Here is a 72,089-nt window from a genome sequence, read left to right as displayed (position 1 = left end):
AGTCCACGTTGATCAATCGTGTAACGTTTCACAGTAAAATGTCACTACTAACTGAGTATTCTGCTGAAATTTAACGGCTGTATCATTCTTGCCTTGGTTATGCGCTGTTGTTAGGCATTGAGAGTTAATAATGGAAAAACCTTTATTTTCTATATTTAAAAAACTATAATTAGAAAAGTAATGATAGAAAATAAAATAAATATAATCTATTCATTTAGGATTTACGATAAGTCGTAAAAGTTTTCTGTTTGCGGGAACTAAATAATTAGTTGTTTTTTTTATTGTTTATTCTCGAATCCAATTCCCATTTTAGATTATAAATAAATCTATGTGCGACTGTCGAGAAGAAGTAGAACTTCTTTTAAGATACGGACAGCACCCAGGCATTGTAAAATTAAAAGCAGTATATGAAGAAGCTACCAAGTTTTATTTAGTCCTTCAATTGCTTAAAGGAGGAGACTTACTGGACCATATGATAAAACGAGTAAGTTACCTTTACCCTATAAGCGTGGTTAAAAAACTTGTCTAATTAATATTATTGATTCCAAAATTAACAATGAATAAAAATGATTATTATTTCTGAATTATTGCTTAAAAGTAATTATTTATAATTAGCTAAAAAACATTGCAAAATGCTTGTCATGCATATTTTGTATGGAGATGGTCAGACTTCCCCCGTATTCTAGGAGTCCTTGTGTCCTTGTTGGTAATGCTAAAAATCCTTTTTATTTATGATTTATATTGGGGTCAATTTAATAGTTGTCAACTATATAAATTTCCCATTGCTATTAATTGTTTTACTGTGTTAATTTCTTTGTATTAAAGAATTTTTCATATTTTAAATTAGAAAATGCTTAAAAAACTTTTATTCAATATCGGTTAATTGTTGTAAAATTTATAGTGCTTAATCTAAACATTTCTTTAACAAACATTATAGCTACAATTTTCTAATTCTCAATCTTCAATGCATTTCTTTATTTATACTTATTTTTCAATAGATCCGACTAACTGAAAGAGAAGCAGCGGTTATTTTAAATACCCTAGCGAACACAGTAGCATATCTGCACGAAAACGGCGTGGTACATAGAGATTTAAAACCCGAAAATATTTTATTTGTTGATGAAAATTGTGCTCCTGATTCCGTAAAAATCTGTGATATGGGATTTGCAAAACAGGTGAATTTTCCCTTTTATAATGATTGTTTGGTTTTTTAATCGTGAATATTTTTTAGCTTAGAGCTGATAATGGCTTATTAATGACCCCTTGTTATACTGCAAATTTCGTAGCACCTGAGGTGTTAAAACGTCAAGGTGAGTAATTTAACTTACTTGATACTTTTTTCCACCAAGACCACCACCAAACCCAACAAATGGCGAAACATTTAATCTTCATATTATCTCGTTTAGGCTTGCTTTTGATTTTATTCATATATTGTCTAAAACTGGAACCATTCTGTATATATTAATAAAGGTATAATCATCTGAATTATTCGTGTTAAACCTTTCTAGCGACGATATTAATACTTATTTTTCAATAGGCTACGATGCAGCTTGTGATATATGGTCCCTAGGTGTGATTTTATTCATTATGTTGTGTGGGCAGTGTCCTTATAGTACGGCTCCTAATGATAGTCCTCAAAAAATTCTTCAGCGAATTAGTTTAGGAAGATTAAATATAGTAAGTAGGAAACTTCTTAAAATTAGCATGAGATTAGTAGCAATGTCCTTTAGTATACAAGTTTTAAGTTGGAAATGATTTAACTGATATTTTTTCCAAATAAAATTCTTTTATTGTAACATTATCAGAATCAACTTGTCTTGAAGTTATTTATTCTAATTGTAAGACCTTTTATAAATACATCTAGTTCAAATTGTCAGTAAATTATTATAAACGCCTAATTTTTGTCTTTTTTTAATTTAAACATTAATCCTTTATATAATTTAAAGATGCTTTTATTTAATCTTCTATTCTGATTTATTTTATTAGAGCCATAGGTGGAAACACGTATCGGTAGAAGCAAAAAAATTGGTGACTGAAATGCTCGATATTTCCCCGCATCGAAGGCCTACTGCTGCTCAGTTGGTAAAACACCCCTGGCTTAATGCTCAAGTTGCCGACTACTATGCTCAAAATATGGTAAGAATTTTTGCACATTGCCTAATTTCAAGTTAAAAACTAATTTTTTCTGATACCCTGGTAAGAAAAAATCGTATTTATTAAAACCGCCGTACTTACATGTTAGTTTTCTCTGCGCCGATTTTTCGATATATCACTTAATAGTTTCCTAAATATGATTTAAAATGAAAAATAGTTTTAATAATTCATTTTTTTAAATCATAAGATTCTTTGTTTACAGAAGTCTAATGCACCAGAGAGAGTAAAACAAGTACAAAATGATGAAAGCCTGCACTCCACAGATGAAGGTGTGAGCCAACTAAAAGAAACAGTTGCGGCCACGTACAGGTAAAATTCAATTTAAATATTTTTAAAGAATAAATATTGAAAGTCTTATATATATGTCTGAACTGGAATGTCGTGCGAAATTTTAATTATTAAATAGTATATACTTATTACTATGGTAATTTTAATTATTTAAAAACAATCGTTACGAAGACAAGTTACGAAAACTTATCAACATTATTTATCGTAATATTAAAGTCTATAAATAATATTTTTATCTATATTTCATATAGGCTGGTAACCACTTTGTAAACTATTTTTAAAGTTTACATTTATCGTAGTACATGCCCTTAGGATCTGGATCATTTTCTCAGTTATTTTCGCAATTATTTACTTTTTAATTTCTTTTATAGGGCGATAACGACGACCCAGGTGGCCAATTTGGGTCCCGTAGATATGTCAGAGCTAGCCAGGAGACGAGCAATGGGAGAAGCCGGGCAACACTTGAAAGAAACAGTTGCGGCTACATTCAGGTAAATTCGTTTTACAAATTATTAGTTTGTAGAGCTCATTTTCAATAAAATACATGAAGATTTGACAACAAAGATAAGAAAAAATTTAATTAAAAGATACTTTTAACCGGTACTAATCTGAAATGTCGAGTCGATGTCTGAAATGGGAGTGGGGAAAGGTATAAGAGCAGAAACTCATTAAAAATAAGAATTCCCTAAACGAACTTGATACCGCTCCTGAATTCAAGAATTAGATATTTATTATATCTTATATCAGTTTTTTATTATTATTTAAATAATAATAAAAGGCCGTATTTTTAACTCGGCAGCAACGCTGTTTACTTAACCAAACCTTTAATTAAAAAAACATATATAAGTGTTACAAAAATACTTGATAATATGAATTTACATGTTAGAATGATATGCAAATTTGAATTAAAAAAAATATACGGGGTGTAAAAGTTAAGTCAGTTATTTTAACACCTTGTAGAGCTCGTCAAAAGATGTTAATACCAAAAATCACCTATATAAAAGTTGCTTAATAAAAGAGTTACTTATTATACTATTATATTACACATTATTGAAAATTATTTAAAAAAACCTTTATTCAGTTAAATGGTTACCGCTTTTACAAAAGTTGTTCAAAATTATCCCCATTTATTTGATTAACACATAATCTTGCTCGGCGAATCCACGACTCTTTACAAGCTTAGAAAATAAAATCCTGATGTCCACAAATTAAATCACAAAATAAATAACAATATTCGGAAACCGGAGAAAATTTCATGTTGGATAGACATAAAATTAACATTTTACATAACATGCATTCATTATGTTTGGTGACGCTCCCGAAGAATTTGAAATAAAGTCCGGTCGTGAAACTAGCACGCGAGTATCGTTCGGCGCGGCAATTTTTTACTACAAATTTCAGGAAAATCGGTAACAAATTCGAAAATTGAAATTCGGCCGCCGATTAAAGTTGAAACGACTCGCCGCGCAATTTAAGAAAAAAATAAGTCATTAATCTTGACATTTTTAGATTAAAAATTACACAGGAGTAGCTGATAAACATTGAATAAGAAATTCTTGTCTTTATTTTCTCCCTAACGTTATTTACAGCCATACCTCGTATTTACCACAAATATCAGTATTTAACAATTTTGCAGCTAAACATGAAAATAATCAAATCACAAAACAGTTTTACCACTAACCAACTCTTTATTTTGCTCTCAACACGTTTTTCTCTAACGGTGTTAACATCTTCGGGAGAAGATTAAAATTAAAAATAATCGCTGGAAAAAGGCTGTCCGGTGTTTTGGAACATTAAACCTTCGACTATGACATATTGGACGATTATAAATAAAACCCCGTATGCTTAATTCCTGCAATATGTATTCAGGGACTTCACTCCTTAAAGCTTTTTTGTAAAAAGCAGACGAAGTGAATTTTAGACCTATCAGACATATTAAGCCACTTTAGTCTGGCAAACCAAAATTATTCGCAGACGAAAAATAATACTTTATAATTTATATTATAAATAAGTATTATTTTAATATAAATTATCACACATTTCAATATAAATTAAACACTCCAAGAATAGGACAAACACATAAATACAGTTTGGAAGCACCAGGGGTTTTATACAGGCTTCATTTAAAATTATTTTATTTTTGCATACGTTTCTAAACGAAATGTAACTCTTTTAACTAATAGTGTTTACTATTGTTTTGCTGGGCTGGGCTAGGCTAGTGCAATAAAACAACTGAAACTCTTTTACAACAAGTCTATTTTCCTTATATCACTTCCATTACATTACTACTAAATCACATGTACACCATAGCATGCTTAAGGTAGAGGAGAAACCTGGTTATTACAGAATTACACATTACTATGGTGAAAATATAGGTGGAGCTAGTAATTCTAGATTTACATGAGTTCTAAAACGTACCTTTGATAATTTTTTTGAAAGAAATATATTGGCAATGTATTTTTAAGATTTAAATTTTTACTTTCTAGAGCTATTGCGACTTCTCCCCAAGTAGCTCATTTAGGCCCCGTCGCGATGTCCGAATTAGCGAGACGAAGATTCCGAGATAAAGCTGCGCAGCGGGAATCATCAACTTAGTTTTAACGGCCTTCAGTCAATTATTTCAAAAGGTCAGTAGTTAGTAGCTATTAGATGCTTTAGTATTATATAAGAAAAAAGACATAATGTAATGTGTATTTACTTTGTACCACTGGGCTGTTTAAGAAGTTTATATTACCTTATAAATTTGTTGTCTATCGGCGTTATTAGCACTACTAATGGTTGTGGTAAAACATTTACTGCGTACGACTATGATTAGTTAAGAATTAAGGCTAAGGCTACTTGAAACAGAATTTAAGGTTTTACCTATAAAGTAAAGCATACACCTTTTAAGTTTAACATATTGAAAAATGATGGCTGTCCACTATAAAGCAAATAAAAAAAAAGTAATTTTCGCTAACCTTAGTATGGTGTGCAACATTGTTTTCTTATAGAATATAAAAATTTTGTTATTTATTATGCTGAATGACTGGTGAATCGAAAACTACCACAATGCTTTATATGGTAAAAAACAATTTTTTGCTAAAATAGGAATCAAATGTTTTAAATTATTGTCAAAAGAATGACCAATAATTTTTTTTTAGGTATTCAACTATTGAAAGTGCAAGGAATTGGAAAGTGCAATTTATTACATCTACCGTTGAAGATTCTATTAGGAAAGACGGTATTGTTATGTATACAAGTCTAAAAAGGTTGTGAAACGTGAGTTTTAAATGAATTTTTGTCCCAGTAGAAAGCTGTTTGGCATTACTATATGTTGTCTTCTTGTTCTAAAATAATTTTTTCTAATACGGCAAACCTCAAATGAGTCTTTGAAATATGTTCCTTGAGATCATTACCGTTTTAATGTTATAAGAATAGTTGTATTATTGCCAGTTATAGTTTATAGATTAGTATACTTAGTTTAATTTATTTTTTTATGTTTTCGTGCATTTAAAACATTTATTTAAGTATAAAGAGGTTACATTGAATGCAATGGAATTTAATAACTATTGCAGGACATACATATATTAACCCAAAGATCCTTGAATATGAATGTATCCTAATGTGAGCCCCAATGTCAATAAATGTCTATATATTTTAAACTATATATAAATTAGCTTAAAAGTGCCAATCAAATGCTAAACTCCAGTAAATATATTTATATTTTTTTAAGCAGAAAAATTATTTCAAAAACAAATAAATTTTTCGTTGTAAAATTTAGTATTAACTAACATAGCTGGTGGACTGAACGGCCTTAGCTAAATGTTATAGATCAGAAATAATTTAATGTAAACAAGTCAAATAATATTTTTGTCATGAAGTAACAAATTATAAACCTCTTTGTCTTCTCTATCTCTCCGGCATTGTTTTTAACGTAACTTTAAATTGTATTAAGTTTGCGCATCAGTGGCTAGAGGGCATGAATGTACCTGATAATTTTAAGCAATCAATGTAAACTTTTATTTAAATTGTAAGTGTGTTGTTCACTTTTCCAGTGATGTTTTAGTTTATTATACTAGATTTATAGAAAGCGTAAATGATTTGGATATATTATAAACCATAAGAAGCAAAAAAAGTGTTTCATGAAAATTATTTGATCCAACACTTACATTTTCTAAAGTTATTCATTTATTTATTTTTTAAACAAAAAATTATTTGTTGTAACTTTTGTATCGGAAATAACTTGTCTATATGACAATTACATTTTAGATACATTATTTTAAGAAAATTTGTGAAAATGCATATATTGTCCTAATAAACACATTTATTATTATTATATTCTTAGATATTCCGATAGGCTGAAATGTTTTAAGTTTATTACCTTACTAGTGTGGAAATTTATTTGTAATCGCAAGAGAATGAATAATGAAATGAGTATTTACAGCTTTTTCTTTTGCTTCTTATGGTATACGCGAGAACAAAGCTTTATTGACATCTTGTATATAATATTTTTTTGATGTCATAGATTGATTCAATGTCTATATTATTAATTATTCAATGCAAAAAAACAACCCGTTTCACGCCTTATTGTGAAAATAGTTCTGTATTTTTTTAAAACATGTGCAGAGGAATTCTAAAGTCGGAAAATGTTTAATTATTCTTATAATAAAATTAATTGCTAAATTAAAGTCGAACCCATCGACATTGACGCTCGCATTCATAATTTAAACCTAATTGTTGAAATTTATTATACTCTTTTTTGCTCGCATTGATAATGCAATAATTATATAAAGTATATTTATCTTTAGTCACTCAAAAATCTTTTATAATGCACTAAACAGAATAACATTTAGATAATAATTCTGTTCACCATTTTACATATTGTTTAGACGAATATCTTACTTTGGAATGACCCTGCATAGATATTTGAACAACAGATTAGCCTAGTGTCAGAAGAATGGAAATATTTTATAAAATTTTTGCCTAGACATGCGCTTACAGTGATCAACTTCAAACCAAAACAATCAACAAAAATAGGATAATAAATACGCTTAAGTTACAACAAATATTATATGTTTTAAAAGTCCACTAGCCAAGGTCTTCAGCTATATCTCTATTGGTAGTTCATAATGCAAGTAAAAATTAGAAGAATCGAACCGAAAACGTATAAAACTAAAGATGTTAAAACTAAAGTGAAAATATCCTCTAAAGTAGGTAAATTACCATCGCATGCTTACTTTAACTTGAAATAAAGCCAAATAATTTCTCATTAAATCATTATAACTAATTGTCAATTAATTTATAAGCATATTAGCGGCTTTTTAGTAAGGACATAGTTTAACCTCCATTTAGCAACATTTCTGTATGGTATATAATTAGTAAAACTGTTGTTTGTTTAAACATGTTCTAGCTTTAAAATCTCATTTCCTCAGATTGTGGCGTTTGTTGTGTTTTCTTCATTTGAAGTATATACTAGAAAATATGCTTTTTTATAATGTCATACAGGATTCAAAATTTAAAAAAATATATCATTCCCTTACTCTTATTACTTATAATTGATATAACTGAAACCGATTGTAACTGGACATTCAACCTAATTAGAAATGATGTGATGTGAGTTGTATACTTTAGCAATGAAAAAAAAAATAGTATTTTAACATAAAAAAAATTATAAGAGATGTTGTTATAACTGCCGTGTTTTAAAACAAATATGTTCCCTATCATATCATAGAAATTGTCTCACGGGTTTAAAAATAAAATTATATTACTATGAAATTTGGAAATCTTTTATTTCTAGTAATTTAATCATCCCCATCCAGTAGTATAATTTGCAATTTAAAAAATCCTATTTGCATTTGGATATACAAAACAGTTTAAACACTTCACTCAGACTATTTGTTTTTTCCCCAGTTTCACTGTCTATTATGACTCAAAAACTTGTTTTAGTTCTAATAAAGTTTTCTGTTCTAATCTAAAGATCTATTAAGTTTCTTATAACGTGAATGTTAATAATGAATGGGTAAAAGTAGAATTCAAATAAAAAGCCTTGGGGCAAAAGTGCTCAATAGATGATATTTCAACATATCATACAGATATTGTGTCCTCATACTGAACTTGCTTAGATAGCAATATGTTTGCTAAATATCAGATAATTTTAAATAATTTGCTACAAACTCAAGCTATTATTTTGATTAAATATATATATAGGGTGTTGATTTGAAAACTTCCCGCCACGGATTTATCGAAAACCACTGTTTAAAAAAAGAAACGCCGAAATACGTCAAAAGGTTTGTCAAGGGGGACAACTTTCTAACCTAAAATTACTTCACCCTCTGCCCCCCAGGGTCATCCCCTTAAAAATTTTAAATGGCAAAGGGTATCGAGTAATAGCTTGTTTAAAAGGTCTTTCGAAGTCTTTTATTTTGACGTTTGATTTTTTTAAATCGGTCGATTCTCATCTATATTCACATATATATAATTCTATATTCACATACATATATGATATGAAGTATATAACATATCAGTGGCGGCTCGCGCCCTGTAATCTAAGGTAGGCGACATATTATTATAACAGTGCGCACACCGAGTAGCCCGAGCTCCCCCTCCCCCGCTTTTTCGGGATTTAAAAAAAAAATTGTGGTGCCACGGCCACTTGTCATTAATAATTTACTAAAATTAAGAAAAAAATAAAGTTTTCGAAATCATTAAAAAAAAATTACCTAAAAATAGTATTTTTTTTAAATTTAGATTTCAATAAAAAAAAAATGCGGAAACAAAAAAAAAAACAAAATGAAACACACCTTTACAAAGTTGTATGAATTTAAATTATGATCGTACTTTTTGTGTTATATCCATATTTCATTTAATTTCACTAAATCCTTAAATATATACACTACCTACTGTTATTGACAGATACCTACTATAAGATGCAAAGATGCGGTAAATATTCTTCTATATTATAACAAATACAAATAAATTAATTTTTATTAACATAGATCTTTTTTACTTACTTACCAAAAATGCATGGTTATTTAATTATGCACCTTTGAGCTTATATAGTTTTCTTCTTTTTAATACTATTTCTAAAAAAGATTAAAGTTGAATACTATATAACTAAAAGATATCATAATATTTTAATACTTAACATAGATTTTGTTTTTAATTTTTGATTTTTAAAATTTTTTTTGTTTTTTTTTTATTTTTAAATTTAATTTTTTTTTTTTAGTTTTTTATTTTAGTTGTAAAACAACTAATTTTTATAAATAAGGTTTATTCTTCTGTCCTTTAAAAGTGCAAACCTACTTATTATTAAATCTGTAAAATTATCAGATCCCTGTAAAGAGCAAAAGAGTTCCTTTTCGATGGAAATTAAAGCAAGTGATGATAAGCGCTCATTACCTATTTTATTTCGGGAATATGTTTTTATGCGTTTAAGGCATGAAAAATGTCTTTCAACTGATGTACTTGTGATTGGTATTGTAGCAATAAGCGTAAAAAGTGCAAAAGCTTGGGGAAATATTTCTTTAAGACCAATATCTATAAAATATTTTAAAATCGACTCTACATTTAATGTTGTTACTTCTTCATCGTGAAAAATTACACTTAACTCATTAATTAGTTGCTGTTTGTCAAAAATATTTTTATAAAGGTTGGTGACACTTGTAACTAAAGAAGTTGGAAAATTTTTCTTATACTCTTGGAACTTAGAAGAATCAACCAATGCAAAATAAGTTAACTGCGATAGATCTGCAAACCGAACATCTATTTGCGTCGAAATATTATCAATAATCATATTATAAAATAAAATTCGCAAAGAAGACTTTTCATCGCCTTTGATAGTGTTTGATAATTTTATTCTTTTTGATGGTGTAGAATTATCCACGCTATCTATCATATCGCCTGAAATTCTAATTTTTGCTTCTTCAAAAAATTGTTCGAAGGTTAATTCATTCCGCAAGGACTGTAGACGCTCTTTTGTTAAAAATACCTGTTTTTGACAATAAGCTATATCTAAAGACTTTTTTTGCAAAATACTAAATAGTGGATCCGTAATATCAAATACATTTTTGTAAGCCGCGGTTAAAAAAGAAAATTCTAAACCTTTCATAAATCTAAGATATCCCTTTGCCCCGTTAATTGACTCGGATGATGAAGATTGATCATCAATAATTGTTTGAAAAACTTTTTTTAAGTCATTCCATTTTGAATCTAAAAGATGAACGATTTTTGAACGTGAAGCCCATCTGGTATCTACAGCAGTCGGTATCCTTTTTCCAACTATAGAGTCCAAAATAAATGTTCGCTTTGCAGATTGATGGAAGAAGCCGGGAATTGAAGTTACGCTCGCAAAAAAAATTCGGCAATTTTTAATATAGTTTTTTCTCCATTCTGTAGAACTAAGTTTAATCAATGCGCACAGCAATGTGTAAATAAAGCTAATGGAGCATCATCTTTAATTTTTTTTTGCAAACCATTTAACGAACCAGCCATTACGCTAGCGGCATCATAACATTGACCAACTAAATTTTTCTTATAATCGAAAGGACTTAAAACAGAAACAATTAATTCGTACATCGCGTCTGCCGTTCTATCTTGACTTACATCAAAAAATCCCAAAAATCTCTCTTTAATGTCACCAGATTGGTTTACATATCTGACCGAAATAGCGCATTGTGATTTTTCTAAAATGTCAGTAGTGTCATCAGCTTGTACAGAAAAAAATAATGCTTTTTTTTATTTCTTTATGTATTGTCTCCAAAAGATGTTCAGAGATACAACCTATTATATCGTTTTGGATAGTCTTAGACAAACCAGAAAAATTATTGCCTATTTTTTTTAAACGGTTTTGCATTTCGATGTCACGTTTAATTAACAAGTTAAATGTTTCACGAAAATTGCCAGTGTTAAAAGAATCGGATTTTTCATTGTGGCCTCTAAAAAATAATTCTTGTTTTGCAAGATGACAAGTGACATCAATCAAATAGCTCAATAAATTTCTATTTTTTCTTACATCCTCGTTATAGGATTTTAAAAACAAAGAAGACTGTATTTTTAATGAATCCTGTATAGTGCTACTATTTTTTTGCAAGCGCTTTAGACTAAGGTAGCTACTCATATGCTCCTTTGACGATTCATGTTTTTTTATGCTAGCTGACAGATTTTTTAAATCGCAAAAACCCTGAGACACCCAAACATTATTTCTATTACCTCCTAAAAGTATACAAGGCCAACAAAACAAACTTTGTTTAAAATAACTACCACATAACCATTGATGGGTTTCCAACCACTGGGTCTTAAAGGATCGCGAGAATGCTTGGCCTTGCTTTTTGTCAGGTTTTAAAATTGAAAGGGGGGGTGTACGGCGACCAATAGAAATTATTTCCCTACGATCATTTTCAGTTAGGCGGGAAAATGGGGTTTCTTATAAAGAACAAATTACATCATGCACAGGGGTTTCGGCGAGATTATTGGCCATTCTAAAAAAAATAGTAAAAGGATCAAACAACTAGGTTAGGTATGCACCTCCACTTCTACAAAAATTACCTACTTTCTACTCTATATTATAATATTCTCAAAAATATACAACCCTTTAATAGGTACCTCTACTACCTCTACAAACTTTAATAGCACAATTACTATTCTAATATACTTATACTAATCTAATATAAACCAAATTCAAAATTTAATGGAGAAGCAACCATACGACGTACGATAGCAGAAAAATCGTTCAAAGCTGAAAGAAACGTAAGAAACCAGCCACAAACCGTTAATGAATAAAAACAAAATCCCGCCAAGAAAAATCTGGAATTATTTTCCTCCTATCATATTATTAGTATTAATTAGTACCAGCACCATCTTTATTGCTCCTATGTAGTTTTAAATAAGTGCAACAAAGACGCCACACAGCACAAAATCCCGCCCCACCATTGATTTTTTATTGAACGAGGGCTCATCTCATCCGTGATTTAATTATCATACTGAAACTCACCCAATTTTATAAATTAAATACGTTATAAAAATCGTAGTCATTGCTTGAAAATTTTACAGCAAAAAACCTAGACTGCCGTGAAAAATGTACATTTTAATATTTTTTACATTTAAGTAAGAAAACAGAATTTGTATCGCGTGCTAAATTTTTTCCACTTGTGCTAGATTTAGTACAATCGTACTCTAAAATCACCAGCCCTTTCCCCTTTATCGATCGACGAACGAGCGAATTGACGAAGACGGTCGAAGGCGCCCGAATTGTCCGCCTAACAGTGCACTTTTTGTCGCATAGAATAATTTTGTTTCACGTCGGCCGCTGTAAGTTTTGTATAGGAGATTGCCGCCGTAGAGACCATTAAATACAGGCGGTCGGAAATATCGCCTTCCCATATAGTATATCGTATTCATTCGATTTTATGAGGCGAGTCGCTTTAGACTAGCTCAGGTTTCACTTAAAGTGGCGATAGATGCATGCGTATTAACATTAGACTAGGAGGTTTATCAGATATTTTAATAATACATTAAAAAGAATGATTATATTATATAAATTATAATGGTCATTTTTTTTCAAATTTACAAGTGAATTTTATAAGGTAGGCGGCGCCTACCTTGCCTACCCTGACGAGCCGCCGCTGTAACATATGAAGATAGAAAATATTCTAATTATCTTAATATTTAATTGAAAATATCTTAATTTCTTTTGTTAATCTTCATTATACATATAAGACCTCATATGTCTTAGAAAATTGCATGAAAGATGCTTCATATAATATCAAGCAACCACCCTTTTGCCTTATTAACAAATATTAGATATTTGCTTAACATTAAGGTGTAAGTAGGTAAATCAAAAGAGTTGAAATAAAACAAGTGTTAGAATTAAAAACTTTAGGTTTAATAAAAAATAGTAATGAAACAAAATAAATTTTCAAAAATACAGATCTTTTGTAGTATTTAATATAAAATCCTTCATCTGAAATAATCCTGTTTAAGTGTACACATACATCCTTGCATTTCAAGAATATGTTGCCCAAGTCAAGGCTCAATTTACATTAAAAAGTTTTTTATTTAAGTAACAAACAATACATTATCATTTAAACAAGTTTTCTTTGTAATATTTTAATTCATTTACACTTTCCTTAATATCATTTAATGCTCTATGGGTGAATTCTTTTTTTGGAGCATTTTTATAAACACTGTTGTTCCATCGCTTACTTAATTCTTTAATTGATGAGACATCCACAATTCTATAATGCAAATATTCATTTAATTTAGGCATATTCTTTATTAAAAAAAACCTATCCATATAAACACTGTTTCCACACAAAGGGCTTGCCTGCTCTGACACAAAATCTTTAAGAAAATTAAGAAGTTTGTCCTCTGCTTCTTGAGTTGAAATTTTTGAATTCCTGCATGCCTCTGTTAGACCAGTCTGTAATCAAAAGAGTTATTAATGTTATGATCTTTTAATTTGTTAGATTAGAGAAACAGATGTGATACCAAGACAAACAAACACTCCAAGAATTCTGCTTTAAGTAAATTTTTTAAATGAGAGAAAAGGCTTTGATAATTTGAATATTTTAAACACATTTTGAGGTTAGCAAGGTAATTTTTTTATGATAAGACGCTTTCGCGATAAAAAAAATATGTTGGTATACCTTTCCATGTTGCTTGATGCACCAATCATTCATTTTCAATAAAACTTCGTTTGGCTGATGAATAATAATATTTTCGCTCTCAGCTATGATGTTGAGTTCAGAGTCTGTGACAAGACAGGCTATCTCCATAATTTTATCATTATCAATATCCAATCCAGTCATCTAAAACAAATTTTGTTTAAAGAAAAACTATATAATCTATTAAAGAATTTGCAATTTGTTGTGCCTTTGGTAACAATAGAAGTGCAGCTCTTTATTTATTAAAACAATACCATTTATGCTAAATGAACTATCAAATTTACATAATAAGATTATTATAAATGCTTTTATAATAATCTTATACTGATAAGAAAGAAATAAAAATTCTTCAAAAAAATAATTTTATGAAAAAGCATTTTTTCTAAATAATGAAACAAAATGCCAAATATGGTTTATTTATATAACTCTATGTCGCTTGTAGCAGTATTTCTTTCAATTCTGACAATTAACACTCTTTTCTTAATATATAAGAATAATAATAATTCTGATATCAAAATAATGGTAAGAGGCAAGTACAAAATATTCCTTATGAATAATACATTTCTGTCAAGACCACTCACTACAAAAGACAATAATCCAGAAAATTATTCTCTAAATCAAAGAACTCTATTCGACCACCAAGTGAAGCCCCACCAATAACACTGCAAATTAAACAATGAATGGGCTGTTAGCAAAATAATGCAAACACTCATTTAATAAGAAAGAATCCCTAAGCAATGAAAAAATTGGAATTTAAAGGAAGTGTCAATAAGACCACCTTAATAATTCACTACAATCCTTTAAAATGTATGAGAGAAATGCCTGTGAGTTTCTTAAAATGATTAACTACTGCAAATTTGCTGGAATATCTCAATAACTGGATAGGCAACTATAAAAATAAAGTAGGAGTTTCATAGTTTAAGTCTTATTGGAAAAACGGTTCATTAACTCAGCATGGATATCCCATCCAGTCCTACACCCTAACTAATGTTAACCAACCTGATTTTTTTAATTAATGTAGGAGAAACTTAATATGCTGAGATGCCAGTGGTTGTCACAGATTACAAGTTAATACTAAACTCTGAGACTGGCATTGAAAACTGATGAAAAAATCATTTAAACAAAGATTATCACAGTTCAGACCTGAGTACGCCATTTGCAGCTCATATTGGATTTCTTAGAACTGATCCTGGATTAGAACTGAGTTTCTGTTTTTTTTAAATATATTAGTTTTTAGCGGGGATTTTTAAATTATTCTACATTCTCAATGCAAGAATTGTAGCATTTCTTAGAGAGTAGTTTCCATCTTAAACAATCATATTCAATGTAGTTTTTATAAATGCATTACCTATATCTTTTATATTTTGTTCCAGAAAAAAAATCTTTGATTCTGGTTAAAACTAGATACAAAATTAGGAATAATGTTTCTGAGTCAAAAACATATTGTCGCCTAAATCCAGACTATTTTATGTCAAAATTTTGAATAAATCTTTTTTATATAATGGAGTAGCTTGTAGCCATACTTATTTCTTGCAGAAATATTGTAAGTGGAAGCAAAGCAGTTCCGCCACCATTCAACTTTCTTTAATTATGGATGTAATATATAGGTCAAGACGCGTCAGTCGAGCACACAGAAAGCAGAACTATGAAGGCAGGTATTGTAAATCAGGAAAAAATCTGAACTTAAAATAGTTCTGACCTATTAGTGTAGATATACAATATTCAATTAATGGGCTGGAACATGTGACATGCACAGTGAGATTTGAGGTATATTAATAATTGCGACCAGGAAACATAAAAAATGTTGTTTGTTGGGAAAGATATCTGGTGTCGTGTGAGGTAAGCTAATAGTTATCAGCTTACCTCTCTCAAGTTATTACATTTTAATTGAAACATATAATAGTTAACACAGAAACTGCATCAATACTTTTTATTTCCTCATATTTCTGAAGAGAAATGTTTTATAGCCTTTATTGTTTACCAACTTATGAGAGACTCCGCTAATCTGAAACCACATTTGCCTCTATTTTTTAACAAAACTGCAAAGCTAACCACTAATATAAATTTTGATTCACTGTGTAAAATGCTACTATTTTGCAAGGTAATAGTGTGAAACTAAAATAATAACAAAAAGAAAATAATACTCATACCGGAACTAGTGTATCAAGAACACCTAGTAAAATAAAAGGACTAATCAATAAAATTTGTTGAAGACCTGCAAAGAGTGAGGCTTCATTTTAAACCAACTTCTCATCAAGGTAATTTATGTATTACACACAACATACTATGCTACAATTTTCTTGTACTTACTTCCATATCTATCCACACCAACCTCTCCATCTCTAGATCTAACATGTTTGTCTTTTTAACAAATGGACTCTTGCTAGAAGTACCTACAATTTCAAGCCTCTTAATTGACAATAATTATTAAGTAACACTTTTAAAAGACTCACAGGTCATCACATTTCTCAAGCGGCTGTTACTGTTTCCGATCTGGGTCAACACCGTTTTAAAGGCATTTCTAATCATACCTATTCAAACTGTTTTTGGCCCCGTTTTTTGTAGTTTCAGATCCAAGAAAAATTTGAGGTTATGCACAGAGAACATACATAACCTTCTATAGACACGCTGTAGACACCTGTCACAGAAGAGGGTACTCGTAAAATTTTATAAACTTATCCCACTGAAGTAAAAACTTAGAGATAAATAAAGTTATAATCTAAAATCTAGGGCTCTAGCTCTTAGGTTAAAAGGAGTAGGGACACAAGGAAAGTGAAAATCTGGAGTCTTTAATATGTAATTAATTCAGTACAGAAAAGTACCAACGAGTAGCTTTGCGTAAAAAGGCTACTACTGAATAATTTATTATTTAGTAGTATTAACTCTTTTTTAGACTGAGGAAAATAAATAAAAAACGAGGGTGGTTATGGTTAAGTTGAACACCTGCTTGTGCACTTAGTCTTTGTATTTAGATTGTGGGCTAAACTTGTTCATTTAGTATGTCTATTACTTGACGCTTTCTGTAATTTATCTGTTTATTAGGCACCCTTTTGTATAACGGTCTCGAAAACCTCATCGCCTTCGTTGAATCTCTAGGCTGAAGAAAATCTGAAAGCTAAAACGTAAAGAAAAACGTAAGGGTACGTTTGCGGGGGTACATAAGGTCCTTACAGTATCGTAGTACTATGGTACTTTTCCACTCTTCTCCTTATAGGTAAAACATAACTAATTTAACACAAATTACACATTGTTAAATAATTTCCACAAGCGTTTCACAAATATTAAGATTAGCACAGGCTTTTTCTTGAGCTAATGGTTAAAGCTATGTATAAAGTTATTATTCATAGTCTTCCTCAGAAGTGCTTTCATCTTAAGAATTAAAAAAGAACTTGATATTGAAGGAGTGATTTATGAATACTATGAGGAGTTTTATGAAGGTTGTATTGGGAAAAATGTTCCGTCACCGCCATGGGATGATTACCCCCTTGGTAAGTGATCGATTAATAAAGATCTGGAACTGATTCAGGTATCAGTAGGTTTTTAAAGCCTAAAAGTCCTAAAAGAACATAAAAACTATACTGATCTATACACGCCTGGCCAAATCAGGTCATGGATGAGAAAAGTGTATGTATTAATACACAATTTATAAAGAGAATGACAACATTTTTGCTACTCCACCTTGACTCTTATTGAAAGTAGAGAAGCCGTATTACGTTTCCCCTTTTAGAAGCAAGCGTAAATGGAAATTGAGGGAATCGATGAAGCATTGTCGTCGTCTGGAAAACTGGACAAACATAATATAAAATCGCACTCAGCATCAGCTGCTGAACCTCTAAATCTAACCACATCTATCAGTTTGTCGACAACAGCCTTAATAGCATCGATTGCAAAAAAGCTGGCTGCGTCCCCATCTCATCATAGTTCATAGGCATGAACAACAGACATTTCGCACGACTTAAGCCTGTCGAAAACAGGGCCTTTCGTTCACGGGAGCAGCCTGAAGAACACCATTCGGTATGGGAATTTAAACATAGAACTACTCGGGGTGCCCATCACCAAACAAACATACCTCCTTAAGAACACGAACTCGCACGTAAGCAGATGGAGTAGTGCTGGATATGCATTGTTAACTAGCACTAGCTGCTTACATCTGCCTTGGTATTGACCTAGTAAAATCTTTGCCTTACTTTTCATAGGGTGTTTGCTACTTCAAGATGTGGTACTGACAATACCTGACATACCGGCATGGATTTCTTCTAGCAACTTCGAAATCCGACATTTAGGTACAACGATTTACCTTCTTGCTTCTTCGCCGTTGTAGTCATCATTTTTAGCCGCAGCTGATTAGTTTGCAGGAACTTCCCATAAAGCTATTTGTAGAAATTTTGGCAACAGCTAGCAATTCTCGACGAGTGACGCAATGGTTACGCCCTGGCTTGGACAGCGTCTTATTAAAATAGCCAATAACTTTTTCTTCTTAGTCATCTTGGATTTGGAATAGCACAGCTTCTATGTCCACGTTGCTATCGTCGGTGTAAGAGATAGGTCAGATAAGTGCGCTTGTCAGAACCTCATTTAGATGATCAAAAGCTTCCTTGCAGTGTAAGGGTCATTGGAATTTCCATTTCCCTTCTGTTGACCTGGTCAAGGGTTTTGCGATGTTGGCAAATCCCTTAGCGTCGCGGCAGGAAGTGCATAATCCCAAGAAGCTGAGTTGCTCATGCTTGTCTTTGGGAACTGACCAAGTAACCACTTTTAAGGACTAGCGTATAAAAGATATTCGATCCAGCCAGGGTGTCTAGAAAGTCATCAATACGAGGAAAAGAATAGCTGTCCTTTTTAGTTACGTTATTAAACTGCCGGTAGTCTAAGCAGCCTCTTGTCGAGCTATCTCCCTTCTTTACCAGTACCACCGGTGAACACCATGGACTGCTAAGCCATGGTTCTATGACGCCTTTCTTGGTCATGCTCTTAACAATGCTATCAGCCTCCTCTCCCTCGGCCAGTGGTAGTCTTTGAGCTCTCTGCCGGATGGAACGAGCATTTTCTGTATTAATTTTGTGCTTAACTATGTTGGTCCTTCCTTTTTTTCCAGTATAAAAAATATCTCGATATCTGTGGACCAGATGTCTCAGCCTGTTTCTTTAGTCGAGCCTTAAATCCGTGCCTATGACGATGCCAGATCCTCTAATTCGAAATGGCTTCCAGGTTAGTTACGACATCCACAAATTACCGGAGCCCTTCAAAACGATCTCGCTTCGTTCTGCTACTGAAGCTTTCTCCAGGAGCAGGACGTGAACACTGTAATCCGTTTCACGATGCAAAACAACTTCCTCATTGTCTATCTTCAGGACTCTCTACTTAAAGCTTAACTCGAAGCCATTGGTGTACATTATGACCGAGCCGATGATCACCTCATCCTCAATCTCAGCTGCTATCACAGGATGTTCAAATGTGGCTTGTCCGATGGTGAACGTTACGTTGGTTTCAATATGAACATTTGTTTGATCTCCCGTCGCTATTCGTAGACGCCATTTTAATTGCCGAACCTTAGCTGCAGATATTGTCATATCTTGTCGACGAAAACACTCTTGGTAAGGTACTGTGAGCGAGGTATTTACTTTTACTGGGGCTTGCTAAATACAGCTCAACGATCGTCCCTTTGCACTGACCTTGTAGTTTTGCGGCTTGGCGGGTGTCGAACTAGCGCATAGGACAGTGTCTTCTTATGTGAACCGCTTTGCCACATTTCCTTGCTGCCTCAACCTTGTGGAAGGTTGAAGATGTAAACTAATGAAGATTTTATTTAAATCAAGTATTGCTCAATAAAAATGGGTTTTGCGTATCTCGGAGCATTTTTATAATAAGTCGTTGTGCACGTCTGTTCTCTTCAACTTCTAATTCTCCCAAAATAAGTAAATATGCATAAAATAGTGCCATTAATTTTAACTAAGTTTACTAAGTACCTACAAGACACTGTAAAATAAGAAATATTAATTTATAAAACAATACCTTATTTATTATTAACACAAGAAAGGAATATAACACTAAAATTTTGGGTTAGGTCTATAAAATATACTTATGTCTAACCACAAAAATAATTTTTAAGTTTAGTAAATAATATACGTTATAAGTATTTGAACTTTAGAGGATGAAAGCTTTGAAAAAAAAATCACTTTACCCACAAAACACAACAATAATAATAGACGTCTGACTGATTCCATTCCATAATTTCGACTCGAAATGAACATTTCAATAACTTTCTTCAAGTTTCGCAAAGTCGCATTTCAACTTCGCCATATTTATTTCGACCTGTTTTCGGTCGAAATAACAATTAGAATCATAGGGCCCAGGTGTGACTGGCCATAATGCATCTCCAAATACGTCAGTAAGTGGCATGTATCTCCAAATAGTTTACTTTTTCATCCGCTTTAATCTGACACTGATTGAAGCGGATGAAAAAATAAACCTTTGTTACATCATCATTCCATGATGTAGTAACTCCAACAAATATAGTGGAGGTTTGAGTCATACCAGCCCAACAGATTCCGTATTGCTTCCGTAAGCTTCGTTCTTATTGTTCACTGCTGAAGGCATGCAGGGCAGCTTATCAAAAGTGTTGACGTCCAATGTCTTCAATGAATATATCCGCTCCAGCGAAGAATATTTTTTCCGATTTTTTAAATTTTTAATTCTTTTTTATTTTTTTCTTTTAATTTCTTCTTCCAAAATCTTTTCTTCTCACTTCGCAGATTCCTCCTCTAGCTTTTTCCCAAGTTCAGTTTTGAAATGGTGTGTCAGAGTTATCTTTCAATTTTGCAGTATTTTTCAGCAATTTAGCTTCCAGACTTTGTAACATTTGTCCGATATCGCTTACACCAGCAGAAACACAGTTGTCCAGGTCATCGCCTTTTTTAAGTAATGCGTTACGAAGTCGCTTCCGCAAGTCCGCTTTATTTTCCGCCTCCGCGCAGTCCCTGTCCTCCCAGTTCCCTTTTCAGCTCTGCAATTTTTAAATTCACCACTTTATTTCAGTTCACTCTTATTTAATTTTCACCAATGTCCAACTGACTGACGTCCAATTCATACCCCAGACCTGATCACAATGTAGTGTTTTTCCCATTCGAAGGTGTGAATTAAAACAATCCAGGCACGAAAAATAGTCAACTTATTAATTTTACACTTACACACTAAACACGTTTTTTTTTTCAAGTTTCAAGTTTTTTTTTCAGTTCATTTTTCCTAACCGCTATTCAATCTCTTAGACTACCAGAAATATTTATTTACTATAGTCGCGTTTAAAAGTCGCGCCAATATTCTGACTTAAAATGGTTTCCCGACGCGGCGAATTTCTTATATACTCACTAGTGACTATAAATTATCATGGTCTACTTATCATCATGGTCTACTATCATGGTCTAGTTATAGACCATGATTCTAGACGCGCGGACCTTCCACGCGTCTTCAGAGATGTCGTGCCCGCGATAATTCCGGAATTACGCACAGCTGATATTCGCATCGTTGCAATATCGTTATGGTACGTGTACACTATAGAGAGAAATCTACCTAGATTTTTAGTTTCTCTAGTGAGACTTCTCTAGACTTTGTGTACATTGTAATACATTTTTGCTCTCACTAGGGCTTCATAGAGAGTTAATAGATTAAATCTACAGCCGTTTCTCTAAGTGGTGTGTACATTATATTTATTTTAGTTGGTCTCAAAATGTCGCGAACTAAGAAAGTTACAGCTGCTTCTGTCATTTTAATCATAAAGAAAAGAAAAAATATATAACGAAAAGAACAGAAAAAAAGAATGTGGGTTAGAAGCTGGATATTAAGAAGACAAGATAGTGGATTTTTTGCTAAATTGTCGAGGGAATTATACAGTGATAATCTACCTTCATACGCTAATTTCTTACGAATGGGCCATCAAGACTATGAGTTTTTACTCGAAAAAATCGAAAAATTAATAAAAAAGCAAGACACACAACTTAGACTAGCTATTTCACCTTCAGAACGGCTGATGCTTACTTTACGTTTTTTAGCAACAGGTAAGTACATATTTAAATATTTTTTGTGTGCATTCGTTCTTGAACCACCAATTTATATTAAAAAACATCAAAATAAAATAATGTAGAAAAAAAACATTACTTTTTATTAACTAGAACCCCGCCACATTTTACCATTTTTTTGACAGTTACCATTCCCTGCAATACCTCTTTCGCATTCCAGTCCCAACAATTTCAAAAATTATGCCGGAGGTTTGTGACGCGTTGTTTACAGTGTTAAAAACTGATTATCTTCAGGTAAGTAATTTTCATAATGCTGCGTTATTGAAGGAACGGTTGTGGTTGTATTTATTATCTGCACCTCTTGAAAACTTCCAACCGAATTTGAAGTGGATGGATATGAAAAAGCATTAGGTGACGTTAAAGGTGTTGTTGATCCAGAAAATTCCGTCTTCCTCGCTCATTTCTAATATAGCCTTCTGGATTATACGTTTTAATCTTCTTTTTCTTTCAGCTGAGCGTCGCTGCGTAATTCACAAGCAACATATTCTTCAAACACAGTATAATCGTCTGATTCTGTATTTAGTAAGTTTAGTGCCTTCTTTAATGCTTCATCATCTTCAACTTCCGTGTTTTTCGCTTTGGATTTTAGTTTTTTGGAAGGAGTCTGACTTCATATTAATGCGTTATCTGACTGTGACTCTTCCAAAAAAATTTTGTCTTCAGAGGAAACCTGTAAACAAAAAAATAAGCTTATAAGTAGTTGTGCAGCATTTAGTTTCTTTTTGTATAACTTATTTTTTAGATGCCGAACTCTCAGGAAGAATGGCATAAAGTAGCAAAGGAGTTTGAAAACACTTGGAATTTTACAAACTGTGTAGGCGCTCTAGACGGGAAACATGTGGTTATGAGAGCACCAAAGAATAAAGGCAGTCTTTATTTCAATTATAAATGAACTCATAGCAAATAGTCCTCATGGCATTAGTTAATGCAAAATATGAATTTCTTTATGTGGATGTCGGATGTAATGGACGTATATCTGACGGTGGGGTATATGCAAACTGTTCTCTGTCTAGAGCTTTAGAAAACAACCTTTTAAACATACCTGTGCCGAAGCCATTGCCGGGAGAATCTGAAGATGCACCTTTTGTTGTTATTGCAGATGATGCCTTTGCCATGACACCATATTTAATAAAACCTTTTCCGTTTAAAAACCAACCCGGATTTAATCGAGTTTTTAACTACAGATTGTCGAGAGCAAGGCGTGTTGTTGAAAATGCTTTTGACTTAATATCAGCTCGATTTCGTGTTCTTAGACGACCAGTAGAACTTCCCCCAGAAAAGGTTAAAAAAATTGTACTTGCAATATGTGCTTTGCATAATTTTTTACTAGCCCAAAAAAATTCTGTACATTCATATGCACCACATGGGACATTTGATGTTGAAAATGATGGGCATTTTATCCATTAAAAACAGACAATAAAAACAAAAATCCATTAAAAACAGCAAAAGAAATACGAGAGCAATTTAAAATTTATTTTGTAACCAAACATGGTGATGTCGCCTGGCAGTATAAATATATATAAAAACATACTTTTCTATAGAGGGGCCACTATATATATTCTTTTTAAATTTTAACTTTAATTTGAAACTTAACTGTGTTTAAAGTCAAAAATTTCAGTTTTGTTTTGATACTTATCTTCTAGCTTATTTAATGTAATATATTATTTTACAAAAATAAAAAAGTGTATTCACTTACTGTGTCTAAGGTTGCAGTGCTTTTGGTGCCCCCTGAACATCTCATCATAAACTGTAATGCATCATAAAACTCCCAATTACTTTTCCACTCTCTGTCATTAGCTTTATCGCCACTTTTGGTTTTTTTGATTTTCCTTAATTCTGAATTCATTTGACATCTCAAATTGTGCCATTTTCTTCCAACTTCCACTTTAGTCGTATTTAACACATTGGCTATATTTTGTATAGCTTTAGCCTTTTTATCACGATCTCTATACTCTTTTAACAGGCAGTTCCAAAGTTCTGGTTGCCCCTCGTACATTTCAATCAACTTCAAAGTACTCTCTTTATCCCATTTAAAGACTGTTTGCTTCTGTTGGTTTGTAGGTGTTGATAGAGAGGCCATCTTTCCAAATAATATGCTTTTAAAACGTAGTCGAACCAAAAAGCAAGACACAACAATAATAGCTAGATTTTGTTGATCTATTTAACCAGATGAATAGAGCAAGAGTGATCTAGAGAACAAGTCTCGGCACTGTGTCCACTAAAACCCTAACTAGACTAGCATCGATCTATTCGAGATTTACTCTCGCTACTGCAGTCTCAATAATATGTACACTCGTAAACCTTATCTAAAACAGCACTAACTAGAGTAAATCTCAGAAAAAACTCTATAGTGTACACGTACCATTACAAAACGAATTTTACAGAATTCATATGTCCACATCCATTATTTGTTCAAAAACTTAGGACCAGCTTATTTAGTAATATCACCAAATTGACGTTTCGTCAAAATTAAGATTTAAGCCTAAGCTAAAGCCAGAGGAAGATAAAATTCAAGATTTTGCTAATTTACCACGAAGCTCCTCGTCGATACGTTTGATATATGTACGATTTTCTGAGTGCCTTTTTCTGTTTTGCCCGTTAATTAAATTAAATGGAAATGACAGAGTAAAATTCTAATCTTACCCATAATATTTACGGTTTGCCTATCTTAGGATGGTTGCTTTTTTTACTATTTCGTAGTTGCCTGTTATTTTTAACTTTTGATATTCTACGCTGACCGATTCTTACAGCATTCAAGAAATTTAAAATCCTAAAATCACGCCTAAACGATAAATACAACTTGTTTTTAGGTTATGGGTTGTGTTTGCCCTCTGTACGTCAGTTTCAGCTTTACTTCATTGCCTAATATGCCAAAGTCATTGCCTGGTAAACGTAACGTAAATAGAAATAGGCAAAGTAGGAACGAGTAGAATTAGGAAAAGTTTTTGTGGATCTGGATTGAGGAAAACGTTTTGTTTACAGTAGAATTCAATCACAAAAAGTTAAAAAACACCAAATTAGACGAATGGAATATTTTGAAAGAGAAAAATAAATTAAACTTAGAGAACATATTGCTAATGATTTTTTCTAGAAGCACATTAATTAAAAACCGGCAAAATAAAGAAAATATGTCAAACTGCAAGGAGGTTAGATAATTCTGAGATTTGGGTCAAAAAAGAAAATGAATTTTTGTTGTCCGAGACCGTTTTTACCCTATTTTTAGAACGTTTTGCCACAATATGTAACTCAGATTTTTGTAAAAATACGTTTTAGTGTTTTTCACACATTCTAATGTGTGTTGTTTTAACCAAATAATTCTACAAGTCAATATAATATAGTGTTTATAAATGAGTTTTAAGAGTGAAAATATTAACATGGATGGGGATTCAAGAGAAAATCTGGAAGAAGAAAAACATAAAGAGGTAGGGAGGAAGAAATACAAAAATAATCTATAAAATCTGTAAGTAAAGTTTTATTCGAAATCACATCCTTAATTCAGTGTAGTGAGGGTAAAAAACAGATGATGCTTAAAAAAAAACAGTACCACAAGTAATACTATGAGTTCTTACAATAGTTATATGTGCTCACTATGTACCTCATAATCCCTGAATTTCTATCTGTACCCTTTATGATAAGAGATATTCTTTATAGGTCATTCCTTATAAAATGAGCATCTTGCAGTTGCAAACTTCTTGATATAGCATCCTTAAAATAGATTGTTTTTGGATATAATGTTTATTACCCTAACTGAAGTTTATTTTTACAGAAATGTATTTATTCATTTTATTCTATTAATGTTAATTTTATTATTAGCGACTATTCACTCCAGTTGCTTATTGCTTTATCTTAAGCAGGTGAATGGCTTGCCAAATTTGTTTGGTACATTTCTTGAGTTTGTCAAATGTTGAGGTCATATATGCCACTGAAAATTTATCACCGCCATCAAACCACCATCCTGCTTATGAAATAAGTATTCCTATTAATTGTGATTTTAGTCTTAAGTATGATGTTTATTATTATGATTTTAATAAACTGTGATTTTGTTGCCATTAATAATTACCTTGCTTGCATGAATTGGGATACTGCTTTTAATCAGAAAGATATTAATAAATGCATTGATATTTTTTACAATGCTCTCTATTTTGCTATTGAGATGTTTGTTCTAATTAAGCATTTTAAATCATCTAATTTTGCCACTTTGTTTAGTAGAAAATTACAGAATCTTGTTATTCAAAAAAAGATTGCTCACACAAAATTCAAAAATAGCAAGGATCCCATGTTAATTTTTCAAATTTGAGGAATAAATGTAGAACTCTTCATGATGAATGTTTTAGGTCATATATTGAAAGATTAAATACTGAAATTTCTCATGATCCTTCTTCATTTTGGAAACACATCAATAGATTATGTAGGTCTGATTCATACCCCAATAGCATGCATATGGAAGCTGAGGTTGCTGGTAATGGTCAAGATATTGTAAACTTATTTGCTAGGTATTTGAAACTACATACAGGCAACCTGTCCACAAGGCTCCTGACTATAAATTTGATTACAGTCTGGATTTAAACTGCATCTCTTTTTCTTTATTGGACATATTTGATGAAATCTTACGCCTTCCTAACAAACATTCTTTTGGCCCTGATAGTATCCCATCTGTTTTTCTTAAAAACTGTGTGTGCACTCTGAGTAAGCCTCTGCATCACCTTTTCAATCTTTGCTTGACATCAGGCAAATTTCCTGATTATTGGAAGGTAAGCTTTTTAACACCAATTCATAAAAATGGCGATAGAACTGATATTTGTAACTATAGAGAAGTGTGTATTCAGTCTGTAGTTCCTAAGCTGTTTGACAGGTTGTTTTCTGTGCGATTTTCATGCCACTGTAGGCGATTGTTTAGTGATCATCAGCATGGTTTTTGTCAGGGTAGATCTACGGTGACTAACCTGTTGACTTACCAATATGATTTGATTGGTGCTTTTGAGAGGTCTGTACAGGTCGATAGTGTGTACACAGACTTCTCGAAGGCCTTTGATAGGGTTGGTCATGAACATCTGGTTCAGAAGTTTGGGGCCATGGGCCTTTGTAGGACTTTGGTCGAATTTTGTCACAGTTTTGACTGGTCACACACAGTTGGTCAGGATAAGTAATTATATTTCTAATGATATTGAAGTATCTTCAGATGCGCCTCAAGGTTCGCATATTGCTGATGATTTTAAACTGTATAAAGCCATTAATTCATATCTTGATGCTGAGCTACTTCAATTGGTTTTAAATAGTGTTGCTGAGTGGTGTAATAGCAATAGTCTGGAACTGAATGTAAAGGAGTGTGTATGTATTTCGTTTGGTCGTTCTCATAAAATTAGTAATTATCAATACACAATCAACAATAATGAACTCAAGTCAGTTGATACAGTTAAAGATTTAGGTGTTCTTTTTGATACCAAGCTAACTTTTTTGCCGCACATTTTGGATATTATTAACAGGAGTATGTGTAGTCTTGGTTTTATCACTAGAAATAGTGTACATCTTTCACCTTATTATTTCAAATTACTTTATTACTCTTTGGTACGTTCCGGTTCGGTACGTTTCCGGCGGCTTACGGTCATTCAAATCAAAAATAAATAATCGTACACTTCAACCTACGTTCCTTGGATAGTGTTTTATAAGTTTTTAGTTAAGTTTTTAGCCCTGTTGATGATTGTTTTTTCAGAGGTTTTATCTTGGTATATTTTTTTGTAATTCTAGTATTGTATTTATATTGTTATATTGTCTAGTATTTTGTATTATCTATTTTGTTTTAGTAAACTGGCTCTGCCATATATTGAAATAAATAAATAAAATAAATAAAACATACTAGTAGTTTAAAATAGAAATAACAAATAACTAGTAATTGTTTTTCAAAAAACTTTACAAGTTGGGTAAATAAATGTTTAGTTTAGCAACTTTTCTGAAAGTTCCACCTAAAATTATAGGCCAGTGCTTAAAATGTGTGTAATTTTACCAGAAACTTCAAGTGGCTGTTTTTTTTCAAAAAAACAAACTGACATGGAGGAGAGAATATTTTTGGTATTGAAGAAATTCACCATTTGAATGGCCATACATTTCTCCAGAACCTTTGAAACAATAGGCAGAAGAGATATTGGCCTGTAGTTTTCAGGTTGACCCAGATCCCCTTTCTTAAAGATTGGAGTCACACTTGCAACCTTTAGAAAAACTGGAAACACACCTGTTTTTAACCATATATTGATTACTGTTATTAGAGGAACAAGTATTTTAGTTTTGACTGATCCTAATAGTCAATATGTCAATATAATAGTCATATGTTAAGGCCATATATGTCACAACTAACTTAGCTGATCCAAAATTTCCCTTATGTGATTAAAACTTACTGCCTTAAAGGAGAAGGCAGAAGCAGGCTTGATGACATTGTTTACATATTTAAAGGGTCTGTATCAGAGTTTGCAAACTATATGGTTAGTTATATTAGAAAAAAAGTTATTAAAATCATTAGGACTGGACAAAGATTTCATATTACAGAGCTCACAGTCATACTGGGGCTTACAAATAGATTGTCCAAACCTGCTATATTCTAAACTTTCTGAAGTACCTAGGGATAACCTGAACTTACCCACATTAGAGTCACAAAGAACATTACTCGACTTATGTTTTATGCATAAGGTTTTAAATGCTACTATAGATTGTCCCAAGTTATTGTCTCTTTTTAAACTTAGGGTGCCTTCCAGATTGAATAGACAATCAGAAATATTTTCAGTCCCATTCCACCATACCAATTATGGTATTATGAGCCAATTACATGAATGGCTCGAAGTGCTAATGATATGTCAGGACAGATAAGCTTTTTTGACTCTAGGATTACATCTTTTAAGGGGCAGTTAAAGAATATTATTTCATAGGGGCTTTAATTAATTAACTCATCTACACCTTTCATTGATTTATAGATAGTTTTGTATCTGAATATATATGTTTGTATGGGTATGCTATGTAACACTTTTGTAAATGGATTTCGTAAATAAATAAATAAATAAGTATCATTAAAATCGCCGGCAATTATGATGTTAGTACCATTATTAAAAACAAACATAATTTTTTCAAATGTTGTTAAAATGGTGTCAGAACAGCCTGAGGGTGAGCGATATAGTGCTAAAATATATGAAATAATTAATATACAGTATTGGCCATAAAAGTTGGGACTTTTAAAAATTTAAATTTTTTCCAATGTTTTAAATTTATATTTTATTTTTGTACATCCAATCAATAAACATATTTATAAGTAAACAAAAAAGCATACCAGAATTTCAACCTTATCTTGTTTCCGACAATAAAAAATACTTTAAATTTTTGTGCTGGACAAAATGCTTGGAACTTTTAATAAAAGATATATTTTACAGGCAGTCTTTGACACACCAGTGTGCAAGTGGGTTCTTTTTATTTATTTTATTTTGTGTTACCTTGGGAAAAGGCAAGGCCTATTTCAGCGATATTCGCCAAAGAATTTTAGATTTTTACAATCAGGGTGTTAGGCAGAGTAATATTGCTCAAAGACTAAACGTTCCTAAGAACACCGTGTCACGGATAATTAAAAAATATCGTATATTTGGAAATGTGGTACCAGGTAAAACCACTGGAAGACCTAAAGCCACGACTGGGGGAATAGGATAGACTAGGCGAATTTTAAATATTTCCCAGAAAATTAAATGAAGGTGAGCCTTCCAATATCTCTGCAAGAACGGTAAGAGGGCGATTGTGTTCTGGTGGACACAGAAGTGAGGTCTGGTAAGACAACAGCTACAGACCTGCTTAAAAACCTTTGCTGCGGAAGAAAAATGTCAAGTTACGCCTACAATTTGCAATGGATCATCTTAACTGGACTGTACAAGATTGGAAAAAAGTGCTATACAGTGACGAATCTAAGTTCAATCTGTTTTCCAGTGATGGAATACTTCATGTAAGACAACCAAAAGGTGAAAGACTCAAGAAAAAGTTTATCCGACCTACGGTTAAACATGAAGGTGGTAATGTAATAGTATGGGGATGCTTTTCTTGGTATGGTACTGGGCCAATACATAAAATTGTGGGGGAAATGGATCGATTTATGTATCGAAATATTGTACGAAATATAATGGAGCGTTTCACATTTGAGTCTATGCCAGTAAATTTTGTATTCCAGCATGATAACGATCCAAAACATTCGTCAAAATTGGTAAATAATGGTTGGACTAAGAAAAGATCACAGTTTTAAAGTGGCCGGCCCAGAGTCCAGACTTAAACCCGATTGAAAATTTATGGGAACATCTGGATCGCAAAATTCGGGCATTTGGTAGTCAACAGTTAAAAATGCTGATGAACTATTTCATAAGCTTGTTGAAGCCTGGACTCACTTTGACAGACCCAGAAGAATGCAGGCAGTAATTAATGCTAAGGGTTACCATACCAAATATTAATTATAATATTATGGTTTTAATAAGTTATGTTTTATGTCGTTTTTGAATAAAAATCATTTAGTTCCAAGTATTTTGTCCAGCTTTTTTTTAATTTTTATTCCAAACTGCTACCGGTGCTGAATTTTTGTCAACATTTAAATTAATTATTAACACAAGTTTTTCGTGTACAACAACTTTATAAAAGAAAATAAAATGCTAATTAAAAGGCACACAAAATATAATAAATTTTCAAAAGTTCCAACTATTATGCCCAATACTGTACATGGAACAATATTCAATACACTTATTAATACTAAAACTAGGATTTTTACAGTCTTTGACCTCCAGGTGATACACTTACCCAACAACTTACAAGGGATTTTAAGAGCTGTCCCACAATTTTAGGTGCAAGGTTAGGTTTCAGGAAAGTTCCTAGACTAGACCTTTACCACAAGTTGTAATTATACCTATTCATAAAGGCAAATCAGATAATGACTTACGAAGCTATAGTGTTTGTTAGTTATTCAAAATATTTAGTCAAAAACTAATACAAGTTATACAATGAGGTTACTTAATAATTACCATATTACATTTTTTAATTAAGAATTGAATAACTAACAAACACTATATATATATATAGGTTTGTTATGGGCTGGTTTTTGTTTGTATAATATATATATATAATAATATATATATATATATATATATATATATATATATATATATATATATATATATATATATATTATATATATATATTATACAAACAAAAACCAGACAAAATATGATAATTTGTCTACTGGTTTATTATTCTGTTGTAAAGTGATTTATTATACTAAATTTACGATTAAATGATTTTTACAAGCCCTTTTAAAAACGTTATACTTTCGATTGCTTTGATTTCTATTGGCAACATATTGTATTTGTTTTAACCATTAAAAAATAATACATTTTGAGCACGTTTTTGAGAAACTCTGGGTATATAAAAATTACTTCTCGATCACGTGTTATTATCATGTATTTCGGCAGAGAATGAGACTTTACTCAACAGATACGGAGTGTAGCATGACCAGTTTTATTCTCATGGACAAATGTCAGTGTATTGAGTGGAAGGTGCTCACCATGTCTTTATTGCATGTCTTTTATTGGGCTGAATCTTGGTTTACCTAGTATTATGCGCATGGCCCTATTTTGCAACTTTTGAAGACATTTTGTTTTAATAAAAATTAGCCACTAGAACAATAATTAAATTGAGGCAGGATAAGTACATTATAAATAGTTTTTTTTTGTCCATAAGCTTAAGTAAGGTGAACATCTAGATAAATAATAAATCTTATATGAAATCTTCTTAATGACTTCAACTGCATGACCTTTAAAATTTAAGTTCGACTATCCATATGCCTAAGTATTTAATTTTTGTTACACATTCTATCACTGGGATCAACATAGATCATGTGGTGATAATGATCAATGATGAATCAATAAAACACTTTTTGGACAGTGTAATATATATTAAATTTGTAAATAGATCTTTTGCCATTAAACTGAAATACCATGTAAGGATAAACTAAAATAGCCTTTTTTATTATAAAAATAATAAACTTTTTCACTACAAAATTAAATGAAGTATGCATTTAATTGTATATGTATGCATGTATTTATACTTTATTTTAAAATGTGAGATAAGAGGTTATAATTAGGGCTCACAAATTGAGATTATCAAACTGTTTTTGGACTGTTCCTGATTAGTTTTTAAACGCCTCATCCTTTATAGATGACACACAAAATATTCTTGATAAAAACTCATGAATGTAAAGGAGAGAAGAAGATAGAAGTTTGGGGTATGGAGTGATTTTCATAATTTTGAAAAATAAGAAAAATTTGCTTATACATGCTGACCATAGGTTAAAAAGATCTTCTGGAATGGTCCAGGCTATATTTCAATTAAGTTTTATGATACTTTCCCTGATGAAATCAAGATTTGGGAGAGAGTCAATTCAAAAATTCAATTTAAACTCTCATGAGAAATTTGTATAGCATCAGTTTTATGTAATGTCAAAAGGTTTGTGTGTCCAATAAATCCAGTTTTATGTTATTTTACTTCTAGATTAGGTGATATCTCCCCATTAATATTTGATAATTGTATGATAAGCAATTTTATTTCCATTCATGTATTTTTATTTTTTATGGAAGAATTAACACTATACCTAAATATTTATGGTTGCAAAATAACTTCGTCACTACTACTTACTACCTACCTTTTTCTTATCAAATCTAGCTGAATGCACATATAAAAAAAAGATAGGATTGAGAATTGTTAAACTGAAAGGTTTCTAAGCCCTAAGAACGGTTCGAACCTAAGAAAATTTGAATTCAATGCCCCTCTATGCCTGAGCATTCTTAATTAAATAATTGTGTGGGTTTAATTAAACAAGTACAAGTATAAAACGATTTGATAAATTTTTTTTACATTAAAGCTTAAAATTTTACAAGAGAAGCACCTTGTTTTCCTTTTTTTTGGTATCAAGTTAAAGTATTTATAGGTTCTAGAAAAATTATTGACTCAAGTCTTAATTTCTTCTAGGTACATATTATGATAATGCATAAACTGATTAATATTATATCTAGTTTACTATTATTGCTGTACCTATTTATGAATGAAATTACAGCAAATAGTTTTGAAATTGAATACTCATTGTTACATAATAGGTTTGTGTTGATCTCTTTAACATTATATATATTATTCAATTCAATGCCCTTTGTTATATTAATTTTATTTAAATAACAATATTAAGATGAAATCACATAAAAAAGTATGTTAAAGTAAGAAAAATAATAAAGATACTTAAATATAAATTTTATGAGCAATTCCTAACACATTACAATAACTCAGCAAATACCTTCTTAGAATACTTACCTTCTCAGAATTATCAATCATTATTAAAGATAGAATGAGGTTATCAAGGAACAGAAATATTATAATTTTTTATTAAAATATAGGTGTTATATTAAGAATGCTACATATAAGTTAGGGAAAATCATCAATTTCGTGTATATCTGTTCTGAAAACTACACAGTAGTACATTTCAAGAATTTATATATATATGTCTATTAAATAATATAATACAGGTTTATTATATGACCTGAATTACTCACTAATTATAAAATACCATATTAATCCTAAATTATCATATAATTTATTTCAGTAACAGTAACAACTTTTTACAATTTCAACTTAAACTAATACACTATAACAATTGTGTAATTACTATTACCTGCTTGAACTCACAATGATACCATAAGGTATTGTGTGTGAGCCACTTATGCTATTAAAAATTGCGGTAATAATTGAGGTTATTTATCAACATAAAAATATTCACATCATTAACCACCACAATAGATTATCAACATAAAAAGCTAGTAAACCCACTCTAATATCCAAACTAAACCGAAAAAACAAATAAGTTATTCACTCCAAAAAGACAATTATATAATTAGTTGAAATAATCTATTTGACAATATCTTTTTTAATTTTTTTATAAGGCTTTGTTCTTAGATGCTGTGGTAGGCCGTTATACGCTTTTTGGTCCAGTGCAAAGAATATGTCTTTGAGAAGCTATGCTATTAGGTCTATCAAAGAGAACATTTTGAAGAGCTGCATTTCTAGTATTTTTGTTATAGCTTATATTGCATTTATAATAAGCATAAATCTAATGGCTAGCTTAATATAGAGTTGTTCAATTGTTAATATTTTACTATTTTTATAAACCAACTCTGTTGAATATCTTTTTTTCTGAAATAACATAATTTTGAGAATCCAGTTGTTTGTCTTGCAACCCAACGATATGTTTTGCAACCCAACCCATAATTATTTACCGACTTTACCAGAACACAATAATATACCATTTTTACGGTATTATAAGGTAGGCAATTACGGAGTTCATAAAACTTGTATATAAGCTTTCGTACTTTCTGTGTCACATAAGTGATTCTTCCAACTTAAATTTTCATCAACCGGAACCCCCAAATACTTCACATAGTTTGCTTTTTCGATTTTTTGTCACATAAACATCTTGATTTAATTCAAGAACAAATGAAATGAAGTGTTGTAAAGCTGAAGTTTATATGTTTGTTCAAGAAATAAAGAGTTTTTGTAAATAGAGTCGAAACCATTTTTTTGCCAACAAATTAACAGCTCACCTTTTTTTGGTGATGCATTATGGAATCTAGGATATCTTGGATTCTCGGTTAGAAGTCATGTGGGACTGACATGCTAAAAATAAAGTATTCTTTATAGCATAAAGTCACGTGTAGTATGAAATAAGAATATTTATTATAAGTACGTCATGTGACAGATCCGCGGCAATAACTGTTAAGCATTTATAAAATCTGTCAAAAAACAAAATCAACAAAAGTCTTTGATAAAATTAGGGCATTCTTTTATGCTTAAGTTTAAACCTTATTATGTTTTCAAAAACAATATGTTATAGTAGTTTATGATTTCTGCTTGAAATAAAAAAATAAAAATCATTAATTATAATTTCTTATGTTTTGAAGCATATTTTCTTTTAGATATCCAGGCAAATAGACGTTCAAAGTAGAAAACTAACATGGTCAGAGCTTCGAACTGTAGTCAGTGAGTTACGCAGGCAACTAGCAAATTTATCTACAATGATACCGACATCCTTTTCATTTAGAACTTTACCAGATGGAAGGACAAGGATATATTTTCTTAGTACACCTCACAATGGTATGGGTAGTTAATTTTGTTTTAAAAATAATAAGACTAAACGTCCGCTCAGATCTTAATACTAATTGTAGTATGCAAAATTACTACAAACGCTACTGGTTAACTACTACTACTATATTAACCCGTATATGAAACTTGACGGTAATCCATTGATTGAACCTAAAAAGTGGTGATAATGATTTAATGTAAATGTTTGACATCCTGTCTCATCATTAGAAAACATTTTTCAATAAATGGTATTTATACTTGTTCGGTCACTCCTCAAAATTGATGATGTGAGACTACTAAAAAAAATAACCAAAAAAAATGTTTACGAGCAACTCGACCAGTATTCTATAAGGCTTCGATTCCCCTTTCTATGAATATGGGAATAACCTATAAAGACCTTATTTAGAAAACCCCAAATATTGTTCACGGTGCTCACCGTTTTGTTCTAACTACGTTAAAAACTTTGATATACGTTACTGTGCCAGATTGTTAGTTCAACATTTTTCCGTATTAAATTTATTTATTGATATTTTAAGTTTACAAGTTATTAACCCAATCTACGTATGACCTCTTGTTATAATTAATTATGTATACAGTATCGAGTAAAAGTGGGGAACTAGACTGCCAATATATCAATCTATTGCTAATAAATAAATCCTTAGTTATTCTTTATTTAGGTTCAGAGGATTGCGAAAACATCTTTTGTATTTTCAAATTCTTGCAACAAAAAAGTATTTGCTTTTGCTTTTGCGTTGTGTATATTGGCTTATTAAATGCAATAGACAATAAAATTTGGTTAATTTAATAAAGCATAGCCTGTAAATGTACGCCGAGGTACTACTGCCGTTATGTGTAAAACATTTGATAGTATCAAAGTATCAATCTAAGCTAGAAGCTAAGAAGATTAAAGCCTTAGCTCTTGGAAATCCATTACAGTCCACCAAGACAGCAGTGGTCATAAAATCTTAACTGGACGAAGTAGATAAGATAAGAATATACTCTATTGTTAAGAAATACAAAGTTTTCTATCAACAAAAGCAGGCTAATGACTAAATCGTAACAATCTATTTGTTATTACACCCCAAACTAAAACTAAATTAAAACATGTAGAATAGATAAGCGCAATTAGATCCAAAACATTTAAAAGACAGTTTACAGATTAAAATTTGGTAAAGTACAATAACACTTTTTAAATTAATAAAAAACAAAAAAACATATAGATACAAGTACAAACGTATGCTTAAAATACAACTGCTAGATTCTCAGTTAGGTGGGTATATACAGTGTGTGCCAGGATGAGCGAATTTATACGTAAAAATAACAAAAAATTGTGGGGTTAAAATTTGACCTTTTGGGATCCAGCCCTGCTTGATTAAAAAATAAAATTTAGCATATTTTTATTTTTTAAAAATCAAGCATGCCTTGATACGAGCGCTTTTTAAATTATATGAGTAGGTAAAGTAGTATTTGTAGACAAGATATAAAAAAAGTTTATAAGAAAAAGTGGTTTAGAATGCAAAATTATGCCCGATTACCGAATTTCATAACCATAAGCCTACTTTGATTTTTACATTTAAATTATTTATTAATTATTTAAATATTTATTACTTCACTCACTTCACCAGTCACTTTTTTACAAGTTTAACAAAAAAACCAAATAAATATTAATAGTTAAAATAGTAAAAATTATTGCCTAAATTGTTTATTCCGAGCTATTACCAAATGACAGGGAATTACTAAAATAAAGAATGCTTGTAATTTAATTTTCATTGAAGAAATTAGAAATTCTTTTAAAATGTTTAGGAAGAACCTGTGGGATTAAAAAAACGTAGTAAATATCGCGAAATATTTAAAAATGAAGCCGAGTTGTTTGAAGCAGTGGAAGCTGCTTTCCACTCTATAGCCAAGGAAACCTTAAGTAATCTAATTGGATCTATGAAGAGGAGGAGATGTCTCGTCGTTATCAAAAACAAGAGATATGCAAAATTAGTATTTCAATTTTTAGTTATCATATGTTTTATTTTCATATATGCGTTTCTCTATTTTTGCTCCCTATATTTTTAAATTAAACTGCAGGATGGCTTTATAACAAGTAGAATTTTTTTTCTATGTTTTGTTTTTATTATCTACTTTGGTATAGTGTCAAAGAATTTTTATTTAAATATTTGTAATAAAATAGTAAAGTTTCTTTACATTTGCTCGGTACTGTATGTCAACAGTTATGTGAATAGAAAATTGTTTAAATGTCAAGGCATTTAGGCAAGGTATTTTTTTGCAGGTTGGGAGACAACACTTCTTTTTACAGATATACCAAATACCAAACAGCCTGGGAGTTTAAGACTGCAATGGCAATGTGTTCTCGAAGCAAATTTTCCATGTGTCACTTCTTGTTCAAGGTAAATTAAAGAAAACGAAAGTTTTATAACATACTTTTAAATTAAGGCTTTTCTGTTCTATATAGATCGTCAAGGGAAGAACAACTGCTCTGGGAAAGAAAGAGATTAGCTACATGGGGCATAAACAGTTACGAAATTCATGAAGATTCTGGAAAAATTGTTTTTCCAGCTGATAGCAGCTTGTTTCAGTGTGTTGATAGCGGATTCACGGTAATTTATCTCTTTATTAACAATTACACCGAAAACACACTATATTTGCATCCATCACTGTATTTATTATGGTATAAAGATTAATAATGGTGAAAACGAAATTATTTTTAGCATGGGCAATTATTTCCGACCAAACTTAGAATGACGTCATCAGGTGCAAAACTTAATCCTCAAATATGCCCTACTAATCCTGAGTTAGTAGCATACATTTGTAATCATGATATCTGGGTTACACACACAGTATCTGGGAGTAATGTTAGGATAACTTATGCACATAAAGGTATAGTAAATGTGGAAAAAGACTTCCTTATGTAATATCACTTTCGTATTAATATTTTAGGCGGAAGAAATTTAGCGGATGATCCTTTAAGTGCCGGTGTGCCATCTTATGTTATGCAAGAAGAATTCTGCCGATATTTGGGTTATTGGTGGCAACCAAAATGTATAGGTAGGTCATTAGTATAAACCCAATATAGATGGTTTTATGCAGAAGAGATTTGAGAATGTTATGAGAACCACGCACAAGTCTTAAGTCTTCAATATGCTTTATTTATAAACTTTTGTTTTTTTTTTCTGATCATTAATACTCATTATATTATAACTGAACTCAAGAATACGCTTATGCCACTTTTATGGCAAGAACACACTCTTATTATCCTTAACCTTAATTTACAAAACTTTCACCTGACACACGTAGGCTGTGAAACAAAAGTGATAAAAATGTCACGAAAGCTAGGTACCTTTACAGAAAAAAAACCATTACCTAAAGACTTACGGTACAATTCATAAATGCCTGGAAGAGTGGCGGCTGGTCGTATGAAGCACCTGAGGCCGGACCTGAGCTGTAAAAATTCCAATCTCATATAACATTATATTGAAATAATATTAATATACTATATACATACTTTATTAATCATATTTTTAGCGTATAGTCATTATTCTAAAACCTTAAGTAATCGTAAAATCAATCTTTTAAATTTGGAGCAAAACACTGTCAGAAAACTGCTAAGTATCCTAACTCCGAAATATCTGCCCGTCCGCAAAACAAAATAGTAATACCCTATATTTGGACTTCATGTGCGTCACAAAATGCCTGATATCGTACGAAACACGCTATGTATTTAATCTACCCTTTGCTTAAATTGCGAAATCCATAAGCGAAATTTTCTTATTACCTACCTTTCTTAACTGTTATGTCTTTTTTTTTCAAACGGTGTCAAAGGTGTCGAGTTCGAGTTCAGTATTAAATACGCGTGTTATCAGTGGATGGTCATTTCTTCTGATGATTTTATTCGCGAGGCGGGCTTTAATATTGTTGTGGCTTTGAAAAGGCGGTAAGATCAAAGGTAAGACAGAAATTAAAATCTTTTAAAACTAGGTAAGTCAGTTTGTTTTTTTTTTAATTTTAATAAATGAGTATTATTTGAGTGTTTAATATTGCGAAGATTTCGTTTTCCTTATTTATTTTTATTTTGTTAGGTCGGGTGCCTAATTTAATTTAAAATAAAATATTTGGAAGATAAAAATGAATCGTTCTCACGATATTATTTTGTCTCCGCTGGAAACACCTTTCTCTATGCGATCTGATTTCGAAAAGCGGCAAATTTTAGAGAATCGGCCGACGCCAAAAGTAACGGCAGCTTTTAGCGAAAATAGGGTGGATTGGGTTGGGTTGGTCCCGGTACAAAGTTTGTATTACTGGTCGTGTATTTTATTGGGTAAATTAAGAATTTCTTGGTACACAAAAAAATGGTTTTAAAGACTTGGAGGTTGGAGCAAAATAGGGCAACTATTCAGGATGCACTTAGGGAAACCGTCAGGTTGATATTTAATTTAAAGCTTTTATGCCGAACGTTTTTGCCAATCGCCACAAATTCAAAGAAAAAGTTAAAAAACGACTCCATCCCTAGTCACTTATGGTGAAACTCTAGAGTCGTTAAATCGTGGAAATTTTTAGGATATTTTCAAATGTTTAATTAAGCGCAACCAGGAACTCAAAGAACATTGCCATAAACTTAGCAACATTTTTACAGGGCAGTCTAAAGAAATTCAGAACGAAAAATTTTTTTGCATTCATGAATATTTGACAGATTTTATTAAAAATGAGAGTGTTTTTTTTTAGTGTAATGGCAGACGATAGAACTAACATAACCGAACGTTCTCAATCGGCAATAACTATGCGTTATGTTCTAAAAGGTGTCTGCGTAAAAGATTCTTAGGTTTTTTTGATGTGGGCGAAAATCGAATGGTGCGTTGTATCATTTATTGTAAGGCGTTTTAAGCTCGTATAATTTTAGAGAAAAATTAGTAGCTCAGTGTTTTGGCTGGCGAGCTAAATGGACTTCAAGCAAACATTAAATCTTCTGCTCCCTTGGCTTTATTTATCCATTGCTGAGTACATAGGTTAAATTTTGTTCTGCAGCAAGGCACTAAACAAATCCATAAAAGTAGTTTTTTTTGTACTTTGTTGGGTATACCAACCTACTTTTATAATTCAGCAATGCGCGCTTTTGTTCTTGATGAAATAGTTGGATGGTGAAATAGACCGATGGGAACTGGCTGGTATACTATTCAGAATCCTTAATTTAGTTGCCAATGAATGGGATGAATGAATGGAAGTTGATTTTAGTATTTCAAATAATTGATGATAAAACTTCAAGTTGAGAGTTCCTAAATTTGGCAAAGGGATTTTTAAAGCATTGCACTGATTTACTTTTTTAAGTGTTGCAAAGTAAGAGCTTAGACTTAACATACTGTTCCAATCAAATCAAAATTACCGGTGAACGAATTCTGAATTAAAAAACGAAGACACATTTAAACATTGTTTTAATTGGCCAAGAAAATAGGGTAATAGTGACAGTGAAGTGGAAATATTTTTTAACTATAAAGTGTTGTACTACGAAATAATCGATTGCATATTTCCGCAATTACCTGCTCTTTTTGATAATCATCACGAGTTAAACTTTCTTTCTTTAGGAGATACTTCAGAACTCAATAATTTTATTAAGAATTTTACCGAAAAGTGTTTTGAGAATGTGATAAAGACGTATCCAAATGTTTTTGCCAAGGACCGATTAATAAATGAACTTAGTGTATTATAGAGGGATGAACAATTTTAAAATCTAAATATTCAACAAATGTTAGAAGTATTCAGAAGCGGATCCACGGGGGGAGAGAACTGGGGGAGAGTTCCCCCACCAAAAGTTCTTGCAATAGGTGCAAAAACTGGCTGGGAGCGGAACCTTTTTCATACCTATATTATTTTCTCATGGCAGTACTACTTCAAGTAACAGTTGTGCTTCGTTATATTTTGAATTCTTCTTTACGCCGAATCAAAACCTGGCGCAGAACTACATTGCTGCAAAAAAGATTGAATGGATTGGCTCTTCTAGATATCAATTACGATATTGAGGTACCTTCAGAAGAAGTGATGGAAAGATTTTCTAAAATGGGCAGACATCGCTTCAAATTTAATGTATAATATTGCTATTAATATGCATAAAATAAAACATAATTTTTCAATGACACATTTATTACCAATAAATGCATTTTAGTTCCCCTCCTAAAATTTTACCCTGGATCTTCGCCTGAAAATATTAAACATATAATATAAATTTTCTTTTCGAAAACATACAAACTTACCTAGTGTTAACCATTTCCGCAACAAGTCAGTTAATTTTTCTCGTCTTAAGGGAATTAAAGCTTATTTAAGGGATTCAACGACTGAAGAGCGTCTTATGGGTTTGTCAGTAATGGCTATTGAGAAGGCAATTCTATTTCTATTATTTTATCCGAAGTTTTATGAGGACATAACAAATAAATTTGCAAATTTGAAAGACTGATGTGGATTTATTATATAAAAGGTGAAAAAAAAATTAAAATGTAAAAAAAAGATTAGAAGTAAGAAACTTTTTGTTCTTATTTAGTTATGTTATACTTGATAATAATGTTTATAGTTAACATTATCTATTATGTTTTTTTTATTTACCTAATGAATATTTTATTTTTAATTTTTTTATTAGTAGGGCTATTGGTGATGGCCTCCATAAAAAAAAGTCAACGAGTCATGGAATAATACCTCTGGTATAGCACCAAGTTGACTTGGAATTTTATTTTTTTTGGGCCTTACATGTTTTAAGTACCACGAGCCGCCACTGGCGTGGAAAATTTTACATTGCTTCTGTTGAACGAGACCATAATTTGAAGCATTGACAGTCAAAGCGAGCAAGTACATATAAAATAACCTAAATTGGGGTCCAAAAGGGCTCTAATTTTTAGGTGTTATAGGTGAAATTATTAAACCAAACGTAACTCTATATCTATATCTATAGATATTCCAAAGTAAATTTTATTATGGAATTAAATATCTTATGGAATTGTTTTACAGAAGTTTTTGTAGTTTTTTTAATTTTCGTTGGGTTGCTTAATGTTAATAATTTAATACATTTAAAAACTAAATTAGAAATATAACAATATGCTTTTTTAAGGAAAAAATATTCGATTGAGTTAAAACTTGTATTATATTCCTGTAGATTAAAATTTGGGAACTAATTTATTGTGGGTAAACTTGTTTATTTCTTATAAAAAATTATTTTTGGAATATTTTTATACTGCTTGCATATAAAAAAAATTAAACAATTTTAAATAAAATATATATTGTTTAAATGTACTCATATTTCAACTTTTTTGTATAGGGGGTGTATATAGAATAATCTACGAAGAAGTTGATGATGGTGATGTAAAACTCTTTTGCTTTCCTTCCTCACAGTCGGATACAGGGGAGGTGGAAGAATTTCGATTTCCCAGAGCTGGATGTCCTAATTCAAAAAGCTATCTAAAACTTGTAGAGTTCAAGTTAAATGAACACCTGCAAATTGTAGATTTATGCCTTTTGGATCTGCAGTTCTCTTTACGTGCAATGTTTCCGTGGATCGAGTATATGGTTAGAGTAGGTTGGACCCCAGATGCGGAATAGTAAGTCATTAAGGTTATTTCAATATTAAGTGTGCACCGTAGTCGTTTTCCACGAGCATTATTATTATTTAATAATAATGCTCGTGGAAATGCTATATTTTAAAATAATTTTTGGAGTTTTACGAGACTTGTTTTGAAGCTTCAAACTCTTACTACATTCAATCGCCCATTGCAACAGTTACGTTGAAAGATAGTAGATTTGCGCTATGATACATGAATTTGTAAAATGCTTTCCATGACAAACGTTTCAGTAAGGAGATGGGTATATTTATTCTCGAAAAATCTAAATTTAAGTGACAATGAAAAATTCTGGACTTATTACTTAGATATTATTATTAAGATCCGCATATCGCCTCAAGAGAAAAATGAAAATTAATTGTAAAAATTCCAAGTTTCTCTGAAAACTTCTACCAAAATTATCTAGGCTAAGCATATACAGGGTGTTCATTTGAAAACTTCCCACCACGGATTTATCGAAAACCACTGTTTAAATAAAAAACACTTTCTAACCTAAAATTACTTCACCCCCTTTCACCCATTGCCCCCCAGGGTCATCCCCTTAAAAATTTTAAATGGCAAGGAGTATGGAGTAATAGCTTGTTTAAAAGGTCTTTCAAAGTCTTTTATTTTGACGTTTTTTAAATCGGTCGATTCGTTTTCGAGAAAATTAGAAAAATCTTTGTTTATCTTAATTTGTTCAGATAGAAAACAAAAACATGAAAATATCAGTTTTTATTTCAATAAGTGTTCAAAATGTTGCCCGTTAGGGTTTGCCAAATCTACAATTCGTTTATAATTTAAAACGGAAACTACCAACATACACAGAAATTCCGAAGATTAGACGTGGAAAAAACCAAATAACAACCTGAATTTTTTTCTGCATTATTTTTATCAACACAGATATCCTGGGCGAACTGTATTTATTGTTATACCTGCTTAGTTATTTATAGTTGCTAAGGAAAATAAAGAAATTATTTTGCCGTCAGTTATATTTGTGACAGTCTTAGAATAGTGAAAATTTATTTGTTGAATTGAAGATTTTACTTCCAAAATGGTTTACACACTAGCCGAAAGAGTGGAAATTATTCTAATTTATGGTGCCCAAAATCAATGTGCTCGGCAAACTGCCGTCACGTTTAACGCCAGACATCCGGGAAAGATAACTTCGCATAGGTATGTTTTGGACCTTGTTACTAAGTTTACTGAAACTGGATCTGCTGCAAATAAAAAACGTGATCATCGGCGAATTTTGGATGAAGCTGCTCAAGTTGAAGTTTTGGGTCATTTTGGAATTAATCCTAATACTTCATTACGCAAAATTGTTGCTGCCACTGGTATTTCATTAGGCTCTGTTCACACAGTTACCAAACTTCATAAATTTCATCCATTCAAAATAAAAATATTGCAAGAGTTAATCGAAGACGATTTCGATCGGCGAGTTGAGTTTTGTGAAAAAATTACTGAAGCGATTAATGATAATACTATTCATGTAAAGAATATCTGCTTCAGCGATGAATGCACATTTTATCTAAATGGATTTGTTAATAAGCATACCTTTAGATATTGAAGCAATGAAAATCGTCATGCATTTGTAGAAGGGCATACCCAGTACCCCCAAAAAATTGTATGTATGGGCAGGCATTTTAGGAAATAAAGTAATTGGGCCATTATTTATTAACGGAAATTTAAATGGAGACATTTATTTGGATATGATGGAAAATACCATCAATCCGCTTATCACTGAATCCACTGAAAACCAAATCGATGATGATGGAAACCCTATACTTGATCCCGGGATTATCCCGAAATCCCGAAAAAAGTCCCGAACCTTACTTCATTTTTCGAAAATTCAAAATATGAATGAATTTGCTAACCAAATTGGGTTTGGGGTCAGATTTGATGACAAAAAATAAAAATTTAAATGCAAAACATGAAAAACATTTTTTATTTAACGTACGAAACTCAAAACAAATAAAAATGATTTCCAAAAATTTTAATAAACTTTCTTAAAAAATAACATCTTACAAATGACTTATCATAGCAAAAATTAACAAAATAAAAACTCATTAATTAATATAATATGATCGTAACACAACCAAAACTAATTTTTATCTGACGTCTAGAAAAATATGAACAAAAAAATATAAATTCAAAACAAAAATAAAATTAAATTTTTCAACTTATAACTAAAAAAAAACACATCTTGTTAAAAATTAACAAAACAAAAACTATTAACCTACTGTTTTTTAAGACTTATTCTTATTAATAAAGTTAGTCTAATGTCCTTTATTACTTTCAAAATATGATCGTAGCACCACCAAGGCATCTAAAGTAGAATCGGCCAATGTAGACCTTAGCTTAGTCGCAAAAGCTCCTGCTGATGAAGAAAAGGATCTTTCTGCTTCAATGCTTTCATAGCATGCTTGCAAATGTAGCCCACGAAGCCCTCCATTTTCAAATAGGTACATTTCCTGCTTTACCATGTCTAACAAAGTATTTGCGCTTCCTTTTTTAGGCGGAGATATTTTCGATTGGAGGATCGATTCTTCTAGTGCCTCTTTTAAAGATTTTTTTGGATTTGGATCTGTGTTAACAAAATTTGATAGTGGCACATTATCTTCTTTTTCGCTGTCGTCATCGTTATCGCTATCAATATTTATAGTAGATGGTATGTTTTTTCCAAATTCTTCGTCATCTTTGTAATAAACTGAGCTGCTATAATATTATAATCTGGAGGTTTGAAAAAGCAATTTTTATATCTTTCCCTGTTGGGGTTCTGTAGATAGTTCATTACTCCGGACATTAAAGTTCGTCGTTCTTCTATTCTAGTTTTTAAAGAAGTTTTTTCACTAATTGCAGGATGCCATGATTTGAATTAAATTCGGTCTGAGTTGTCACCTCAATAAAGTCTATATATCCATCTTGATTCTCTTCTGTTTCTGACTCTAGTTCACTGTCACTATTTTGATTGTCATCTTGTTCGATTTCAAAAATGGGTCCCTCCTTAACTTTGTACAAGATATCTGATATAGCTAGATGAATTCCATGTGCAAAGCAGAGCTGATGCTGGGGTTTTATTAACTTTCCTATTTTTTTCATCACACTAGCTCCGTCAGTAGTAATGCAAAAAATTTCGTTATCTAAACTTAAACCATATTTGTTAATCCCCTCCTTTACTGCAGTTATACAAGCTTCTGCCGGCATCGAACCAAACAATCTGACTAAACCAATATTCCAATATTGTACACCGGAGCTGTGAATATTTATGTTCATAAATCTTTTATTTGCTGTTGAAGTCCATTCATCGAAAGTTAAGGAAAAATGTTTTTGGCTGGTTTTTTGGTTAAATTGTTCAAGCTGCAAACCATATAGTTTTTCGATTTTTTTATTGTATGCAACAACCAATAGGGTTGTTGCGAATAGATGCTATGGATGTGGGTATATTCAAAAGACCTCTGGCCTCAAGCGAGTTTTTGTAAGGTCTATAAGGTCTACAGATGTAACAAAGACTCTAAATGGCAACCTGTCTCTTGCAGTCATGCGAGCAAGAACAGCATCCAGGGAGTTATTATTGTCAAAAAAAAAATCAGAAATTTTGCTCTGTTTTTGCGGCCTTCATGTAAAGCGTCTCTCTTCTGAGAAGTTGATGGTTCTTTTATCTGGGTTGCATTTAAGTGCGCGGATTTAAAATGGACATGCAATCCTTTAGTAGATGCACCTTTGGTTAAAATAATCTTGCCGCATAATTTACACTTTGCACTCTGTTTATCCTTATATATAAAAAAATTAGACCACATGGAATTTTTGTCATTATTTTTGGTAGGGTGTACGGTGTAACAGGTCCACTCTCCATATTTTACAACCACACGATAGGTCAACGCCGCCAGTTAATGTTTACCTGGATGATTACAGAACCTGTGGATTATGATTATTTTCAAACAAACATATAAATCAATAAAAATAAACGAACCTTACACAATATAGTCTACATCCCTAGTTTATACAACAGTTGAATTGCCTTCCAAAAAGTTCTTACAATAAAGAACCGATCACAAAAATTAATACGAATAATACGATCGATAAGGGTTCAGCCTGCGGCACGAATTAAAGCAACACCACTTATAATATTGTTACCCCTTGTAATATTGTTCTATGAGCAACACTAAGTGTAAGTACCACATCGGAACCGTGTCGCCACCTAAAACACCCCCTCTCGACCCTGTCTGACTGTGGGACGTTGCGTGACGTAAGCGGCAACGTTTACATGGCATTTTTATAAAGATTTTGAACTTCCTTAATGTAAAGAAAATTTTCGGGATTTGCATTTTCGGGATCCCGGGATTTTGATCTAATATTATGTTGCGGGATCCCGAAATCCCGATTCCCGGGATTGAAACCCCTACTCGATACCCCTTGCCATTTAAAATTTTTAAGGGGATGACCCTGGGGGGCAGAGGGTGAAAGGGGGTGAAGTAATTTTAGGTTAGAAAGTTGTCCCCCTTGACAAACCTTTTGACGTATTTCGGCGTTTTTTTTTTAAACAGTGGTTTTCGATAAATCCGTGGTGGGTTTTTGTTTGGTTTCAAATGAACACCCTGCATATTTTAATATATAATTTTCAAAATTCATTCAACGTGTTCTTAATATGAATTGTTTGATACGTCAAAGTATGAAATATATACCGTTCGTGTAAAAAGTTGACATTTGCAAAAAAAGGAGTGTTTTACAAGAAGGATGAGAGTGCGAAGTTAGTTTAAAAATGCTTATGTTACGGCTTTATCATCTTCCAGTATCAAATAGATTACAGTTCAAAAAAATAATACAATCTACTAGATTTTTTTCTTAATAAATATTTATTCATCAGATTACAATAAATCTGGCACCGAGGCCTTGGACTCAATTTCATTTATATTTTCAAAATAATACAATCTACTAGATTTTTTTCTTAATAAATATTTATTCATCAGATTACAATAAATCTGGCACCGAGGCCTTGGACTCAATTTCATTTATATTTTCAATTGGTATACATTTTTTTTATATACTGGTAAACCGGAGAGTCCTGTCCTTTTTTTGTATGTGAATAGTTAGCTCTAACGTTAACTCTTTCGTTTGTTGTTATATTATACCCATGACAATCCTTATTTAATTATTTGTCAAACCTAAATTATAGCGATAAAACGACGATTGATATTACCCAAAATAATAGCTATTTTGTTTTTGGCATACTGCTTTATTAATGATTAATTTCCTAAACATGAAATAAGCAATATAGTAATTATTATTATGTTTTTAAGTAATTTTATTTAATACTCCGTTCTCTTTGTAGCATCTGGGTTCAACTTCTGGACCGTCGTCAGCAACATCTAGAACTTATTATTCTTTCACTCAATAATTTTAGTCCAGATCTTCCATATTTTAGTCATTCAAGTCAACAAACTGTTTTATCGGATGAACCAGTAGTCCAAGTGATATACTCCCAAGAGTCGCAATATTGGATCAACGTTCATGACTTGTTATACTTTTTGCCTTCTAACGAACACGAGGTGAGTGGTCTTTTAATTCTGAAATAGTATAACACGTCAGTCTAAAATGCTTTGCTATATCATAACAAAAATTGTCATACATTTCATCACAATTTTGTTTTCTTTTTAAATTATTATTATTAAAACTTTTAAATTATGTAAACGATTTAATAAATTTTTGTACTCTATTGTTTATTAAATAGTGGCAACATCTTTACATTTAAAATATTAAAAATTTATTATTTGTTAAGTGAAAATACAGTAAATAGCAATTTTAAATGGTAAATAAGATATTAATGCTGATATACTGAACTCTTGATTTCTGCCCTCCCGTCGATTTTTTGTAATTCGAATCGTATCTGAATATCGATTATTTTTCGTTTTCATGCATGCAAGTCATGTATTTATTTATTGTATTATTTTTATGCATCTATCTATCCATTTACTTAAATGTACTTACGCCGATTTTTTACGATTACCTTAATAGTCCTAATTAGTAATTACCTTAATTAATATAAATGTTGTATATATGTAAATAGTTTTGTTAGCGTCTGAGCTGGGAGCAGTGCTGTACGACTATAAAATAAATATTCTAAACCTACGACGCCAGCTCTTAACATTAAAAAAGCATAGTAGACGTAAATAAGTAATCTTTGAGACCGAATACGAAACGATTTTAAAGATTGGACTGGACAACGCAAAGACGACAGGAGAAACATAACGTGAATGTTTTCGCAAAACCGAACTTGACCTGACAATAACTAGTTATAGTTAATAGTTATAGTTCACTAGTTAGTTTCCAATTTTAGCCGATATTTAATTAGTTTCTATTTATAGTAAATTTATTTAGTCAAATGCTTAGAATTTGGAAAAGGAATTTTACTGACTGTAGTTTGTGGAACAGGTCATCTTTAGTTCTTATGGATAATAGTCTTGTCAGCCCAACTGTAGTACTGAAAGAATTGATATTAGTATTGTAGTATTGGATTTCACCTCTCGCCTACTATTCCAAATACATTTTTTCTAAGGGATATATCCAAATATACTGCTCGTGAAGCAATAGTCAAGAATTCAACATAAAAACTCTGAAACTAGAAAGTGACTTAATCAGCTCAACGAGTGATGATGTGTGAGTTGGTTAAGGCTTATGTGGTTACCACTGAACCCAAATCATTCATAAGCGCATAATTTAATTATTTAAAAAAATTTGTCAAAATGATTAGGAACTCGCATTTGTTTCTCGAAATACTATAGTTTGTCATGCTTTTTAATGCTAAGGCCTTGCTTCGGAAGGTTTTATTCTAAGGAGCTTAGGCCTACGATGCGGTCTATATTTCATACTTACTGCAATTGTATTGGCGTTAAAAAAGAACTTGTCGCAAAGTGAAAAAGTTTGGTTTAACGGAAATTTAACCAAAAATGATACATCATTTTTTTCCCTTTTGTGTAAAAGTAGTATTAGTTTATGTATTTTTCGGATGGTTTGTTGCGTTATATGGCGCCGTTTGTCTTTTTGTTACTAATGTGCACACTAACCGTTTATTATAGTTTGGACTGATTTTTGTTTAATTGGTTTACTGCTGAGTTGAATATGGGATGAGACAGAATTTGAAATTCTACAGCGTACAATTAGTAATGTTCGTCTATAAAGCTTACAGATTATGTAAATATACAGAACTTTAAATCGGTACAAGAATAAAAAAGAGACAACATATGTGTCTAATATATCATTATATATTATATATATACGATCTATAGTTCTTTATATATTTTTTAAGGGCTTGTAACTGACTTGTCCCCCTTAATATTCAACGCATTGGTAAACCAGTTAATTTTCTAGCTGATAGTTGTGTTTTTGGGAATTTGTCTATCATGCATTTTCTTATTTTTAATTCATTTTAGCTTGGCTTTGTTTTAGTTTGTGGTTAGTTAAATTTTAAGTGGCTATATTTTACGAAATATTGCCTTTATAAACCAAAGACATGGGTTCCATATAGCTTAAGGCCTAAGGTATGATGTTTGTATATATAATTTAACTATTTTTACTAATATTTTTACTAATTTTGTTTAACTTCTTTAACCGATTTACATTCCAAAATTATATATTTCAGATTAAATTTATATGGGCAAATGAAGATTCTGGTTATAGACATTTATATTTAGTAACATCACAAATTTCTGCACTCAAAATCACAAATGGAGTTACGGAGAGCATTCAGGTAAGACAAAAAGTAGATTTCTACATTTCATTCAAATATCCATTATCACAAGACCATAGACACACAAATCATGAGTGTGCTGAGTGGCCCGCTAATACACGATGGCGTAGGATAGATACAAATCTGGTCTACCTGGCCACATTTTTTAATAGAAAATAATGGAATGGTAAATTATTAATTAGAAATGGTGATTTCAGTTAGTTCTATATCTAATCTTTATACATCTAAATATTATCAAGTATGTGGTGTGACAAATTGGTTGCATCAATCAACACTAATTCTTTTGAATAAAATGTGCTTATGAACAAATTGATATTTAAACCAATATAAACAAATTTACAAGCAAAATTGCTAAATCGGCTTAATTTAAAGTCGAATTGGTTTCAAATGAAAACATCAATGTCTAAAGCGGATATCAGTGTGGTTTTTTTTTAATTGGATATACTCTATTATATTGCATAGTGAACCAACTTCAATTTAGGAAATAAATCTTTTATTCATGAATCATCTTTATTGGAATTCAAGTAACAATTCCATTCCAGTCCATGAATTTCTCGTTTTTTTTCTCCCCCTGACCTCTTGATCACAAAAAACTGCAAGTATCATGAATTTACGGCCATCCTCCGCTCTTTTTGGGCACTCAACCCATAGGTCTTTCAAAAAACTTGGACTGTACCTTCAGAAAATCTCCAATACCAAATTGGAATCTATTAGCGCTACTAGCCGGGACTCGCTTAAAAATGAATTTGTTTTTTTTTTTAAATAAGATGTATAATCTAAGAAGATGCCTTTATACGTTAATATATAATATTATAATATTTTATGTACATAAGTACGTACAGTGGCACTAAAATGATACTATAAATGATCATTGGATACGTTGGAAATTAAAATTTTCTATTTTTTTTTATTAGGTTTTTGTCAGTAATAGACGGAAGAAACTCTTGAATTTGAAGAATGTGGCGGGAACCTCAACTAGACTATGTAGAGTTATAAACTCTTCTAGAGAAAAAAATAGGTTTAAATTAAACCTGTTTGTTTCATAATTTTTGTATTTTTTTGTCGCTTTGAAAAAAAAGTCCAACGAAGGTGGGTGGAGCAACCCGTTACAGTGCGTAAGCGACAGTCAGGAGGCCTAATTTCAGATAATATTATAAAGAAGACAACATCCGCGAAAAGGACTTTTCCAACAATTCTTTACAGATATTATATTACAAGACAGTAACGTCTCATCTAAGAAGTACTTAACTGAGCATACCAAATTAAAAAAAAAATCATATACTTCAAATACAAATACTGATGAGTCGACAGATTTGAAGGCAAAAGTATTATGATATTGTATATCACATTCAAACTTTAAAACTTTTTTGAATTGAAGCTTTAAGTTTTTTGAACATTCCTCGATGGCCGTATAATGAAAAATCCTAAATTATTAAGTGTACTCTAAACGATTAAAATTATTTTGTTATAACCTTGAGTTAAGTATTATTAATTAATTTCCAAATAAAAGGAGCTATGAAATATCCATGTCCTTATAATGTAATATATAAATATTTTCTAGCATTTATCTTCCGTTGTCTGTCAACGAATAAGTGTAAGGATATATTGACCTGTTATGTATATCTACAATGTCAATATTTCCGATTAACTTTTGGAATAGTTGGTTAACATAAGATGTAAGTTATGTCCCGGAACGGTTTACTTAAAGGTATTCGGCACCTGTACTAGAAATTTCTTGAATTGTATAATCCTATATTAGTTATAAGTCAAGTTCCGAATATCTGTTCCGGAATATTTCCCCATCCATATATATGTATATACATATACATATCTTTTGTAAAAAAATGTTAATATAATATATATCATTTTATATCCGGGATTTTCATTTAAATTGTTTAAAGCTGCAGTCTTTAATATATAAAAGATAATGGCTATTTCTGGTAGTAACAATATTTTTTCTTCAGCCCATAGATTGTGCTCCAAAAATTCTCTCAAAAATCCAACTAACGAGTGGCGAGTGGGAGGTTCTAAGCCAGAACATCTGGGTTAATCTGGATAAAGAATTAGTTTATTTTATGGGGCTTAAAGAAACTCCATTAGAAAAACATTTATATGTGGTATCACTAAAAAAACCAGGAGAGGTAAGACTGTTAACGAGGCCGGGGTATTCCTACGCAGTGGAATTCAATAGGGTAAGTGTATATTATATTGGGCTTATCGCAAACAAATTGCTACTAAAATTCCCTAAAGTATCTAAATAAATACTTTCCATTAAGCATTGCATAAAGTAATGATATTGAGAAAATGACTCTTCTAATGTTAATCAAGTTATAATTTTAGGATTGCTCTTTATTGGTTACGGTATATAGCAATATACAGAAGCCACCGGCGTGTCAAGTTTTTAGGGTTGATGAGAATGAGTGGACTGTAGAAGGGGTTACCCTAACGCCTTTGGGTTACTTGGTAGAATCCCCTGGTGCTATATGTGAAATGTACTCACCTACCCTTTACACATATGAGATACATTCAGGTAAACTACAATATTTTTTAAACTTCTGAAAATTTATAATAGGAATGTGTAAAACAATAATTTACTGATCTGTTGCTTTTTTCATACTTTTTTTTATTTGTTTTTATGACGGGTCTTAATTATATATTTTAGGTCAGATATTATATGCCATGGTGTTCAAACCCCATAATTTTACTCCAGATAAGAAATATCCTACAATCCTAAACGTCTATGGCGGACCGGAGGTTCAATTAGTTTCCAATACATTTAAGGTAATTTTATGCATTGTAACATATTTTTAGCTCATTGATATTTTAAATCGTACACTATGAATTTCACTATTTTTAAACTTTATTAGTTCAACAAAACAACAAATAAGCAGAAAAAATTCCTGGACCATTTATAATATGATCATTATATTTATTAATGACCTTTGCTGTATTTTTTTATGGTTGGTAAATGGTTTGGAGCTTAATATTAAAAAATGCTTAATGCTTTCATTTCGTCGTTCTCTCAGATTAGCTGTAAATCATCACACAATAAAGGGGTAGCTCTGGAATCTGTTACTACCGTTAGACTTGGGTGTGTTACTGGCAGTAAAGTAGTAAACTATTGTGTTTCACTAAAACAAGATTCTCAATAAGGGTATGCGTAATCTTGTTTTTTTTTGTGCATAACTCTGGTAAATTGTTCATCTTTTGTTTTAAGATGCTCTACTTTTCTCGCCTGTGTAAAAAACATTTCTTCGTTCCCTAGGTTTCAGGGCTGACATTAAAAATTTCCCGAATTTTCATACTATTTATGAGATAATGTAGATACGATATTTAATACCGATAGTCTTAGAGTTCGTTCGAATTTACTCGAAGTATTTTATTTTATAAAATACTAGCCTAAACTTCTAACTCCGCTCGCGTGGAAGTAAAACGAAGTAAAAGCCCTGTAAGAAACCAATATTAGAAAGTTATTGCATTAGTGTATTTCTAATATTTTTTTAACGTCTGAAAACGTACTGTAAATGAACCCGCGCATGACCGTATCGATTCTGAACATTCGCATAATATTATTGCAAAATCTACGACGAATCCTCGGCGATTAAAACTATGCCTATAACCTTCCTTGGGCAAAAACACATGTTCCCATTTTTGTATTATGCCGTATTCGCAGCGTGACGTATACGCAGTTTCGACGTGATCAAGAAGACTTCAAGGAGGAAGTATATCTCCATCGATTAATACTACTTCACAGGAAGCTTCCATAAAAGCCAATAGGATGCTGAAACGTCGATGAATGTTGCGCCCTCTGAATGTCGAGGAGTAGTACTAACCGGAAACGAAAATAAATTTGTGAATAATAATAGCGGGAAAAAATTTAATTATGGCGCCAAATTTGAATTTTGGTCTATTATACCGTGCACTTAAAATTAATGGAAAATGTGTGGTTCTTTCGGAAACTGATAGTCAGATTGAAAAAGTGTCAAATTGGGACTTTTTTATCTCCATATTAAACAATCCTCCATTTATCAGTTTTTCTATCTACCTACTATAATTTCTGAAAGACCCATACATTTTTTATTATATCACATTTTTTATAAATTTTTTATTTTATAGATATATAGATATAGTCTGATTTTCAGAAATTAAACAAAAAATATTCACCATATGTGTTACTATATTATAAAAAGATATTATCGCAAACAATTTACAAGTTATACAATAAAAAATTATATACGCATAAAATAAAAAACCATTTAACATTAAATAAAATTAAAAATTCGTCCAAATTCCACAATGTATAAACTTGCAACTTAATTAGGAACGTTGTATGAAGAACAAAGTCTGTAAAGTATAATTTATACAGAGTGTTACAAAAGGTTATGGTAAATGTATAAAGTCAATAAAAATGTAATAAATTCCCGAAGGATTTACTCCCTGCTCAATTCAGAAATAATTCTTATGGTAAATATTATAAAGTAAATAACTGTCAATAAATTAAAAATTAAAGGTGTAAAAAGGGAAAAATTACAGCACCAAAAAGAAGAAAGCAAAGTGCATGAAGTGGGATTTATAAAGAGTGTTACAAAAGGTTATGGTAAATGTTTAAAAGTCAATAAAAATGTAATAAACTCACCAAGGAATTAATCCCTACTCAATTCACGAGTAGTGTTACGGGTTAACCGAAAGTATGGCATCTGGTTTAAGGCTCCTTCATGAATTGGGCATTAAAATAAATGTCACTTACATAGAAATTCAAATAGAATTGTTTATTACTAAGATTTTCAAGGCTTAAAAATCCGAACCCAAGTATTAAACATATTGGGCCTTTTAAAAAAACATGTCATCTGTAACGACAGCTTTTCTTCGAATCCAATTCTCACTATTGTTGTTTACATTTGCACTTATCATTTTAATAAAAAAAAGTTTATTGCAATGTCGCCAATGCCCTCAGTTCGTTTACAACAATATAATTAACTGCTTTTTTTAAATTTCCTGATTCCAGATGTCAGCACGCCCAAATGCAAACACAGCTGGCACACAAACCACTAAAAAAAATTTGTTCCAAATATAAGAATATATGAGAGATCAATTTTTTAAAGATTTTTTCGGAAAATTTGATTAATGAAAGATAGTTTTTTGGCAAAAGTGAAATGAAAGCCTGTGCAGGCTAAGGAACTATTAAAAATGGCCGCATTTTATGTGACATAATTTGATGCTTGACAGTCCGCGCCCCCTTGGTAAAAGCAGTAGTTTAGGTAGTTTTGGATTCCTAACGCCATCTAAATTTCTAGGAGTTGAAGCTTCTTAGTGTACCGTAAATCGCCCAAGCTTTCAAGGCTATATATATATCTCCTATGCATTTCCTTGTCTAAAGCCGATCTACGGGAACCAGCCCGTTTCGCCCCACTCTCGCACTCGTTTCATCGCCTGTTTCGTTTCTCTGTCACTCCCGCTGTCACATGTTCTTTGTCCGCATGTTTCGCGCTTGTAGACATGTTGGTTTTTATTTACATATCCAAGGCGGGCGTTGCGCACTACGCTACTGCTCAAATCCCCGTCCGAGAATAGCATTGTGGGGATAGCGAACTTGCCACCACCGGATTTGGCCCACCCAGCACAGGCTCTCCCCTCCTTGCAGTGTTAGTGTGCGGCCACACATAAAGCTGGTAGCAGAGAATGTGGCGGAGAGTACTTCGGATACTGGCTACACATGTCTTATTTTAATTGTAGTTTTCCAAAACTCAATACGAAATAACCTAATACGCGCGAAAATATCATATCAAACAAATTTGCGCTCCGCTACCATGAACTTAATAAATATACCTGGACTGCAAATTCAATGAAAAGTAAATGACCACTAGGAGGCCGCCATTTTGGGTGATTGTGTTCTTTCGATGTTGGTCACTCTGACAAATTTCAGTTGTGCCAATTGTAGGGAAATAAAACAATTAAAGTTTTTGAGAGGTTATGTTTACAAAAATACATAATAGAAAGTTACATTTGGTTAAGAATTTAAGATAGTTGCGTTAGATCTGTGATTTTTCTTGTACTTCTTTAAGAATTTCGTTAAAATTTACGGAAGAAAGTAATCCTCATCTAAAATGAGATAAAGTTTCAATCAACTTGGGATAAATGCATGCACTTTAAAATATTTGTTTTTATTATTCTGATAATCTTGAACCTGATAAATCTAAACTTGAACTTGAATCTTATAAATCCTAATACCATGAAATCTTCATTTAAATTTTTGCTTGTATTTAGTTAACAAATTCAGTTAAAAATACTTTTATTTTCATTCTATTTTTACTATTACGACTTTTACTTTCCTTCTAAGTACAGTGTTTCCACATTTATAGGTACAACCATCTATAAAAATCAAAATATAGTTGATTTTACGAGGGTTTGTAATTAGCAAGGGTTTATATAGTACAAATAAACAACTCTATATATTATTCTATCATAAATACAGACGGACAATTCACAATAATTCGATTTTGAGAAACAGTGAACCAAATACCTTTAAATAAAGATGGTGATACATTCGTTCTTTTATTCACGTATTAAATAAGGAGGAAGATACATCGCCTGTTCCAGAAGATATACCCAAGCGTCGTTTACAAATCGCCAAAAACTGAGCAATCCGCTATACACACATGTCAAACGTCAGCGTCGCCAACTTCATTACCGTCATTTAATATATTTTTTGTTGGCAACACTGAAAATGTTCAGAGTGACCAACATCAAAAGGACACAAACACTATAAAAATGGCGGCCACCAGGCAGTGGTCATTTTTGGGTATCGTGGCCATATACATTAGCAGTCCAGATATATTTATTAAGTTCGTGTCCGCTACCAGCTAGCAAGTACGCGTCCTTCCGCCGTATATGTGGTTATACATATTTAATATAAGGCAATTGAAGGCTATACTCTCCGATCCGCTGTCCGCATTATGTGTGGCCGCACACTTGGGCGTGATGTTGGTTGACACTTCCGTCATACTTATATATATATATATATATAGATTGATTAAATGGAATTTATTACTGCTTTGGGATTGTGGAAATATTTACCATTCAATGTCGATATCAATAATCAATATGATCCTGTTCTGTTTGCCTTTTCATCATGCTAATTACGGTTTGTTTTCTCCAATCACCAGAATAATGAGAGCATTTAATGGATTTAATATTGACCCCTTCGAACTAAAAGACAAATTGTCAGCTTACATTTTACGTTTTTGTATTTCCATAACATTAATTATTTATTATATTCTTTATAGTTTCCACTCACTATTATGTACTTATACAAGTATAAAACTTGTATAAATTAGTACTGCCATGGAAACAAATAAATAATACGTACACGTAAATGTTAATTACTGCTTCTTAGTTTGATAATCTTGTTCGATCATATGTTCGGTCTTGGCCATAATGACATACCAATCCTAAAATAATATCCACCTAAACCATTGATAAGGTCACTTAATTTTTAACATTTGCATTTACATTATGTTACAGGGTATGCGACAATTAAGAATGCATATGTTAGCTGCGAGAGGGTACTGCGTAGTTGCAATAGATTCACGGGGTTCTCAACATCGTGGTATTCAATTCGAAGGTTTCATTAAAAGCAGAATGGGAACTGTAGAGCTTAAGGATCAAGTTGAAGTTCTAAGGTGGCTGGCAGATACGTTGGGTTACATTGATTTAAATAGGATTGCTATACACGGATGGTCTTATGGTGAGTAAAAATCTATAGGGCGTGTTCGTTTGACGAAATCAAGCAAAAAAGTTCCTATGAACGTATGTCCTAAACGTCTTAGATTTTACATTACAGGTTGGTAAAGTGTAAAGAAAAAAACTTACTTTTTTTGATGAATTTGATATTCTGAAAATTGGTACACAGTTTCTAAGCATGCATAACGTTTTTCGTATACACAATTTAAATTTTTATATTCGCCATTGGCGTTCATGCGGGTTTTGAACTAAACATTTTGCTAAAAGAAAAGGGTACGCCATTCGTTTTTCTTCAACAAAAAAAATATTTTTGAATTCTTTATTTCTTTTAGAGCATATCTGGGCTCCTGGTAATTTTTCGCCTTATGCACGGTTTTCGTATAAAGAAATAAAAATCATTATTGTGGATAGCCATAACGCCTAAATCTGATTATCTTAATCAAGTACTACTCTATTTTCAGCATTTTTTTTAAGTTTTCTCGATAAAACTTTTATAAAATAAGGTAAAACTAGGGTAACATATTTATTAAAAAAAGCAAGTTTTTTTCTTTCAACTTTACCACCATTTAGTGTCAAATCTAAGATGTTTAGGACATATTATGTTCATAGGAACTTTTTTGCTTGATTTCGTCCAAGGAACACGCCCCTGAATTTTGTCGCAATTAAAAAAAATATTCTGTATATTGGAGGTATTTATCAAGTAATGTAATTACGAGTTTTAGTTATTTATGCAAATACCGCTTTTGATCACTTTTTCATTAAAGATATTAGATTTAACTTGTACGACATAAATTTTATTAGTATTTATCTTGTAATCCTTTTTTTAATTTGAGTATAAAATATTAACATTAAATATTTATAATATATTTAAGGATAGTATTATGTACTAAGTTTTTCTTTCTAGCTCTAAAGCTGGGGTACCTAAGAACCCTTTCTTAGCTTGGTTTCAAGATTGCGTTCTATTTTCAACACACGTTTTAACAGTCTGTAAGGTTTTAGTAGAGTTAACCCATCGGTTTTAAATTTTCATAAATGCTAATTTTTGGTAATTCACTATAAACAAATACGCCCATTCCACTGTTTGTGTTATTAAACCTATTAACTATTTCAGATTAAGTACTGTTTTCTCTTAAAGTTTTATGCCTGGGTACATTATTTATGAGTATTTTATCCATTTTTTTCCAGCAAATTGTTTTTTTGTTTGTTTGTATGTTTAAGCTTATCCACACACCTGACTTACTTTTAGGAGGATATCTAAGCCTAATGGGTCTTATCCAGTACCCCGAGGTTTTTAAAGTGGCTATAGCAGGTGCTCCAGTTACAAACTGGAATCTTTACGACACTGGCTATACGGAAAGATATATGGATTTGCCAAGTCACAACTTCGATGGCTATCAAGAGGGATCAGTGTTAAAATATGCGCATAAGTTCCCTGATGAGTAAGTAGTTTTTTTTTATTCAAAGTTAGGCGCATTTAGTTGTGGTTCGAATCAATATATTGATAGCATATAAATTAAATGTTAATCATAACTATATTTATATTTTTTTAAACCATGGTATATCTTTGTAGTAGTGCTTTTATTTTTTAATTAATCTTTTAATATTTGAATTTTAATATTTTTGTATACTCAGCTAAGTTCACTATGAAAGTAATTGCTACTAGTAATTACAAAAACTTAGTTTTTGGTAAAATATTTCTCTAAGGAATCAAACGATGTTTGAATCAACAATAAGTCAATTTCCTTTTGAGTATTATCGTTATATAGTGTATTGCATAAAATATCAGTACGAAATAGTTTTAGTTACCTTCAATATAATAAGCGTAAGCAAATCTAAAGATTGAAATTAAAATGTTTCAATAGTATACCTGTGAATAACATATAAACGTAAAAAACAAATTGACTTATTATTATGACCAAATACTGGATCTAAAATATTAAATCTGAATAGAAAGTTATATTTCAACATTTTATAACAATTATATATTTTTTTCAATTTTAGGGAAAATCGCTTATTAATCATCCATGGCTTGATAGACGAAAATGTACATTTCTGTCACACGTCTCAATTGATAAATTGTTTGGTAAAGGCGGGTAAACCATACCAATTGCAAATTTATCCGAATGAGAGACACTCATTGCGCCACCTGGACTCCAGTAAACACTACGAAACAACGTTTTTATCGTTTTTGCAAAATTATCTTTAGAACAATGTTTTTTAAGTTCATGTTTTGGAACAGTTCAGTATATTGATGGCCGGTTCGCCTACAGGTTTCTAAATAATATTGATTGGAGCGAATAATGTGATCTAAATATTGTCAAAATATTGTATTAATGACAAGTACAGTTTGGACCATAAATTAACATCCAGCTAGGATTATTATTTTAGTTGCCAGGAAATAAATACATCTGCTCTCTGCATACATTTAATTACTAGATATATTTAATAATTTTAAGCGGAAAACTATGTTTTTATTATGTGGAAAATTATTTTATCCTATATGTATCTTACTTTATGGTCGGTACTTAAGAAGTAGCAACTGATAGGCATAAAAATGAATAGGCAATGACAGCTGGAAAACTTATTAGAATAACGCAGTGCGTTTGAAAATGTTTTTTTCATTAAATTATTTTATAATATGTTTTAGATCTCAATATTAAGTTAAAAATTCAAACGAAATTGTTTTTTAAGGTACCATTGTTTTTCGAGTACTAAATGTTGATATTTCTCTGGACTGGTAATATCATATTTAGCACCATAATTATAAAAAATTAGTTGTTATTTAATTACAACTGGTATTGTTTTTTATCCCTCGATCAATTACCTATAATGATCATGTTTGAATTACATGATTTATGGTATTAATTTACGCAATTTTTGTTAAAAAGTACGATAACTTTTTTATTAACATGTTAATTTTGACATCGATATTTTGCAAATTTACAAGTGCTCTTCGAGCGAACTTAGCTTTTTTAATTAAAAAAATATTCTTTATATAGTCAATAATTATCCATAAATTGATTTTCTATTTTATAATTTATGTTTTATTGTATTAAATTATATTTACTTTATATAATTAAATTATAAATTGTTTCAAAACATGGCAGTTTAATTTAAAACTTAGGAAAGAATTTGACTATTTGTTAATGTGAAAGGAAGAGTTTGTATAACAATACCCTAGCTGCTTCAATGATGTTTGCTTCTCAGTTCAGACGGTTTTTTTTTATCCAATCGAAGGATTTACCAAGAGGTTGAACATTTAAAGAAGATTTGGATTCTATTATCTTTATATATTTTGGTGGTCACATAATTGGATCATTTTTCTTACCTGGAAGTTTAAACGGAGATACTTGTTGGAGAAATGCATCAATTTAGTGCTGAGCGAAATTCTGGAAAACGACCAACGTTATTTGAGAAAAACCGTTTTCTAATAGGTGGATTAGTTACAAATGCTTAAAACTAAACATTTTCACGTAAGTAAAATGACCCAATTTTTCTCTCCATTGATTTTGGGGGGACTGCACGGATCTACAAAACCACATAACTAATGAATTCTTTTCAAGAAACAACACATGACGCCTATTCTTCACAATATTCGTGAATATTTCTACATTAAATTTTCCGTAAACCTACAGCAAAAATTTTAAAAGTGAAGCATTACTTTAAAGAAAATATAATACTAATTCAATCAATTTTAAAAAGCACATCTGGGAAAAACATTATTTTCATAATTGGATATCAGGTATAAATATCGAGTCAGAATCGGATGAATATTGAGTAATTTCAATAACCAAATCATAATTTGAATCGATTACTAGTAGGTGAAGTACCTTTTGGTTGGTGTACAAATTTTCAACAAAAGCTGTAGTAAAGTTAAGTTTTAAGTAAAGAGCGATTTTTCTTTGTTTTCGTTTTACAAAGTGTCCTTTTGACAAAGTCACAGCCATGATGATGGCCTATGGCTGAACGCGCTAGACAGAAATTGGTAAATTTTTTCTTATGCTGAATACGTGGTTAACTAAGTCTATAACTTACTAGGATGTCAATGGGCTTTATCTCGAGGGTGACGTAGACCATAATTCCTTAAAGAATGAGAGGGTGTACAATATACCCTATTTCAATTTTATAATTACATCAAGACTGTAGTTAAATGTTTACAGAAAATTTAATTGCACCATAATTTGATGGGATATAATTTCTAGACAGTCCCTGTAGGTAATCATATAAAAGGGGTTTAAATAAACATAACCTTATGAAAATGAAACTGTTGTTGAAACAACCGTATAAAAGGTTGTTCATATATTTTAGTTAAGATGTGTAATGATAACCGTATTCACACTGAATTTCAATTCTTGAAAGTTCTATATTGGTAAATAATATAGGACAATAAATAATTCAGTTTATTGAAATATGTTATTTTATATTAAAATAATAATTGAAGTATATTAATTTTATTAGAGATGTCCATTTGAAGTCTATTATTTGGTTTTTCATATTAAAAAAAATGAGTATATAAAATCAATTTATTCTTTATTAATTTTTAGTCCAGTCTAGTTTCAATAGATATTTTAAAATAATTGATCCAGTCTTATACACGCTTTTTTTTACATGACTTTCAAATTTAATATTTCTCATTGCATAGACAAAAAAAAAACAAACCTTATTATTAAGATTATTAAAAATCATTACTATATTTATTCAGGTCAAAGGTTCAGAAACGGTCGTGATTAGGTCTCAAGCTAATACCACAGAACACAAATATATAGAGAAGTGGTGGTTGCATATAAACTGATTCTTTTGACAACTCAGCTAGCGTCCTCTCGCTTGGCAACGGAAACTGTTGTAACTAACTTGACACTTTTAGACACGTGTCTAATTGCACCAATCAAAGTGGTGAAAGGCGTGGCCAAATTAAAGCGGGAAATCAAATTTCATTTAATCTGACAATCCTATCTAAAGCAAACGCCTACTCAAAAAGGTTACTCATGGAGAAAAGGGTCTTTTTGATTAGGTGTTAGCATCAGATATTGATCCGAACAAAAATAAAACTTTTCAGCTTTAGTTTACATATCTATAAATAAGTTAACTTACTGCAATAATCTACGACAGTGTACGACATATCACCAATTGGACAAATGGAAATAAAACAATGTTTTTCTTTAATACATTTATTATTAAATTTTCCTGAAAAAAAAATTACTTAAAATGATATACATAATATACAATAATTTATTATAACAGACATTATATAAATTAGAATAAATCTAAAAATGTTTGAAAGTATTTTGTTAGCACTGAACTACCCTAATTTTAAACAGATTAGAAAAGGTTGTCAAAATCTTTGTGCTATTTTCTCATCATACATCTAAAGGCATTCTTAATAGGTTAATAATATCCTCATTTTATTAACACATAGATTAAATGGAAGATGAAGTATCCTTATTTAATTTTTTTTTATGGTAAACACAAGCACAAGAGGAAAGTCCTATGTCACTCTTGGAGTGGTGCTTGCGCGAAGATATTTGTGGGCATTTATCTTGAATCGCTGTAGGTTGTATGCGTCGGGAAATATGTGAGGTGGAAGCCCGTTCCACAAAGAAGATGTTCTCCAGATGAATGAGTCCCGATACAGCGACGTCCTTGGGGTAGGCAGGTGGACTCGATGTTGATGAGCCGTAACTGCTAGGCGCGTCCTTCTTGCCGGAACAGCCCTGGGTGGAATCAGGCAATAATAACGGTAGAATAAACAGAGATCAGCCACCTTTCTCCTGTGCTCCAGACTATCCAGACTCTTTGTCAGTTCTGGTTTGTCGATAAGACGAATAGCTCTCTTCTGTATAGAATCCAGCAGGTTTAAACTATGCTTGGGTGCAGAGCTCCAGACATGCGAGCAATACTCGAGGGAAGGGCGTATTTGAGCCTTATAAAGAGTCAGCAGCTGTTCTGGTGTATACAGTTTTTTCGTTTTGAAAAGCACTCCGAGTTTTTTGGAAGCCGCCCTGCGACCTCGGCAACGTGGTCATGCCAGGAGACACTGTTGGTGACCTCGAGTCCTAGAAGATGTAAAGATGATTTCATTGGCAATGTTTTCCCTGCCATAACCAGCTCCGGGCCACCAAGGTTAGTTTTCATCGTAAATACTGCAGCCTGCGTTTTTTTAGCGTTAAAATTGACCAAATTGTTATCGCCCCACTCCAAGATTGTTCTAATATCGTTGTTGGTTGAAGCTACTTGTTGCTGCCTAAGATTCTGAGAACTTGCGGCTGTCGTTGGTTTGGCGGACTTAAATGTGGAAATAAGTGTGCTATCGTCCGCAAAGCTGTAGATTGGTTTGACAGTGGTTCCTAGTAAATCGTTGATATATACCAAGAAAAGGGTGGGGGATAGAATGCATCCTTGAGGGACTCCAGCGTTAATGTTAAATTTGTCGGAGAGGTATCCATCGACGGCTACTTGGATTGTTCGTTGTTCAAGAAAACTTTTGATCCAATTCAATAATGAGTTTTGTATGCCGATTGAGGAGAGCTTGGTTAGTAGTCCCTCATGCTACACTCTGTCAAATGCCTTGGAAATGTCAAGAGCGACTGAGCGGGACTCGCCGTGCTTCTCCATCGCCTCCGTCCACAAGTGTGTGACGTAGGCCAGAAGATCGCCGGTGGATCTAAGCTTTCGGAAGCCGTATTGATGATCGCTGATTAGTCCAGATGATTCCAGATATCTTAACAGTTGTTGGTTGACTGCTTTCTCCATAATCTTCGATATTACTGGAACTAGTGCAATCGGGCGGTAATTGGAGGGCATCGTCTTTTTACCCTTTTTGGGTACAGCTTGCACTCGAGCAGTTTTCCAGCTTGTTGGAAATTGGCCCTGCTTATACGATACCGTAAATAGTCTACATAAGGGAGGAGTCAATTCGTCTGCACAACGTTTTAGTATTAGGGCTGGAATTCCATCGGGTCCAGTAGCTTTGTTGGTGTCTACGCTTTTAAGAATTTTATTTATAATTCGTTGGGGAAACGAAATTTCTCCCATCGATGAATTCACCCTTGGCAAATATGGCGGTGTTTTGCCTTGCGAGTGCAGAGTAGAATTGGACGCGAAGAGTTTACCCAGTAAGTTGGCTTTTTCCCTTGCTGTTAGATACTGCGATAGAACCATCACCTGCTGTTAAGGGTGGCAAGGCCGACTTAGCAAATCCTTGACTAACGGCTTTCGATACCGACCAGAAAGATCTTGTTCCATTTGGGCAGTTTAGCAGTTTGTTTTTGATCCTGTTGTTGTGACTCTCTTTGCATTCGTCAATAATTCGGTTGCAGCTATTTCTGGAGGCTAAAAAGTTCCTCCGATTTTCGATGGAAGTATGTTGACGCCATTTGCGATATGCTGCGTTTTTAGTGTTTACTGCCTTTTTGCAATTCAGGGTGAACCATTGCTTGTTGTTTGATCCGCATTTAGTAGAAAAAGGGATATAAGCTTCCATTCCTGCCAAGATCGTCTCTGTAATTTGGTTTGCACATTCTGAGATGTTATTGGTTCTAAAGCAGACTTCTTTCCAAGGGAATGAGCGATAAAATTCCCGAAGACGGTTCCACTCTGCTGATTTATAGTGCCATACTTTCCGCAGCATCGAAGGATCCTGCGTTTTAACCTCCAACTGGCAAGAGACTGTTATCAATTTGTGGTCCGATGTTCCTAGGGGGGCATGTACTGATACTGTGTACGAGTCAGGGTCTGAAGCCAAGACCAGATCTAGGAGACTCGCGAACTCGCCGTCTTGATCGGGGATTCTGGTAGGTTCCTCCACAAGCTGCGTAAGCCCGCATATGGTGGCAAATAGCTCATCCTCTCGTCCTTCATCGTCGTTCTTGTGTCAGAAGCGCAGCCAGTTGATATTGTGAACGTTAAAATCACCCATGACGATGATTTCTGCGCTTGGGTAGTCAATTTGCAGATGATTAATGCAATCAACCAGGTTCAAAAAGAGCCGTCTATATTGGGTGTCGCTTGGTGGTCTGTAGATACAGCAGATAAATTTCGTGGCACCACTGGCTATTATTTTGAACCACATGACGTCGAAGTCCGCAGGTTCAAGCGTTTTCTCCCGCTGGCAACTCAAGTCGTTCTTGAATATGTACTTGTATCTGTTTTCCATAGAAAAAATTAAACAGATTTTAAAATTATTTAAATTATAACTTAAATATTAAATTAATTAAAAATTCTATAGCAGAGTTTTATCGAAAGAAACAATATATCCATCTACAAATTAAAATATAAAATAAACTCTTTGAACTTTTTAGTATAAACATATAATATCACTTACATAGTATTTATTTGTTGGTCTCTTATAACACTAACAACGTATCTTGGAACTATAATATTAATAAAAACTTAATTCAAGGACAGATGTTTACATAAAATTAAAAGAAACTCTTAAAAAAACACAAGTTGTAAGACAAACATTAATTCTGATCCATTCCGGGTGCTCAGGTCTCTTAGTCTCTATACCTATGTCTCGTCTCAGTGAACACAGGAAGTGGTATGATACAAGCATGAAATAAAAAAAAAATAGGCAGTGCAAACCTTATAAATCAGTTTACGAAATGATTCATGTGAAAAAAAGACAAAATAAATGTTTAAATAAATACGTATTGTAGTGTAAAGCCAGCAGTATCAGCATTATTAGTTTGTGGAGAGAACTGATCAGAAGAAATTCTATAGCTCAAAGTCTTAATAACATTTACATTGCATATTGCTCTACATGTTTTTCTTGAAATGGGAACTGAAGGAAATTAAAAAAAATATTTTATTAAAATTATTCTGTTTCTCAGAGCCTTTTAAAATATACTTACATCAAGGAAATTTTCAGGAAAATTTTAAATCAATTTTTAATTGTTGAATAGAAAATGAGAGGCCAGACATTTTGTAATATGTATTTATAATAATCAAGTTAAAAATTAAACACTTGAAAAGTGAAACTTCTTCATTGAAATTAATTGAATTTGATGACTAAAGATTGACAATACAAAAACATAATAGTAATAAATAAAATCAGATTTTCTTACCAGAAGCCTGGAATTGCTTGCTGCAAATCAATTAAAACATTACTACCAATATTGAAAGAGAACTTTTTAGAAAAAAAGTCATGAATTTAAAATAACATCCTTAAAACAAATAGCAAACTAAACCCAAGCTTCCATCATTCATTGAAATGAAAGACAAACTCAAATGGTATGACAATGACAAATGATGTTCTATCAGTCAATGTCAGCAACGGTCTGTCAATTTTCCCAAGCAAGATGGCCGACATACGATTCTAGTGTTGTAAAAATCCGGATTAATTCAATGTCCGGACAGCATTGATTCGGATGAATTGAAAATTCGGTTTTTTCATCCGGATTAATTCATCCGCTCGATGTCTCGCCCGTTCGGCAAATTATGCCATGTTTCGGGCTCGATGCTCGACCGTCCGATAAACGTTTTTTATAGCTGTTTTTCGAATATAAGGTATGCATTATGCAACCCATTAGACATTTCGTTTTTACGCATTTTTATGCATAATTTTTTGCATAATTATGTATGTAATAAATCAAGTGTATTTTAAACGATGCAAAATATCCCTACAAAAATGCTTTGTTTACAAAAAAACTTCTGAAGGTCAGGCGACCCTTAAAAAGTTTGAGCGTTCTCATAATGTCTCTTATGTTTCTAAATGAGTACAATAAGGATAGATAAAGCAATAGGTTTAGACAAGGCGACGCGACTATATTGCCGATTGCCGGGTTATCTGTCCGGACGATTTAATTCGGATTCTCTTAGCCGGTGGAACGTGGAACTTCGTGTCACTTCGTGCAAGCTTTTATTTCATTGTCGACGAACGGGCGGCGTGTATCCGGACGATTTAGATATCCGGATTGATTCGGACTAATTTGATATTCGGATTGAACGGACGATTAATCCGGACTCTTCGCATCACTATACGATTCCGATTTTCACCATACAAGCTTCATATATGTATATTGGATCTTCCCATGCACGTGGGCGACCTTTCTCATGGGAACCGCTCCCTTAAAATATTCCGTTCCCTTAAAATATTCAACAATATTGTTAATTAAGCACTCACAAAAAAAAAATTACCAAATTGGCCTTTTTTGTTAAAATAAGGGCGGAAAGTTTAAATCAGTCACTGCTCGTCATCTAACCTGCTAATAAGCTGGGGCTGAAACTCTGTGATATTTCATTATTGCAGGTGTTCTACTACTACCACGAATGACAAGTTTAGTCATTAATATTTTAATGTCGGTTGAGAATGGACTGGAAACACAATAGAGGTTCACTAAGCAGTGCAGAAGTTGTTACGGCAACAATCTTTAATATGTAGAGTCTACCAAAACAATTGGGTAGGCCATGGAGGACCTGACCTAGTAGTATTAGTAATAAGAGTAGGAGATCTAGAGCTCGGCAAATAGGCTTAAACAGTCCCTTTTCGCTAACCACAGAATCACCCACCCCTGCACCTCCACTCCCAATGCGCGGTCTTCACTGACTCGCCCCGTCCTTTTAATAAAGACTTGCACGTTGTCCCAGTCCAGATCTTCCCGTTGGAGTGTCGTTGCTCCGAGAGTTTTTCTTATCACGCGACTCCACGCGAAACAACAGATACCTAGTATGTTGTATGAAGTTTCTTCTCCTGTACCGCAATTCTGACAGATGCGAGCTTTCTTTGATGCAAAGAAGGTGTAGAGTTAAGAAGAGAGAGTAAAGAAGGTAGGGAGAGTAAAGACATTCTCAATGTAATGCACAAAATTTTTCCATATTTAAATTGGCCCGAATTTTGCCATTCCCTATGTGACAGGCTATACGGTCAATCCGCCACTGACCCTCGACGATCTTGTAGAAATAATAACTAAATACTAATAGTATTAGCCACATATATGAAGCTTGTATGGTGAAAATCGGAATCGTATGTCGGCCATCTTGCTTGGCAAAATTGACAGACAGTTGCTGACATTGACTGATAGAACATCATTTGTCATTGTCATACCATTTTAGTTTGTCTTTCATTTCAATGAATGATGGAAGCTTGGGTTTAGTTTGCTATTTGTTTTAAGGATGTTATTTTAAATTCATGACTTTTTTTCTAAAAAGTTCTCTTTCAATATTGGGATTCATGTTTTAATTGATTTGCAGCGAGCAATTCCAGGCTTCTGGTAAGAAAATCTGATTTTGTTTATTACTATTATGTTTTTGTATTGTCAATCTTTAGCCATCAAATTCAATTGATTTCAATGAAGAAGTTTCACTTTTCAAGTATTTAATTTTTAACTTGATTATTATAAATACATATTACAAAATGTCTGGCCTCTCATTTTTTATTCAACAATTAAAAATTGATTAAAAATTTTCCTAAAAATTTCCTTGATGTAAGTATATTTTAAAAGGTTCTGAGAAACAGAATAATTTTAATAAAAGATTTTTTTTTATTTCCTTTTTTATTTTTTATTTTCTTTCCAGTTCCCATTACAAGAAAAACATGTAGAGCAATATGCAATGTAAATGTTATTAAGACTTTGAGCTATAGAATTTCTTCTGATCAGTTCTCTCCACAAACTAATAATGCTGATACTGCTGGCTTTACACTACAATACATATTTATTTAAACATTTATTTTGTCTTTTTTTCACATGAATCATTTCGTAAATTGATTTATAAGGTTTGCACTGCCTATTTTTTAATTTTATTTCATGCTTGTATCATACTACTTCCTGTGTTCACTGAGACGAGACATAGGTATAGAGACTAAGAGACCTGAGCACCCAGAATGGATCAGAATTAGTGTTTTTCTTAAAACTTGTATTTTTTTTAAGAGTTTCTTTTAATTTTATGTAAACATCTATCCTTGCGTCTCTGCATTTCTGGACTACGGCTGATCTGGACCTAGGTTTCCAGATCGCCTTATGGGCAGCTTGACTGATGCAAATCCCACCGTTACCTACCAATGCTTCCCGTTTGTTTGCTACTTATAGCAAAACATATAGCAAATAAAAGCATAAAATAATAGAAATATAGCAAACACCTCCGCTTATAAAACTGTGGTGTGTTTCCCTAGTGGAACGGATTCCTCCGTGTTTGTTTCCATCCTTTACACATTACCTGACCTAAACAGCTTAGATTTTGATTTAAGGGGACACCTAAAGACATTATAATATTAAAAGAAGAAAATAAATAGAGTTAGCAAAACAGATTTTGAAATGCCATGCTAATTTAATGCCTGGGCCTGGGGAAAAGCTAAGACAAATCTGTCAGGCTGGAAGAAACTAAAAAGAAATGAGAAGAATAAATTCTCGAAAAAATCGTATTTACTGAAAAAGAGATTTTTTTAATTGATGGCGGTCAGAATCCAGAAAGTTCAAAGCAAAACCGCAATATTGGATGGCAACACTTTCAATGAGCTGCCCTGTAGATCCTCAGCAGTGGACCACAAGAACGAAGTATGTGCCAATGCGTAATCTGTTGGGCCAATACAAACCGCCTCAATTCGATGGTGTGTTTATAACCACCAGTTTAAGGCGGCTACAAAAGCAAACGATTGATCATCTAGAGAGGTTCCCTTTACGTTAGCCTTAAGATGAGATTCTCACCTAGTAAGGCATTTAAAAAGGCCTTATGGCCAGTTACACTTGGAATACGTCTACCACACGCAGTTGAAAAATCGGTGCCAAAAGTCGGGGGAATCTCTGCAAAAATGTGAAGCTGACATTGCTAAATTTTGTTCGACTCTCATATCCAGATGTCGAGGAAAGGATCATGGAATGTTTGGCACATCTATCTATCTATAAGCTAGTAGATGCACTAACATAGCACCTTGAATTACGTTTACGTATTGAATACGAATAAGGGACAGACTCGTGTTCGTCAAGTGGATCATTAGGGGGGTTAATGGAGGATGTAGCCACCAGAACCAGTAGTTGGAGTGTTGGAAATGTAGCAAGGCACGTTACATAAGAAGATACTATAGAGGAGGCGCTGGTTCCACTATAACTAATCCGGAAAACTAGAGAAGGTCGATCATCGACAGCACCAACAGTGTTTTCCTCGACTTGTGTATGGATAAAACCCTCGGACTGCGCTGCTGTATGCAGTTGTGACAATGACAATCATAAGACCCGCTATAGTAAAATTTGCACTTAAAGTTTGAGTTTGATATCGGCGGTGAAAGCACCATTACATTTATCATAGGAAAAGCCACAATTGAGCACCCTGTGATAGTGGCTGAGATCGAGGATAAGGTGATCACCGGAACGGATATAATAACATCAAGGGCTTCGAGTTAAGCTTTAAGCAGGGGCTCTTGAAGGTAGACGATGAGAAACTTGTTTTACATTGTAAGAGGAATTAAAGTGTTCGAGTCCTACTTCCGGAAAAACTTTGACACTAGTGCGAAGCGAGATCGTTCTGGAGGGCTGGAAGAAAGGGAGGACGTACGTAGTCCAGCACGAAATCAATACCGAAAATGCTCGTCCCATTTGGAATATATCTTGAAGACTACCACTGCCCAAGAAAAAGTTGATAGCATTATTGAGAGTATGAGCGAACATAGAACAATCTGATAGTCCAGGGTCTTTAACGATGTGTACTGGTAAAGAAGAAATACGGCTTGACCAGATTCTGCTTACATTACCCGAAGCTTAGTAAT

At 32.1% G+C, this 72,089-nt stretch overlaps 3 protein-coding genes across 5 annotated transcripts in view; 2 read left to right on the top strand and 1 right to left on the bottom strand.

Annotated features, from left to right (window-relative positions):
• The window catches only part of LOC126748695 (ribosomal protein S6 kinase 2 beta), a 36,934-nt gene extending 28,823 nt beyond the window's left edge, over positions 1-8,111 (top strand). The window contains exons 9-17 of the mRNA XM_050458074.1: positions 314-484; positions 999-1,175; positions 1,232-1,310; positions 1,538-1,677; positions 1,987-2,136; positions 2,357-2,463; positions 2,814-2,933; positions 4,929-5,069; positions 5,583-8,111. Of these exons, the coding sequence (XP_050314031.1) occupies positions 314-484; positions 999-1,175; positions 1,232-1,310; positions 1,538-1,677; positions 1,987-2,136; positions 2,357-2,463; positions 2,814-2,933; positions 4,929-5,037 (1,053 nt within the window). The 3' untranslated portion in view covers positions 5,038-5,069; positions 5,583-8,111. The remainder of the gene's footprint in view (positions 1-313; positions 485-998; positions 1,176-1,231; positions 1,311-1,537; positions 1,678-1,986; positions 2,137-2,356; positions 2,464-2,813; positions 2,934-4,928; positions 5,070-5,582) is intronic.
• A 5,167-nt stretch (positions 8,112-13,278) lies between these two features.
• Positions 13,279-24,931, bottom strand: LOC126748408 (oligoribonuclease). 2 transcript variants are annotated; one of them, XM_050457638.1, is made up of 5 exons: positions 24,797-24,931; positions 16,535-16,719; positions 16,392-16,490; positions 14,064-14,225; positions 13,279-13,837 (listed from the first exon to the last, which is right to left on the bottom strand). In XM_050457638.1, the coding sequence occupies exons 3-5, from the start codon at positions 16,434-16,436 to the stop codon at positions 13,496-13,498; spliced, it is 549 nt and encodes a 182-aa protein (XP_050313595.1). In that variant the 5' UTR covers positions 16,437-16,490; positions 16,535-16,719; positions 24,797-24,931; the 3' UTR covers positions 13,279-13,495. The 2 variants fall into 2 exon arrangements, with proteins under 2 accessions (XP_050313595.1, XP_050313594.1); XM_050457637.1 differs by having other exon boundaries at positions 16,392-16,474; positions 24,797-24,930.
• A 149-nt stretch (positions 24,932-25,080) lies between these two features.
• On the top strand, positions 25,081-61,341 carry LOC126748407 (dipeptidyl peptidase 9). 2 transcript variants are annotated; one of them, XM_050457634.1, is made up of 15 exons: positions 25,081-25,575; positions 35,167-35,344; positions 37,611-37,728; positions 37,794-37,938; positions 38,050-38,218; positions 38,279-38,386; positions 42,633-42,912; positions 48,242-48,458; positions 50,549-50,656; positions 52,621-52,848; positions 52,997-53,186; positions 53,319-53,437; positions 58,178-58,400; positions 59,643-59,835; positions 60,398-61,339. In XM_050457634.1, the coding sequence occupies exons 1-15, from the start codon at positions 25,501-25,503 to the stop codon at positions 60,600-60,602; spliced, it is 2,556 nt and encodes an 851-aa protein (XP_050313591.1). In that variant the 5' UTR covers positions 25,081-25,500; the 3' UTR covers positions 60,603-61,339. The 2 variants fall into 2 exon arrangements, with proteins under 2 accessions (XP_050313591.1, XP_050313592.1); XM_050457635.1 differs by lacking the exon at positions 50,549-50,656 and having other exon boundaries at positions 60,398-61,341.
• The last annotated feature ends 10,748 nt before the right edge of the window (positions 61,342-72,089 follow it).

The sequence above is a fragment of the Anthonomus grandis genome, chromosome 22, assembly GCF_022605725.1.
Source record: "Anthonomus grandis grandis chromosome 22, icAntGran1.3, whole genome shotgun sequence".
In the NCBI taxonomy this organism is placed as follows: domain Eukaryota; kingdom Metazoa; phylum Arthropoda; class Insecta; order Coleoptera; family Curculionidae; genus Anthonomus; species Anthonomus grandis.
Note: the sequence above shows the minus strand (reverse complement) of the source record. Positions and strands in the feature narration are given on the sequence as shown.

Excerpts from the sequence above, each read along its gene's own strand:
- LOC126748407 (XM_050457634.1), top strand. The coding sequence starts at position 25,501 with ATGAGTTTTAAGAGTGAAAATATTAACATGGATGGGGATTCAAGAGAA. Across the intron at positions 35,345-37,610 it reads TCTTAGTACACCTCACAATG|GTTGGGAGACAACACTTCTT; the intron begins GTATGGGTAGTT and ends ATTTTTTTGCAG. Across the intron at positions 42,913-48,241 it reads TGGACCCCAGATGCGGAATA|CATCTGGGTTCAACTTCTGG; the intron begins GTAAGTCATTAA and ends TTCTCTTTGTAG.
- LOC126748408 (XM_050457637.1), bottom strand. The coding sequence starts at position 16,610 with ATGATTAGAAATGCCTTTAAAACGGTGTTGACCCAGATCGGAAACAGT. Across the intron at positions 16,475-16,534 it reads CTTGAGAAATGTGATGACCT|GTACTTCTAGCAAGAGTCCA; the intron begins GTGAGTCTTTTA and ends TTGAAATTGTAG. Across the intron at positions 14,226-16,391 it reads TGGTGTGGATAGATATGGAA|ATGACTGGATTGGATATTGA; the intron begins GTAAGTACAAGA and ends AATTTGTTTTAG.